Source organism: Pogona vitticeps, chromosome 15, assembly GCF_051106095.1.
Source record: "Pogona vitticeps strain Pit_001003342236 chromosome 15, PviZW2.1, whole genome shotgun sequence".
Taxonomy (NCBI): Eukaryota; Metazoa; Chordata; class Lepidosauria; order Squamata; family Agamidae; genus Pogona; species Pogona vitticeps.
The window spans coordinates 12131913-12201010 of record NC_135797.1 but is presented as its reverse complement, the minus strand read 5'-3'; the positions used below and the strand labels follow the sequence as shown (position 1 = coordinate 12201010).

The following is a 69098-nucleotide window of genomic DNA, read 5'->3' as shown; positions in this document are numbered from 1 at the left end:
AAGCTTCCCGAGGGTCCGCAAGGGCAGAAGTTTCCCATTCCTGCCGAAAAGTCTTGGGGGGGGCTGGCGAGAGAGGTGGATAGCGGGGTTCCAGGTTGACTGAAGGAGGTGGGAGGCTGAGCTGGCACCCGGCTGGGACAGAAACCTGCAAGGAAACGAGGGAAACCGAGGCATCCGTGGACCCAAAGGGGAAAGACGCCAGGACCCTCTGAGGCAGCCGTTGGGATGAAGAGGTGGCGGATGGAGGGGAACGAAAGAGGGAATGGGCAGATTTTTCAAGCTGGGATTTGGAGTCTCCGGTCTGCATCAGCGTAAAATGCTTTCCCTTTTCTCCTCTTTTTGCAGCAAAAGAAACGGAAAGCCCAGCCCCAGGACACCCGAGCGGGGGCCAAGAAGTACAAGGAGTTCAAGTTCTAGCCTCCTGCCGAAGCGTCGCCTCCGTTCCTGTTTTATTTTATTTTTTTTTAAATATTGTGACCCTCTTCTGTTCCTCGAGCCTGCACCTTGCCGTTCCACCCGAAATCCGCCCTTCCCCCCCCCAATCCCCAACCCCCCCGGCCAAGAAGCCCCTGGTCCCAGTGCTGTTTCTCAGTCCAGGTTACGATGTGGATGGTTTTGTAAATAAAGTTGGAGTTGTTTGGGATGGAAGCTGATGGGTCAGGGGGCCTTTTTCAAGCCTATTGCCAATGTGTGAGTTCGCCCTTCCAAAGGGGAAACTTCTCCCCTCCTTCTTGGGGCACCCATTCCCGGACGTCGGCTTCGGCCCGTCCACACAGTTGGCCACCCTCCTCCTGATCTCACCCGGCCAAACCCGGTGACCCCTTTTGTAACATCCTTCTAATACTGAGTCGTCAGCTCTCACCCACGGCTGCTGTCGTCTGACCCATCCAGAGCCACGCAGTTATGGGAAAATGCTCCGTTGAGCTTCATTGCAACAACAAACGTAGTTTTATAGAAGCCGGTGGTAGCTAGCTGATCTCCCTTTCCCTTGGAGAAAGCAGAAAGCGCCTCCTGGTTCCAGGTACCAAACTGAGGTTGTACGTTCACCCCATGTAGGAAACTCGATGAGATTTTCAGAACTCGTTACGTCAGCAGAAGGAGTCATCTTGTAGCGATGGTTTTCTGCTTGCTTTACCATGGTTTTCTCAAGCTCTCTCCCATCCAAGATGGCCCTCCAGAGCCATCAGAGAGCAGCTCCTGTCCTTCGCCGTCTTCGGTTGTGCTGGTGGGGGATGATAGGAGATGTGGTCAGAATTCTACAGTGGAAGGAGGACCACTTTGGCTTTCTAGAGGGCCCTTCCAGCTCCAGTGATGGACAGAAGAAATCCCATCTGTCAAGCTTGAACCAGGGAGGGACAGCTCCAAGCTAAAGATGTCCCCCTCCTTCCACTGTAGAGGATGTGCCACATACGGTAAGTACCTATGTACCTACCTCTCTTGAAGGCCTTTACATCCCTAGCTGGTATTGTCTCTCTTTTCTGTCCTCTGTTCAGATCAAGTTCCAAACAAACGCAACGGGTAAATTTCTTGAGCTTTTTTGTTTTTAGAGGAAATGGTCAGATTTGTGGGCACGCATTAATTCATAATGTCGGCTGCACCTATTTATTTCCCAGCGGCAGCTGGAAGCTATGCCTGAAAATAGAAAGCAAATGAAATTTTGCCTCTGAATGGGACTGTTAGCAGAGGGACCCTGGGGTGTATAAAGTTTTTATCTCTTCTGCCCACGAGGGGGCAGCACGCTTTCATCGCAGAGGTGCCCTGTTAAAACTTGTAAGCCTTTTTTTTTTTAAGGTTTTCTGCAGAAATGGGGAGAGAATGGAATCAAGGAAGTCTCGGGGAGAGATAAGCTGATTCTGTTAGGGCTGACCCAAGCGATTTGGCCGCCTGAAGTTGGAAGAAAACAGAGTTGCCTCTCATGATGCATGCAGAAATCCACCAGAGAGACGGCTGGATTTCATCTCCGGTCTTTGATTAAGGTCTTCTTTTGGCGCTTCTCAGCCACTGCTCACTCGAGCGGTCAGTGACGTGCTCTTACAATGACCTCCAAGGGCCAGAGAGGTCCGTTGGGTTGGAGACACCCGGGGTCTTCCCGGCCCATTTTGTTTTAAGAATCTTAGGAACGCTCCGTGTGTGTCTTGCCTGTGAGAGAGCCAAAAGCCCTCATTTCGGAGGAAGAGAAATTTCAGGGATGTTCTCATGGGTTCAAATTTAAGGTCCTGGGACTCACTTTAGGTATGAAGGGGTTTCGAGGTGCATGCTTTCTTCCCGCTTCTCATATTCCACAGTTCCCTCTGTGGCAGCCAGCGGCTTCCGCGTTTCGTCCCGAGGGAAGACAACCGGATGTAACTCCTTCCACGGGGCTTTTTCAGACCTCACGCTACGCCGGCAGCCGGAGAAGCTACAAAGCGATGAATTGACAGGGAAACCCAAATGAAAGACCTTCAACCGCTTGCCATGGGCCCGGACGGTGAAATGGCAGAATTAGGAATGCTGTTTCATGGAGGAACACAAGTTTTTGGAGAAAGCGGAGGCTAAAGCATAGCATGGACTCCCACCGTCTTTCCCCTGGAGAGCTGAAAACTAACCTCAGTTTTGCGGCAGGCTGCTGGAAGAGTGATTCCTGGTATGGTGTCGCGGATAGAGTTGACAGACAAGGACTCGGGAGACCTGGGTTCGAATCCCCGTTCAGTCCTGGAAAGTCATTGGGGATATAGAGCTAATCAAGACGCTCCGTAAATATCTCGCTTGTTAAGATCACCAGAAGTCGCCTCTTGACTTATGTTGATCCCTAGGAATGAGTGCTTTCCAAAATACGCCGTCCTGAACAGCCCTCTTCGGCTCAAGCCTGTGGCTTCATTTACTCGGATGCTATTGAACTGCAACTCCCAGAAACCCCAGTCAGGACAGCTGGTGGTGAAGGCTTCTGGGAGTTGCAGTCCAAAACTCCTGAGTAACCCAAGGTTAAGAACCAGTGCTTTAGAGAATCAGTCCATCTCATAATGGGGGCCCTCCTCTTTTCCTGCTGCCTTTCCATCTTTCCCAGAGAATCTGACCCCCAAATAGTGGGATTTATTGAAAGGGAAAGAGATTTTGCCTCAGCCTCCAGAAGAGCCTCTTTAACAGATCTGATTGATGGTGAAACAAACTGCCTTGTAGCATGATGGATTCGCCGTTTGTGTGTGAATACACCCTCTGCCCATTTTGCATTTCAACACAGCCACACGGAATGAACCGCATTTTGCCTTGGAAATCACAACATTTACAAGGCGTGTTGGTGATGGATGAACTGCTTTTTTTTTTACAGCTACAGGTGCATGACTAAAAAGGATTACGTGTGGGAAAGCATGTGCCGAAGTGCATAAAATGCCGTACGTTGAAAAGACAAAGAAAAATGCAAACCACCCCCTCTTTTTTTAAAAAAAAAAGGACGCAAAAATGTGGGGATTGCAGTGAGAAACGAGTCTTGCAACCTAATACAGGCAGGATATGAACGTTTCTGGGAAATGGGAGGGTGGGTGGGTGGGAATAAAAGGAACAAGACGGAGAGATTTTCATACCCTAAAAAGGCCCCCCTCGAGTAGCCTACGGCCCACCACATTGGTTGTGCGTCGCTCGTTTTGGTGAAGAAACCAGTAATTTTTGGAAGAAGAAAAAAATCACTCAGAGATGGGCTTGAAACATAAAGATGGACACCATCAAGAAGCAAACCCCGTGGGGTCTGCGCCACGGAGGGCCGCACGCAGCTGTGGTTTCGGTTTTTTCCAGGAGGCGACCCTCTTCCCACCCTTCTCTGGTTTTATCACTCTGGATGCCAGCTGTGCGTGTCTCCCTGTGCAGACAGATGCAGCGACGGCCAGCATCTGTCTCTCTCGGGACCTCCAGCTAGAACGGTTTGCTTTGTGCCTTTCTGTCCTGGTGATTAAGGAGGGAAGGGAGGGGGAGAAGAACGCGGATGGGGGACCGTGACGGAAGGCGTGGACTTTTTTCAAGTCTGAACATGCCTTCCATTATTCCCTCCCAGCCAGGTGGCCCTTCCGCCCCCGTATGGCACACAGCGGGTGCCCGAGCTGCCCAAAACACAGAGTTCTGAAAAAAACAGGGGAAAGAGACGGCTCAGTTTTCTCCTGCAGTTCTCAATAATAATAATAATAATTAAGCAAATTGTTCTTTGTCTGGATGTGGGGGAAGGCAGCCCCGTTTGGAGGAAAGAGTGGCTGGGCCGGGCGAAACAGAATGGGATTGCAGAGTGTCCCTTTTGACAGAAGGGCTCCGAAATCTGAATCGGGGGCCCCTACCCTGGGCGGCACAGGCTTTGGGGCTGTCCACAAGGTGTTGAAGACCAAGCCCTGGGAGGAGACACTGAAACAAGTGGGCAGGCTGAGTCTCGAGCAGAGAAGACGGAAGAGAGATCGGAAAGCGTTTTTCAAATCCTTGGAAGGTTGTCCTACAGAAGAGGGACAGAACTTGTCCCATCCTAATGGGCTCCAGCGACAGGAAGCCAGATTTCAGCTGAATATCAAGGGGAAAAAACTCTTCGACTGTTAGAGCAGTATGACAATAGAACCCACAACCTTGGGAAGTGGTGAGCAAAGTTGGAGGCATTTGAGAGAGCCATCTGTCAGATCTGCTTTGACCGGGATCAAATGAGCGATGACCTTATAGGCCCCTTCCAACTCCATTATTCTATAATTTTGCAAAATGGAGGCAGTGACAGATTTTCCTTTCTTGGGCTCCATGATCACTGCAGATGGTGACAGCAGCCATGAAATTAAAAGACGCCTGCTTCTTGGGAGGAAAGCGATGAGAAACCTAGACAGCATCTTAAAAAGCAGAGACATCACCTTGCCAACAAAAGTCCACATAGTCAAAGCTATGGTTTTTCCAGTAGCGATGTATGGAAGTGAGAGCTGGACCATAAAGAAGGCTGACCGCCGAAGAATGGATGCCTTTGAGTTGTGGTGCTGGAGGAGGCTCTTGAGAGTCCCCTGGACTGCAAGGAGAACAAACCTATCTGTTTGGAAGGAAATCAACCCTGAGTGCTCCCTGGAAGGTCAGATCCTGAACCTGAGGCTCCAAGACTTTGGCCACCTCATGAGAAGAGAAGACTCCCTGGAAAAGACCCTGATGTTGGGAAAGTGTGAAGGCAAGAGGAGAAGGGGATGACAGAGGACGAGATGGCTAGACAGGGTCATCGAAGCGACCAACATGAATTTGACCCAACTCCTGGAGGCAGTGGAAGACAGGAGGGCCTGGCGTGCTCTGGTCCATGGGGTCACAAAGAGTCGGACACGACTTAATGACTAAACAAAAAAAGGGGTGCATTTCCTACCTCTTTTCATCTCCTCCCCTTTTTCTTTTTGGAAGGCACCACCCCCTGCTCCCACCCATTCCTCCATCCCCGAAGGGTGCTCTTCTGCGTGAGGTGAGGGCCTCGATGGCAGCCATCCTGGTCTGCTTGTTGTGTTGCTGAGCCCTGTGTTTGTTGACCAACCCTAAGGGGCACAACACGCGGCCAGTTTTGCGAACAAACGGTCCAGCGAGAAGGAAGTGATTGGAAATTAATTCGGTCCGTGGAACGCCCGGCCCAAGAAGCAAGCTGTGTTTGTCTGTCTCACCATGTTGGCTAAAGAAAAGGCATGAAGGGGAAGAAGCAACGGAGCAGAAAAATATTTCTTTTCTCCCCTCCCTGTCTTCTTTTGCCAACATGCTGGCAAAAAAAATAAATAAAGGGGATTACCGTCTCATTGTTCATAGTACCTTGCTTTTAATTGTTTGTAAAAGTGGAAATGATTTGTATAAATTTGGAATAAGCTTGTATTGTGTGTTCTCTCGGCATCAGTTTTTAAAGGGAATAATATGGTAGAATGGAAAGAAACATCTGTTTACCTACACGATACACAGACAGATGCCCACCTGCTGAAAAAGAGGGAAGAAAAGGAGGCCTTTTTTTCGAGGAAAGAGGGACCCGAGAGGGTTACCTGGAATGGGTACTGTGCCTCTGATGTCATTAATTCCCTTAAAAATTCGCTGGCAGAAAAACGAGGTTGTTCAGAGCGTTTGGGGTTGCTGCTGTGCGAGAGAGAATTTTGCCGAAAAAAGTGAAAACTCTGCAACTTTCCGGTTCCAAAAGGAGCTTTTCGAAGGAGCCCTGGGGGTGCTACAGGTGAAAGATGATGGCAGAGGGAAAGGGGGGTGTCTCTCCTGGGCTAGCAGAGCTGGCACTACCATGAAATGTGCGCACAGCCTAGCAGCATCCTTAAGCTTGGACACAGCTTACAGTATTTTCTAGAGGTCCAGCCCCCCCCCTTAAATTTAAAACAATTAAACAAAAAAATAATAATTTATTTTTAAAAAGGCCACAGGTTCAGACGCCTGCCTCGTCCGTCGAAGCCGGCGTGTTCCGACGCGCGTCGGCCCCGGACGCACGTGAGGACGGCCGCCTTTCCCCTCCAAGCGAGCCGGGAGCGCGCGCGCGCGGGGGTGCGCGCAGCTTCCACCTTGCCTCTTGCTTGGAGTCCTGGAGGAGGGGCTTGGGGGGTTTGTCTCCGCCCCCTGGATCCCCCCCCTACACTTCCCACCCCCCTTCCCTCCAGCTCTCCCCAAGCGGGGACGCATCCTGGCGCTCTGCGCCCGGGGGTGACCGGCGCGTCGCCAGCCTTTCGCCTTCCCTGCGCGGCTCTCCGATCCGGCCCGGGCGATGCGGCGCGGGAGGGGCCGCCCCTCCGTCCCTCCCCGGGGACACTTAAAGGGGGATCCGGCGCCGGAGCCGCAGTGAAGCCGGAGCCAGCCTCCCGGGAGCTGCGGAGCGCAAGAAGTGGGGGGGACAGGTGGGTCCCGAGCATCCTTCCCCTAAGGTCCAGAGACGGGCATCTTGGGGGTGGTGGTGGAAGGGGATCCTTTGTGCCCCACGGATCCTGCGCTCCCCCTTCCTTCTCCCCCCCTCCAGGGATCTTGGGGGGCGGCGGCGGGTGGGTTTCTCTCTCCCGGGCTGCGTTTTTGTGCCAAGGCGAGGTTTGCGCGGAGGCGAACGTGGGGACCGGCGGACCCGTGGAAGGGGGAAGAAAGGACGCGCTCGGGCGTGGGGGCTGCCTCCCCCCCCTTTGGGGAGAGAGGGAGGAAGGGAAGGACTGATCCTGCCCCATTTCTCTCCCTTCCCCCCTCCAATCATCATCCTCGTCTCGGAGGGGGAAGGAATTGCGCCGAGGTATGTGTGGCTGGACTGGAGGCATCCAGAAATCCCTGGCCGGCCTGCGTGCAGAGATAGCCGGCATCCTGTTCGGCGGGGGAGAAGGCCGCCAGTTCACGCCTGGCTCTTTACTCACGAGTAAGACGCGGTGCGCGCGCCCCCTCCCAAAGAAGAGGGGCTTTTCGCGGCCACTAAGACCTAGTCGGGTTTGCGCGCCTTGCATGTCTTTGGGGTCCCCATCCATTGCGCCCCAGCCGGGAGCTTTGGGGAAGGGCTTCCCGTGCGGGGGAGGGCAGGGGGATTTGGGGGGGTGGATCGCCCTGCAGGTGTGGAGGTGGACCATCGGGGTACCTAAATTTGGGGATCCGGGGATCCTATTAAAGGAGCTGGCCAAGGAAGAGTGGCGTTTTCCTTCCATGGGGCATGAATGGGAAAGGCTAAGAAGCGTTTTTATACTGGCAGCTTCCCAGTTGCTTCCCTCCAGGGCTAATGGTGTGTGTGTCTGTCTATGTGTGTGATTTATTTGTGTGTGTGTGTGTGTAGATGGCAGCGTGGCCAGGTTGAAGGTGCAAGGAGAAGCCAAAAGCAACATGGATGAATAAATTCAGCTTTGGATAATAATTCAGCCTTCAAGAATACTGTACTTTGGATGCTAATGTCGGTTTGCTGGTTCCACTCTGCCCCCCCCCCTTAGGATCTGGGCACTGGGCCCCCCCTCATCTGTTGTGTCTTGAGTGGGGTGGATTAGGAGGAGAGGGCACTCTGTGCATGTCCAGAGGTGGAGCTGGGAGATTAGGCAAGAGAGAGGGTGTGGGTCTTTGGGTTTGGTTGCTGGCATCTTTGCGTTTGATTGTTGGCATCTTGGGGGGTGTATGTTTGTTCCGAGGAGGGCCCCCCTCCCAAAAAATGTAGCTTTTGCTCTTGCTGACTCCAGGCTAGAACTTTGCACAGGACATTTTGGGAAGAATCCAGAGATGCAGAGCGGATAGCGAGATACCCCTGGTCTTGGCACGCTATGAATTACAGTACTATAAAATTATTCAGCCACAGAAGGGGGTGGGTGGGTAAATTGTGCCGCCACTGAGTCTACTAACGACCAACCTCAAAGGTGTCATGTGTCTCCCACAGCCTTGCTCGGATCTTTGCAAATTCAAGCCCATGGCTTCTATTAGGTAATCCGTCCATCTTGTATTGGGCCTTCCTCTCCTCCTGCCTCCTCCCATTTTCCCCGGCATGAATTGGCTTTTCCAACAAATCTGGCCTTCTCATCCTGCGCCCAAAATAGGACCACTTCGTTTTCATTTCTGCTTCTGCAGGTTGACACATCGTTATTTTTAAATCTGCTTTTTGATGCAGGAGGTGGGGGAATTTGCGATGCCGGATACGTCACGGCCGTGATGCTCGTTTTCCTCAATCCTCAGAGATCTGACTAGCTTCCCACCCTCTCTGGCATTTGAGAATCCTTCTCAGCCTTAACAACGAGAGGCGTACTTTTTTTTTACAAAGATGGGAGAGAGACATTTATACAGTTTACTATTTATTGCCTGATTGACTTTTAAAAAAGGAAAAGAGGAGTCGGCGTGGAATGGAGGCCCGTGGGGGAGCGGTAAGTGACATAAACCCGTTGTCTCACGCTGTGGTCCTGATCCAGATGATTTCCGTTCTCAAGAGTGATGGGCCTTGTAGTGTCACACATCTGGAGAGAACAGGTTTCGCCGAAACTAGGATAAAAGGCAGTCCTGCTGGATTAGAAGTTTCCCTCGGTTAAAAGCACTGTTTTCTTTATAGAGGCATTTTGTCGAGTTGAAACCTCAGGGGATTTAGATAAAAGCATCGTGAAGTCCATTCTGAGAGTCATTGAATGGCTTTGTTTTTTTTGTTGAAGACAATAAAATCTTGGCGTCCGGCGCTTCTGGATTGTAGAAACACTCCATCCAATGTGTTGAATGTCACCTTCGTTGCCCGATAGGTCTGCCTGTGTTTGAATGGGGACTTGCCATGCCAAAGAGACAGTCAGTTAATTGATTCTTAACTTAATAATAGTCATTTAAAGAAAAGTACAGTCGTTCGGTCGTATGACTGAAGACCAGCTTGCAAGGTGCATGAACGGGTAATGTCGTATTCCCACCCTTCCTGTGGCTTCCCAGAGGTGTTTAGTTGGCCAGGGTGAGACTAGGCTGTTGATGCGGAGGTCTTCTGGACTTCTCATTAGCCACGTTAATTAAGAAGGTAGCCTGCATGTTCTGGGGGCATTCTGGCCCCTCACACCAGCGGCTGGAAAGTGCTTTCTGACCCAGGACTGATTTTTGAAGCAAAAAGGCGACACAAAAGAAAGGGGAAGGAGGTGGGACTGGATTAGACCCCCCTGGTCCAAAATTGCTGGGAAGTAGTAAATATGCTAAGTGAGTAAGACTCAGGAAGGCCTGGGTTCGAATCCCTCCTCGGCCGTCGAGGCTCACTGGGGTGGGTGTGGAACTGGTCAAATCACTCCTTAAATAGCTCACTTGCTCTGAAACCCACAATCTCTCTACTCTGATTGCGACTTGATGGCGCATAGCGCATTCATAGACATTACACAGGAAAGTACCTACTGATAAGATTTGTTAGACGTTGGAACAGCCCGCCACAGGAAGTCTTCCTCCGGGTCGTCAAACTGCCACCTGTTTGCATTTCAGGTGCTGTCGGTGTGGGGTTGGACTAGATGGTCTCAGGGATCCCGTGCGGTTTTTTGCGAGATGAGCTTGGATTCCGTGTCGTTTTCCTTCGAAGAAGAAATAAACAGAGGCTTCGCCTGTTAAGTAGTGACGAAGAGGAGATTCCACAACTCAAATGATAGCTTGCGCGTTCCGTTTTTTTTCGGTGTCCCCCAAAAAGATGCCATCTGAAGGCCCAACCAAGCCCTTTTGACAGCGATAGAAAGCACTGGGTTGCCGAGAGACCCATGGGGGGGGGGCTGGGATAAAGGCAGCCCCTGATCCTTATCGGATACACCAGCGTTCCCACCCCTTCCCTTCTCCACCCTCCCTTCCCGGCAGCACATAATCCCACGATCGAAGGCGTCCCATTTGGGTCAGTCTCTTTTGCCAGAGAGGGATTAATATTCTGCGCAGCCCGATTAATTTTTTGAGTGGTTGGGGTTATTCTTTCAGACAGCTCGAGGAAGCATCGCTCGCGTGCTTGGAAGGCCGGGGGAGCCTGACGCTGCTCAGGCGGCACCCGGGGTGTGTGTGTGGGGGTTCCTCTGATCCGAGGTGCGTTTCTCCCTCTTCTGCGCATTCGGCTTAGAGGGCTGACTTCGGCGGACGCTCGACTCCCTCCCCAAAAGTCCCCGGAGGTGGACGTCAGCGGGGATCCTGTTTTGGCAAACGCCCCTGTGTCTTTCTTCGCTGCCTGAACTGGAATTCAAGAACCGCAAACCACCTGTGCAGGTGACTTTAAACGGCAGGTGTGCTCTGGCCTTGAGCCCTGAGATATATATTTCAAATTCTGGCACGAAATAATCATAGAAAGAAGGTGCCGGTGGCGGTAACAGCTGCTGGGCACCTCGAGTGGGCGTCCTCACCTCCCGCTTTCCCGGCTGGGCTTCGGCTAGCTGGTGTGTCCGTCCACTGGGGGTGATGGGAGTTGTAGTCCAACATCTCAGGAGGGTGGCCACGGCTGGAACTCAGGGCCAGGTTCGCTGGGAACCAGACCTCCCACTCCAGGTGTTGGGACTCGAACCACAGGCCTGGTAAAGCATAAAGATGCCAGACCGCGGCTACTGAGCTCAAATTTCAAACTCTGGCCATTTCTGGGGTCTCCAGCCAGGCGGGTTTCCTTTTTTTTGGGGGGGGAAGCATCTTTTGACCTCCCCCCTGCATTAGCAAAGCTGAGCTGGCCTGTGTTTCGAACACCCTCACTGCCCTTTGGACGCCCTCTTATCGGTGCCCTGGGTGGGCGACGACACGTTCTGCGGCCAGCCACCTTCCGCGTTCCGCGAGCCAACTCGCAGAATAGGCGCGACCCAAACAAAAAGAATTATAAACATGGAACCGGATCTTGGATCGGCACCCAATTTGGCACGGATGTAGCAGAAAGACGGCTCTTGCTCTGAACCCATTGAGAGATGGCTTAGAATAAACCCTCCTCTCAACTGTTGTCCTTTTTGTTAGGTGACCTACGCCCGGTGACAGGGGAAAGTCCCTTATATTTGACGGCAGGTTTATGTCTGCGAAGGATCTCTCTCCATGGCGATGCCAGGGATTGAACTCACAACTGTCCGCCTTGTAAAGCAAGGTGCTCTGCTCCGTTTAGCAATGGGCTTTGTCTCTAAATTCTCTTTCCCAGATTCATAAGCGCGTAAGAACCTGACGGAGAAATAGTGACAGCCTGCTTTGGCCATCCGCTCCAGGATTGCTGTTCTCGGGATTGGGAGCCTGGAAATTGGAGTATTATGATTTAGCTTAGATTTACTTTGTTTCTCAAATAAAAAGAGTCCTGCGGAATTGACACCGGTGTGTGTTGTGGGCACATGGGGTGTGTTGGCTTTGAGAGCGAACTGATTTGTGGGATGAAACGAATAAGGGGGGAAATTGCTTGGGGCAGCCGACTGGTTAGGATTTACCAAATGAGACTTGGAAAATCTTGTTTTGAGACACACCCCCAGTTGAAGCCAGTTCTATTCTCTCAGTTTACAGTGGTGCCTCGCTAGACAGTTACCCCATGACAGTTTTTGTCGCTAGACATTGACTTTTTGCGATCGCTTATAGCGATTCGCAAAACAGCGATTCCTATGGGGGAATTTCGCTGGACAATGTTTGGTCCCTGCTTCGCAAACCGATTTTTGCTAGACGACGATTTGCTTTTCGCTAGACAATGATTTCACTAGACCGTGATTTCAGTGGAACGGATTATCATCGTCTAGCGAGGCACTTCACAGGCAAAAGAAGAGTAAAAAAAACAAAGAAGACGAAAACATTGTGACCCCTTAAAACGGTTATATTTTAATGCGAGCTTTCGTGGACAAATCCACTTCCTCAGACCTATAAGTGGGACTACCGGGCAAATATTTGTACATTTATTACATGCCCCCAAACCAGAGGTTTGTATTTGAGCACAAGTTGTTGACCTGACAATAACCTTTAAAACCCCGGTCTGTATGCCATTCCCCTGCCAGGAAGCATTGCTCTGTAAATGACGATAATGATTGGTGGCTAAATTAATCCCAGACCATAGAGAATGGACAGGAACAATATTGTAACGAGTATCAACCCGTGGGGGTTGTGACGTGACACTGGGAGACAGTAAGGAAATAGAGCTGGGAATTTCACCAGAACCAACACAATATGATACGTTTTATAGTGACCTAAGAAACCTTGGCTAATATTGAGTCCACTGAGATGGGTGTTAAACGTGTGTATATATTTTATCTCCTATGTCTAAAACTATTACATCACAGGAGGGTTGTGGAAGTATCACAGAGATAAGGAGAGCTTTTTATATCATGTCTTGAGAGGATCAGAAGGAAGGTTGGATATTGACATAACCAATAAAATAATTAAACCATGGCAATCTAGTGGTCCATTAAGCTCCAGTTGGCCTCTCTCATTAGCCGTCACTCACCAGCGCCTCCAACGAATACAGGACTTTCTTGCCACCAGTGGCTTGGCCAGTGATGCCAGGATCCAAATTAGGGAACCTAGAATTATAGAATCAGAGAATCATGGAGTTGGAAGGGGACCTATAAGGTCATTGAGTCCAACCCGCTGCTCAAGGCAGGGACCCAACTTGTGTCTTACTGATGGCGGTCTGATTTTCCCTCGTAGGCCTCCAGCGTTGGAGAGCTCACCACCTCCCTCTGAGGTCATGGGCTCCCCTGTCGTGCGGCTCTAACAGTTAAGAAGTTTTCCCTGATCTTCAGCCAAAATCTGGCTTCCCGTGAGCCCATTTGTGGATGCCCTCCCACTGTTTCCCCCCCCCGAATCAAAGACAGCAGTCAGAAGAAGGGTTCTGTGTGACCTTGAAGACGCCACCCTTCTGCAGACTAGGTACTATAGTCAGAGGTGTGTGTGTGTGTTGTTCATTCCCTGCTGTCTCCTTTTCCGTCTCAATGGCAATGCCTATCCCTTCAGTTCGGATCAAAACACGGTGCGCCAGCTCGGCTCCGTCCGTCCGCCCTTCCTCCTCTCCTGCCCTTCTCATTGAACCCAGCGTCGTGCCACCCAATCCTGAAAGTACCACGGTGTCATCTTGCTTGTTTGTTGCCTTGATTTCCTCCTCGGATCTTGGGGTTTTTTTTTCGCCCTTCTTTTCCCTCCTCACAGTTCCTGTTAAGATATGACACAGCTCCGTTTGCCCTTCAGAAAAAGTCGGCGACTGGCAGAGATAGTTTACGTGGCTAAGATATAAATAACACCCTTGGCAGCAATGTCAGGCGCTGGCATTCTCTGGGGGGGCGGGCGGGCGGGCGGGCAGGTGGCATTGCTAGTTCTTGCCCTTCCCGAATATCCGGCCAATGGAGGGCCCCCCCCTTCTGTTTTCTGTCCTGATCTATTATTGAAAGTCTCCTTGGCCGATTTAAAAGGTGATTTATTAAACTAAGCAGAGATAGTTTTACGTTGAGAGAGGAACAGGCAGCGTTCGAATGACACGCTCCGCAAAACGGAGGCGTGGAAACCGAGGTGCCGCAGCAAGGACGAGGGGGGGCGTGGGGACTACAATGACCATCGCCCCTGCCCTGAGCTGGTCTGATAGGACTCGTCGTCTACCGGCATCTGGAGCTCGGAGTATTCCCCCTCCATGCTCTAGATGAAACGTAAGGAGAAGGAGAGGCCGTTCCTTAGACATGGAAAAAGAAGCAATCTGTACATGCCCAGAGGCACTCTGTACATTATCCTAGACATCTTCGTTCTTTCTAATTACTTATTGTCACCTGCCCCAGGGAACAAGGAGTGGTATCTATGAAGAGAGAAATGGATTATTCCTCTGTTGTAAATGACAGGCGTGCAGATTTGTCCTTTCGGACTACAAATCCCAGCATTCTGGGAGTTTTTGGACGACATGTCCCGGAATTCTGGCAGCTGTCCTCCAACCACTTTCCACTTCCCGATTCTGCGTATCTCTAGTTGTGTTGATCCTTGGCATGGTGGCGAGGGAGGGAGACTAGGCTGACAGGTCTTTGCAATAAAATATGATTTAAAGGATTCATCCGGCGTCATTAGCATGTCCATCCTCGTTAACCCTCTTCCGCTCATAGGATTGCCCAAGACATGTTGGACAAGGGTGTAAGGATTGCTGGGGGCTTTTTCTTTGCTCCTTCTTCAGAATCTAACCTTTGGATTCGGAGCTGAGCTACCCTGGATGGACTTGTATTAATACCTTATTAATGAATATTGTATTAATACGAAGGGGTCCCTTTCCTTTCTGGCCTGAGAATCATCACCAAAACCCAGAGAGGATCAGAAATGGGTGGTTGCAGGGATGATGTTGGACTGATGATGGCTGATCTCCACAGCTCTTAGAAGGAATATGCCATCCACTCTGAGAGAGCCACTGACCGGTCAATAACCCTCCTTGGTCCTTTTAATCCATCACATCAGGAAGGGCGAGTTTTCAGAGCTGAGTGACCAACTTTCCTCTTCCACAGACCCACCTGCTGTGGGGTTTCCCACTCCCCAAAATAGAAATACAGTGGTGCCTCGCTAGACGATGATAATCCGTTCCACTGAAATCGCTGTTTAGCGAAATCATCGTCTAGCAAAAAGCATTTCCCCATTGGAATGCATTGAAATCTGTTTAATGCATTCCAATGGGGAAGAATCGTCGTTGTCGAGCGAAGATCAGCCATAGGAAAGTCGCTTTGCGAACCGCCGATCAGCTGTTTAAATCGCTGTCTTTGCGAAGCTTAGGTTCCGAAAACACCCGTTTTGCAAGCGCGGAGGGAGCTGTCAAAATCGTTGTCTAGCGAAAATCGGTTTCCGAAGCAGGGACCAAACCTTGTCCAGCGAAATTCCCCCTTCTAGGAAAATCTAGGGAAAAAACAGTGGGTTTTGCTCAGGCTTCTTGGTTCGTGGATTACGTTCTGACCCAGGTAGTGCCTCTGAACATGTCCAGAGTGCCTTTGACCTTATTGCTCGGGCGAGAATTTCCAAGGGAGCCTGAAGCTTTGGGATTTCTCCTCTGTCACCCCTCGCAGGCCACACAGTCCACAAATATCTTTTATTCTCTCAGGGGGAAGGAACAAATTATTCTTTCACTCTGTACCTTGTGAGTTATTCGAGTTAAGGAAGCATGAAATATTTGGTGCATAATGAGGCCAATTATACCTCTCCATAGCTGCAGAAGATGCTGTGCGAATGTTAAGAAACAATAAAGGACATTGCTTTCCTCTGACATAAATTTATATTCCCCCCCCTTTTTTTTTCCTGTGAGAAACAGCTCCGGGGGTTCTAAAAACAGATGAGACATCCTCGTTTCCCAGGAGCTGAGAACACCAGAAGGGGGGGGGGGGGAAGCATGAGACGGAAGCAAAATCGCGCAGCAGCTGCTGCTGAGGCTGTGTTCAAAATTTCCACTTTTCCCCGGGGAAAAGACCAAGGAAGGGGATGGTCGTCGTCTTTTTGCAAGAGTTGTCGTAGGACATGCACATCAGGCATTTATTTATTTTCGTCCGCGAGATTTATACTCGGCCTTCCCTCTAGTGAGTTAGAGAGGAAATCCGTTCGGCTCTCGCGTGCGTTTTACCACGGTTTTGTGCCGATTTGAAAGGTGTGCTTTTTCCCTGCATGCACGTTTTAGAGCATTTTTTGGGGGAAGATTCTGGAATCCATCTTTGGATCGGTGGAAGACGGCTCGCCGTTAGAAACACGCGTGGATGCGGTTTCAGTTCCAGATTCGATGGGCCTGACTCGGCTCGAGCCCATCAGATATCGGACTGAAACAGGATCCGTGCATATCCCAGATTGTGCCGTTGGCCACTTGTGTGGGGTGCCATCCTTGGCGGCTTCTCTGCCTCACAGGATCTTCTGCATTTTGTGGGCTGGACTAGATGACCTTTAAGGGACGCTCCTGATTCTGCAGTTCCGATTAATCTATCCGATCGTTGTCTGTTCTTGACCAGCGTTAGGTGCCCAGACACTCTGGCACGGGACGGTGTTTCTTAACACCCGGTCTCTCTTTTTTGCAACGGCAGGGTGGAGAACTGAACCAGGAAGCATTCAGAATGCGAAACAGTTGTTCTCGTATCCCTGAGTCAAGTCCTTCCTGAGCTACACACCTGGAACATAGGAAAGCGCCTTGAAACAGACCGTTGCTCTGATAGTCCAGCATCATCAGTTTTGGGTATTATCAGATAGGCTCAATTTTTGGACCGCTTGTGGCACAGTCCAGTGCTTGGTGTTTCCCAACAACCGCACGACGCAGGGCAGATCACGAATCAGCCCGACCCTGCTCCTTTTTGTCGGCATCAGAACTACTCTTTTTTTGGGGGGGGGGGCGGGGTAGAGCGATTTCCACACCTCGGGGTGGATGAAACAGAATAATTCTGAGCCTAGTAATTTGGGCTCCGGAATGAAATAAAGTCCATTGCCCTTCCACAGAAAAATCCACTCCTGGTTTTCCCAATCCACTCCCTAGCTTTCTTAGTTCCAGCAATAAATATTTAGTCTGGGTGTGAGTCATTTTATTATGGCAGAAATTGCCATCAAGAAGAGTTGAAGATTAACTGTAAATTGCCCAGAAGTTTTCTGGGTGTAGCCTGATCTATCTTCTGCCCATCCTGGTTCCTACAGTCAATATTCCTCCAAAGTCTAAAAGAGTGAGGACTGGATAGTCTTTTCTTTTTTGCAGGACTGGAGCTAATTCCATTTGGGAAATGTCTGAACATCAGTAGAACGAAAGCCAAAGCAAAGCGGCTGGAACGAAATGTTATTGGTACCAATTTTGACAGAGCCCTAACTAGCTCTGTTGGCACTCCTGAGACTTAAAAATAAAATAATATTTTTTTAAAAAGCCCAATTGCTCTGCCCTAGTTTTCGTCCTGAATTTCAAAAATTTCCATCCCAATGTACAAAAATACCAGGCGTCTCTGCCAAGGACTAAACCTGCATGCCAAGTTTAGAAGGTCATGCAAGGTTGTGTGTCTTCTTATCTCTGATCATTGATTGGAGATAAAAGCATTTTTTGTTGCCTGGATCAGGAGCATATCGTTTCCAGTCCAGGGGTTTGCTTGTTTATACACTGCCCGAAGTAGCATGAATTAATTAATTGGGTAGTAAGTAAGTAAGTAAGTAAGTAAGTAAGTAAGTAAGTAAGTAAGTAAGTAAGTAAGTAAGTAAGTAAGTAAGTAAGTAAGTAAGTAAGTAAGTAGGTAGGTAGGTAGGTAGGTAGGTAGGTAAGTAAGTAAGTAAGTAAGTAAGTAAGTAAGTAAGTAAGTAAGTAAGTAAGTAAGTAAGTAAGTAAGTAAGTAAGTAAGTAAGTAAGTAAGTACCCCAGGTGTGCAACAGGCATTGTGGAAATTATGAGCTTCTGGCTGAGAGGGAAACGGGAATCTAATGCTTAAAGCCCAGGATGATCATCATTATCACTTTACAATCATCTTCATTTTCCTCCTGTCTCTTGAGAGGCCCCGATTAGAAATCTGGATGGCTCGGCTACCGAAAGCTCTCAAAACCAGGTCACCTGCTCTGGGACACAGCCGTCTTTAATCGTCGGCAGGTAACTTGAGACCGAGTGACCCCGGCCATTTTCCTAGCCGAGTTAATGGACGGGAGGAAATTAATACCCATCGGGGACCGGGCAGGTAGCCAAGCCTCGTCATTGTTTCCACCCGACCGGACGGGTTAAGCCGCTACCTGAGTTACAGAACACCCAGCGGTCAGCTTGTGTTGCGGCCGTTATTAATAACGCCATTAATCTTAAGAGAAGAACCGTAGCAGCGCTAGGATGAATAATGATCTTCTTTTGAAATGCGTGTATAAATGCTTTGCCCGTGCGGTAAACATTTGAGCCAAACACGGTCCGTTTGCTGCTGGCCGGACAGCTCAGTGAGTTCAGAAGCTGGAGGTTGAGATTTCAGTTCCTCTGTATCTGAATTTCCAGGTTCTTCTTGCAAAAAGGACACATCATCAGTGTGTGTCGGGAATGACGAAGGACTCAGATGGGGTTCGCAGTCTGACTTTCCCCCCCTCTCTGTGCATTCAACTCTCCAGCCACCTCGCCAGCCCCTCCGGCTTTTTTAAACTGCATGGATTTATCGAGCGGGAGGGAGCTGATAAGTTTCCACCCTCCCCGCCCCGGGGGCTTGTCCCCATTGATCCGGCGGAGTTTGTCCTAAATGGGTCCCACGTCCTCGGAACCGCGGCCCGGCTGGCGACGTCCACAGTTTGTGGACTTCCAGCCTTTTCTCTCCTGCCTTTGGGTGGATTTTCAAGGACTTGGAAGGGTAGTTTTGTTAGGGTGGCCAACGGTACACCCAATGCGCCCTCTCTGCGGATCAAAAATGTCTCTTCTCTGCTGGAAGAGAAGTCGATTCCTTTTTTTCCCCCCCGGCCGTTTGATCAGCCTGTCTCGCTGGGATGCGGAAGCCGGGGGGGGGGCACCGAAATAGGCAGTCCCGGGGGCGATCGGTTTGTCTGCCCTTGGCCACCGGATTGACTTCCAGGTGCAAAGTTCAAGGTGATGGCTTTGCTCTGGATAGCCCGTTTTTTTTAGTTCATATCATGTCTCTTTTCCTCTAAAGGGCGGCTTAATCTCAATTTAAAAAGGTGCAAAAGAATCCAGCCGTTGTATTTACTGCACAATTTGAGAAAACACGACCTTAAAGGCAAAGGGTATGGTTTAAAAGAGGGACGCTAGGAAAATCTGAGGAAATCCCTGGGCTGTGCTGAACATGTAGCATACCACACGAAATCGGTTTCTAAAAATTCAAATTACGGGTGTGTGGCCTTGAGCTAGATGAAGGTTAGTTTAAGGACGGGTGAAGTTCACACTTTCTTCCCCATCTGGTTTTAATCTAACACGGGCTATCTGCTCCTCAGGGGGTGATAATGGGGGGAAAAAGAGAACTTCATTGCCACAGAAGGCCTAATAAACACACACACAAAAACACATGGAGTGGATCCTTGGGGGGGTCACTCCATCCTAATTAAAAAAAAACAAGTCGTAAAGGAAAAAGGGGGTTGGGATGGAGAAAGAAAGAAAATTCAGACGTGAATTCTTCGTTATATTGTTCTGGTAATAGCCAATCGGAACGGGACCAATTCAGGAATTTATTTATTTAAAGATTAACCTCTATTCTTATAAACGACCCTAGCTTACGTAATTGAAAGACAATATTTAAAAGCAAACAACAGCGAGAAGAACAACTAACAGCTTCTGGGGTGGTGCATTTGGCCCACCTTTTTCCCACAGGCTTGGCTGACGATGGGTGTAAATGGCATGTCCTCTTGATGGCTGGAAGAGAAATTCGGGGGCTTGTATAGGTCTACCGTCGAAGGAAAAGCCATGTATTGGAAAAATAAGAAATCCATTGGGATACAGGAAAATTTGATGTGTGTGAACTGACCTCTAACAAGGTTTTCAAGGTGAGATATTTGAGGAGTGCTTTAACCTTCCTTCCAAGTAACCTGAATGGGGGGGGGATTCGAATTCAGATCTCCATCGCGGCCCCACCCCGGGCAGCCGAAGACCAACTGAGGCATGGCCGGAATCCCTCTCTCAGAGTCAGATCGACACTCAGACCCATCATAAACCATTTTTTTGGGGGGGGGGGGAAGACTTTGAACCTGAAGTCTTTGACTGCATCAGAAATGCAGGGTTTGTCCCTTGGAAAGAAGGCATGGCCAGTGAGGGGGAAATCTGTTGTGGTGGCTAAAAGCTCTAGCGCACAACAACTTTCCAACGTGGGAGTCCCGGTTGGCGACACACAGACACACCGGCCCCAGCCAGCATGGATGTAGGCGAGGGATGATCGGGGCCATAGTCCCAACAACGTCTGGACACTCCAGATTGGGAAAGGCTGCTAAGGAACTCTTCGTTTCCGGATTGACTACTGCGGTGCTCTCTACACGGGGCTTCCCTTGAGGCTGACCTGGAGACTACAGCGGGTCCAAAATGAGGTGGCCACAAATGGGCGGCTGGTGTGGACACCTTTGGTCACCTCTGCCCAGCGCTGGGCGGCCTCCACGCGTGAGCAGTGGTTTCCTGGATCTGATCCAACGTTTTGATGCTCACCTACAAAGCGGTCCACGTTTTGAGACCCCATTACTTGTCGGGGGCCAGGAATTCAGCCACAAGGCGCTGGGCCTTCTTTGCAGTGGCCCCTAATCCTGTCTAATAATGTCTCCCCTCCTAATATTCAACACACTTCCGAAGACTTTTGTTCGTAGAGAAACCTTTAAATGCCTTCCCTCCGGGCCTCCTGTCCTGTTTCCGCATTTAGAATTCACGCCTCTTCTGTTTCTAGTGATATTTGTTCTCATTTGATTCGGGATTTGATTTTAGCGTCCATTCTATTTTAGATATTTTATTATTATATAGTTAACAGCCCGGAATAGTGCTATACACTAATGGGGCTGTATACAAAGGTAAGAAAAGTAAATAAATTAAGGTATATTCTCCCAGGAAGCATGGCACTGATTTTATTCAAGGTTTCGTGATGGGAGACGTTGGCCACCTTTCCGCAGCCTGATGTGGGCTGGGGATGATGGGACCTCTTAGGGGAATGGCCCTGGGTTCTGCAAGGCAGCTTGTAACCACTATTATAATCTGCCTAACCCAGTACGAACCTCTTTGTTGTGTGGTGGCCCAAACTAGTGGCAATATGGATCTTTAGTGAGGATTTTATTGATTTGGCTGTGTGTGGTTTTTTTTTTTTTTTTAAGAGACCATGTCGTAAGTTACATATTTGTCATTTGCTGGAACTTAAACCCCCCCCCCCCCAAAAATTTCTGGAACAGTGATATAGCAGGAGGAGAGCGACAATGGTGGATAATAACATTAAGAGACGAAGCACAATCGATCCGAATTTATGGGAAACTCAACAGAACTCTCCTGTAAGCCTCTGTTCTCAGCTAGAGAGGCTGAAAAAGAGGAAATTGAAAGTTTTTTATTTAGGTATCCAAGAGGAAGTCGAGCACACACCCAAATAGGCCCTCCTGTCTTCCACTGCCTCCCGGAGTTGGGTCGAATTCATGTTGGTCGCTTTGATGACCCTGTCCAACCATCTCATCACCCTCTGTCGTCCCCTTCTCCTCTTGCCTTCACTCTTTCCCAAAATCAGGGTCTTTTCCAGGGAGTCTTCTCTTCTCATGAGATGGACAAAGTATTGGAGCCTCAGCTTCAGGATCTGTCCTTCCAGGGAGCACTCAGGGTTGATTTCCTTCAGAATGGACAGGTTTGTTCTCCTTGCAGTCCAGGGGACTCTCAAGAGTCTCCTCCAGCACCACAATTCAAAGGCATCGATTCTTCGGCGGTCAGCTTTCTTTATGGTCCTGCTCTCACTTCCATACATCATGACAGGAAAAACGATAGCTTTGACTATTCGGACTTTTGTCGGCAAGGTGATGTCTCTGCGTAGGGGCCACTGTCAAGGTTTGTCATCGCTGTCCTCCCAAGAAGCAGCCATCTTTTTAAACAGGTGTGTCGGGGACCCCTTTAGCTAAGGGGCCATCTTTAGCTCCTGGATGCATGGGCTGAGAGTATTGTCCTCCGTTTCTCTCTTCCCTCACGCAGAGAAGAGGGAGGAGGACGCCCGAAGACTGGATCCTGGCCAGTGGGGCTGGAGAGACGTCTCACTAGGGAATTCTAGGGGTCCAGAAGCATCATTCTGAATTCTTCTGCTGGTCATGTATCCTCTGACTATCCTCCGGTATGTACATTGGGTGATACAGGTACGTCTTCCCTGAGTTTGGAAGTATCAGTCATGCAGGCCAGCCTTTTTGCAACCACTGTTGCAACCCAGAAGTATTGAACTACCCATTCTCGCTTCTATACGACAGTGGCTAGTTATTTTATTTGTTAAACCACTGATCCAGCCAGCATACGTTTAGTCTTGTGTGTGTTTTTCCCCCCCTAGTTTCGTGCTATATAGCTATAGTCCTGAACTAGCAAACAACAACAGCAGTTCACAAATTGCAAGAGTGGGTGATACCTTTTATTGGACCACTAAAAAAAAAAAAAAAAAAAAAAAAAAAAAAAAAAAAAAAAATTAAACAAACCGCTAGCTTTCATGGATGAAATCCACTTCCTCAGGCTCTAAGCACATGCCCTTCTTCCTGGATGGTGCAGAAATGTTGTCCAGAAATGGATGTTACATATCTGGGCGAGACGATCAGTATATTTTGTGAGGTTGAGCCTCTACTACATCTGTAGCAAGATTTACATTTGGATTTTTTGCACCCTGCCCCCCCCTCTCTCTCACACACACACACTGTAATTCTTACGACTTTAAGCAGAAGTTTCGCTCCCAGACCACATCCCACTCTCTGATCGCCAAAGATCATATCTAAATATGCCCGGCAACTTCTCCAAAGGATGGAACACAAGCCACAAACCGGACAAAATAATGCAACCGAAAACAACCCTATGGGCCCTCCCAGGTGATTCACGAAATCTCCCGCATACTTATGTCAAAAGATCAGATCTCCTTGTCATCAGCGTTTAATGATGCGTAGTCAACGGAATAAAGATCGAAAGGGGCGTTGAGAAACACAGCACACGCCGTGGAGGCCAGTCCCTGCTTCGTGGCTCCCGAACGGTTTGGAATATCACTTGCGGTTCGTCAAGAGAGCTTTCCCCATTGTACGTCCGGGTAACTTATTATCCATTTCCACCCACGGTGACCGTTCGGCTGTAGAAATACTGATGGAAACTCTGATTAAAGGAGTTTTCTTCTTTTCCCAGATGGCGCAGGATTGTACCGGGTCAGGCTAAATGAACCGTGAATGTGTTGCTTAGTGCATTATTATGGGGTTTTTTGTTTCCTCCTGCTTGGCGCTGTTACGCTCCACCTCCGCTGCAGGTTCGGGTAGGAAGCGGGATACAAGTTTTTTTAAAACAACAGAGACAATAATGATAGCAATAGCATGTGTTTTCCCCTTCTAGCAGGGGCATGACTTACATTCCAGGCTGTGAAAATCCATATGAACTGTTTACACATGCACGCATGCACGCACACACACAGAGATGTTCAGATTTATAGGATTAACTTTGTTAGGAATTAGAATGCCAAGCCTCCTGAAGAGTGTCGTGGTTCAACTGCAGTACTGCAGTCAAGACTCTATTTAGGACCTGAGTTTGATTCCCAACGGGCTCAGGTAGAGCCGGCTTGAGGTTCACTCAGCCTTCCATCCTTCCGGGGTTGGTAAATTGAGGACCCGCCTCGCTTGGGATGGGGGCAGGTATTGCGTAGCCTGCGTGATTCAATTTTAAACCTCCTAGAAAGTGCTTTAAGCTCTGCGGGGTGGCATATAAGTAGCTCCAGTTGCTATTCCTTTTGAACCTGGCCCGCAATAAGAATAAAAAGGATCTGGAGTCTGGGGTTTATTCGGAGCGGTTGAAATCCGCAGAGGTCCCGACCCTTCCGCACCCAGATCCACTTCAGATCGCCCAAAGCTTTCCTCGTTTCAGCAGTTTAATCAGGGCATGTGGGGGGGGGGGGGTTGAGGTCGAAGTCCTTTTTTCCCCTTCTTCCTGCTGTTGTGTAAAAATAACGGCTGGTCAATAAATCTTGATCAACCTGTGGGAGATATGGCCGGAGGTCGGCTTCTGCTTTCTGCTCAAAAAAAATATCACAGGATAAGATTTCGTCTGGAAAAAAAAAATCCAGAAAAGCCAGCAGTAACCATTTTCCCGGTGGGAGTTTTCTTCCTCTGACATGGTTTCACCTCCCCTCCCTGCCCCATCTGGGGTTGGAAGAATCCTTTTCTGCACCCCTTGCTCTCAGAGGTGATGGGGGAGCCTTTGCTGGTGTACAGACTCAGATATAAGATGGATATGTTATATCCGAGTCCTGATCCTTTCCCTTTTTTCTTTGATACGATGCAGCACCCCGCCCCCCTGCCCTTGCCTAAATACTCTGCACATGCTTCAGAGTGGTCTTTTATGGGCCGATTCTGCATTGCTTCAGCTGGCTGTGTGTGACCGACATCGCTGGTTCTTCTGTGTCGTTTTCGGCCCCCAAAGATCCTGTAGCTGGGAACACATCTTTCCTGGGGAGGGTGCAGATTTTGGCAATCTCGCTGGGTACGATTATTTGAGTGATAATGGCAAGAAAAATAAATAAATCCCGATTTATGTCAGCCAGGGTGGAAGACGGCTGAATTCCGGAAGGAGCAGCAGGAGGGAATGTCGGAGAACAATCCCTGGAAAGAAAGATAAGAGTGCTTCTGAGCATGTCTAAATGGCTTATCCTTGGAGCCATGAGAACGAGGGCTAGAATATGGAGTGCCTGGTTCAGAGGCTCTGGTTCCTTGAGATTTCAAGGTCAGAAGTGGAGAATGGGCCCCGGAACCTGAGTCGCATGACACCAGGCGTCCAGGTACAATAGTCGCAAGAGAGCCTTATCGTCTCGGGAGGTGTCCCAAGTAGAAAGCTTCCACTCCATCCTTTTTCTGAACTTGTGGTATTATTGACTTCTTCAACAGGAGACTGGAGGTGGGGGACGATGGGAGTTGGTATCTGCCAGGGGAGCCTTTCCCCAAAGCCTAGATATGGGGAGGGGGGCAGATTTATTATCCTTGCCGGAAGGAACCCTGTTTTGTTCATGGACAAGTTCAACATTGAGACCTCTGTTCCGTCTAGCTGACGGACAGACATGCATTCCCTGCTGGTTTGATTTTTAAAAAAGGAAAAGAAAATAGAACCGACAGATGCCGGCCACAGAGACGGGCGAAACGTTAGGAAGAAAAGCCTCCTTAGGAAGTCAAACAGCCCGAAAAACCTACAACCACCATCGGATCCTGGCCATGAAAGCGTCCGAGAATACATAACAGAGTTTGCTCAGAGTAGTTTAAAATGTAATGATAAACACACACACACACACACTGTAAAAATTGGTATTCTCCCTTTGTGTGTCTGTGTGAAAGCATTTGAAAGTAAATAAAATGATCAGCTGGTAAATAAAACACATACAGAAGAGAATAAAGTCACAGTGCTTTTACATTTTGGCGCTTTATATATTCACTTGTGCTTGGCTTAGCTGTGTTTAAAGACATCGTTGAACAAACAACGAACTCATTTAATAGCTAAACTGATCCGTCCTATCTGATAACACATTCTAACGCTATTGCATATTTGAACCTGTTATTGATCATCGATCACCTCTCTGACATTTATCTGACAAAACGACAGGCTCTCATATCTACTTGGCTTTGCCAAAATCTTTACCGGCTGCCCCTCTGTTTGCGGCGTCTGGCGATCCTCGGGTCGGCTCCTCAAAAGCGCGGGTGGCCATATTTCCTGTTGGGTTTGCCAAGGGTTGGAAGCCATCCAGAAATAAGTCACAGAAACCATCCCAGCCGTGGGATACTTAATCTCTTCCTTGTTGGGAGAAAGGGGACTTGATGACAGTTTCTGGTTTCCTCTGGGTCAGGTAGGACGGAGAGAAGGAGGCGCACCCGGCCCAACTTTGCAAAGAGTTCTTCCATCATCTGCAGGCGGTGCAGGTGAGAACACGGGAATCACGGAGACCAGGAATTAGAAGGCGGTCTTAGAAGGTGGAACGTTTTGGGAATAACTCCCGGCTCCTTTCGCTCTAAAGGGAGGGACTGGGAGTGTTAAACCCCGTACGGCGTACAAACATGCGGGTGTGGAAGGCCTATTGTGTAAAGGCAGGATGGGGAAAGTTTGAGTGTGTAAGAAACGGAGGTACCGTATTTTTCCATGTATAAGACGCTCCCATGTATAAGCCGCCCCCCACTTTTCTAATCCAAAATTAAGAAATCTAAGTGGGGCTTAGCAAGTGCAGGGGGAAAGGGATCAAAGCGCTGCAGGATCGCTTTGATCCCTGCTTTCCCCGCCACTTGTTTTTGTTCTATCCTCAGCTTACTTCTGTGTATAAGATGACCCTCAATTTTTAGTCTAAAGATTTTAGACAAAAGTATAGTCTTATACATGGAAAAATACATTACTTTGAGGAAAGGTTGGGGGGCGAGGGCAAGCACAAATGAAGGTGAGCCAGTGTGCATGCAGAGAAGGTTTATTCGGGGATGTGAGAGGGAAGATGGAAGGGGCGGAAAGCTAAACATGGCATTTGGTGCCCTGCGAGGGATGGTGGAGAATGCCTCTGAGCATACACAAAGTGTTTTCTCTTTACCCCGCTTCAGCTAGTTCTGGTGGAGGCACAAGGAAGGGGCTCTCGGAGTGAAAGCCGGATGACACGGATGAGAGATGTTCTTATAGATTGAGAGGGAAGTTCTCGCAACGGGCGTTTGAGGACAAGAAGGGCGGGAGCGAATAATGTTGAAAGGCATGAGTGTGCAAAATCTGGACCACTGGGGGATGGGGGCCCCACACACACGGGACCTAAGTGGGGTCCCCCAACTGTCCCCTGATTCAGGCATTCTCCGAGGACTGCTTCGCTCATTCAGACGTAGTTTGAGTCCGATCTGTTTCTGAATGCTCCCGTTGTATTGCTGCGTGTGGGACCCATTGTTTTTGTGCTTGATGTTTTGCCACCTCTGAACCGGTGTGAAATTAATACGAGGTGCTGTGCTTCTCCCCAGGTGCCCCTTACAGTGCTGGGTTGGTCCTCCCGCTGCTGGTGCTGAGTCTGGAAGCCGCCGACGGTGGGCACCAACCTCCCGCAGCTCTTTATTCCCCATGCCGGGGTGGACGTGCGCCTACACGGTGGTGCCTGGATCAACGGCCTCAGCATGACCTGTGCTTTGCCAGCGGCGTTGGTCTATGGCCCCAAAACCATGTCTCGCAAGAAGGCTCTACTGGTCTCCCTCCTGGCCTTCAGCACCATCACGTTGCTTCTTCGCCAAAGTACCGGGCATCTTGGCTGGTAGGGAGAGAAAGGGGGGGGGAGAAGGAAAAAGAGGGGCTGATTCGGGTTTGGGCAGGGTCTGTTTCAAGATGCAAACCTTTTTTTTTCCAAGGGGACTCAGATCCTCCTCTGCCTTGTCAGGGTTGCCTCTTCCCATTGGCTTCTAAAATCATAGAATCGTGGAATCGGAAAGGGCTTTTAAGGCCATCGAATCCAGCCCCCTCTGCTCGAAGCAGGAATCCAAATCCAGGCAGATCTGACAAGAGGGTTGCCTGATTTTTCTCTTCCATGCCTCCAGCGCTGGAGATCCACCACCTTCCGTGGTCCTGGCTAAAAACTTTTGAACTGTTACGAATGTGTTATACTTACGGCTCATAACCGTTAAAAGATATTCTGCCTAAATCTGGCCTCCTGTAACCGGAGCCCACGATGACGTGTCCTGTACTCCTCGGAGGATCCACGAGAGATCCTGTCCCTTCCTCTTTATGGCAGCCTTTCAAGTCTTCGAAAAGGGCTATCCTATCTCCCCTCAATGGGACGTGGTGGCGCTGCGGGCTAAACCGCAGAAGCCTGTGCTGCAGGGTCAGAAGACCAAGCAGTCGTAAGATCGAATCCACGCGACGGAGTGAGTGCCTGTCGCTTGTCCCAGCTCCTGCCAACCTAGCGGTTCGAAAGCATGCCAATGCGAGTAGATTAATAGGGACCACCTCGGTGGGAAGGTAACAGCGTTCCGTGTCGAAGTCGCACTGGCCACGTGACCACGGAAGATTGTCTTCGGACAAAACGCTGGCTCTATGGCTTGGAAACGGGGATGAGCACCGTGCCCTGGAGTCGAACACGACTGGACAAAAATTGTCAAGGGGAACCTTTACCTTTACCTTTTATCTCCCCTCATTCTTTTTTTCTCAAGCCTAAACATGCCCAATTCTTTCAGCCTTTCCTCCTAGGGCTTGGTTTCCAGTCCCCTGATTATCCTGGTTGCCCTCCTCTGAACTGGCTCCCGTTTGTCAGCATCCTTCTTAAAGTGCGGTGTCTAGAACTCGATGCGGGACTCTAGCTGGTCCCCTCCTCTGGGCCCAATCCTCATTTCTTCCCAGGGGGAAAGGCACCTTATTATTCCTCCTCCCATTCTCTTACTCCAGAACGGAGGAGGAGGTGTTGGTAGCAGCTCTGTGGAATGACAGCAGAGATGCACCGAATGGCCATCTTGGGAGCTGGTTGACAAGGGGACCTTTAAAGGAAAAAAAAAGGAGGGGGATGGATGATGGAGAGACAATGAGAGGCCTTACGAGAGGGCTGAGGTTGGGTTTGGGAAGAGGGAAGAAGGGGAGCTGGTAGAAAAAAGGGTGGGACCCTCAAGAAGGGCTAGGGTTCAAATCATGCTGGAGAAGAGTTTTTAAAAAAAAAGATTTAGGAGCCCAGGGACAAGAACATGGTTGAGACGGATAGGATGGTGGGAATGAAATTGAGCCAGAAGAGGGACAGCTCATGGTGATGGTCAGAAGGGGAAAAGGGGGGGGGGTTGGTTCAGGTGAAGAGGTGTGAATAAGGAGTGGCCGTGGCCCTAAAGTGACAGAGATTTGCACACCACATTTGCAGCGTTCCGATTTTGCTTTCACTGCCGTAGCTCCAGTATATGGCAATACCTTTTAGCCCTGTTTAACTTTCCTTTATTTAAAAGCCGATGGCCTCTCTCTTCCTTTTGGGGTGGCACGACAGTCTACTTACCGTATTTTTCCGTGTATAAGACGCACCCCCCCACACTTTTCTAATCCAAAATTAAGAAATCTAAGTGGTGCTTAGCAAGTGCAGGGGGAAAGGGATTGAAGCGCTGCAGGATCACTTTGATCCCTGCTTCCCCCTCCGCTTGTTTTTGTTCTCTCCTCAGCTTCTGCGTATAAGACGACCCTCTATTTTTAGTCGAAAGATTTTAGACAAAAGTATAGTCTTATACACAGAAAATACAGTATTTTTTCTCTCTCTCTCTTTACAGGGGTTTTATACCCCTCGGTGTGCTGCACATGTGTGCTCAGCGCTCTGACGCCCTTCTAGGAGATCCTGGGCTTTGTGGTCGGTTGAGAATCCTGTGAATGACTCTGAGGGAGAGATTTTGCACACTCTGCTGCAGGAGAAAACCCCAAGCTCCTTGCAATGACAAAGCCCAGGGTTCCATAGTGTAAGAGCACCGCAGCAGCGAAAATCAGGATCAGACCCTTTGAATCGTGAAATGTAGATACGCCCAGGGTGGCTTTTTCTCTCAGCCTCTCTTGACGGGTTGTTTCTCCCACCGGTAGGTTCCCGAAGTCTCCCGCCTTCAACTGTGGGCCGCCACCGTCTTCCCGCCCGAAGCACACCGCCGTGGCCTTCTTGAAGACTCACAAGACCGCCAGCACCACGGTGCAGAACCTCCTCTTCCGTTTCGCTGAGAGGCACAACCTGACCGTGGCCTTGCCCCACCACGCTTGCGACCACCAGTTCTGCTACCCGCGCAACTTCTCGGCTCGTTTCGTCCACCCGTACACCCTCCCTCCCCGGCTCATCGCCAGCCACCTGCGCTTCAACCACGACGAGCTTCGCCGCCTCATGCCCAACGACACCGTCTACATCACCATCCTCCGCGAGCCGGTGGCCATGTTTGAGTCGCTCTTCAGCTACTACAACCAGTACTGCCCGGCGTTCAAGCGGGTCCCCAACGGTTCTATGGAGGTCTTCCTGGACCACCCTCACCGGTACTACCGCTCCCACGATAAGTACGCCATGTACGCTCACAACACCATGGTGTACGATTTGGGGGGCGACCCCGACCGGAGCGCCGAGGACCCCGCGTACTTGGCCGAATTCATCCGGCACGTCGAGAGGATCTTCTCGCTGGTCATGCTGGCCGAGTACTTCGACGAGTCGCTGGTCCTGCTCCGCCGCCTCCTGGCGTGGGACCTGGAGGACATTGTCTACGTCAAGCTGAACATGCGCAGCCCGGAGTCGAAGCTCAACATCACCTCCGCCCGCTTGGCGGACCAGATCCGGGCCTGGAACGCCCTCGACGCTGGCCTTTACGACCACTTCAACGCCACGTTCTGGCGGAAGCTGGACGACGTGGGCCAGGACTGCGTCCGGAAGGAGGTGGACGCTCTCCACCGGGCGTGCGAGCGGCTGGCCCGCCACTGCTTCGGGGGCCAGCCCCAGCTGCGGCCCGCCATGCAGATCAAGAACAAAGACCTGCGTCCTTGGCAGCCGAGCGCCAAGGTGGACATCGTCGGCTACGATCTCCCCGGTTCCGGACCCCCCTTGGACGAACAGTGCCTCAAGCTGGTCATGCCAGAGGTCCAGTATTCCCGCTACCTGCTCCGGAAACAGAGCCTGAGGAACCGGCGGAGGGGGGCCCCTCACCGTTCTCTCCCGCCCCGGGGACTCGTGCGAACCCCCAGGCGCCCGGCCCCCAAAGTCGCCTGAACGTTCCCGGGGCATCCAACGGACCCTGGAAAGAGATGGGATGTCTCTTCGCCTCTCCGCAGCCTGCCTTTTTGGGAGAAGGCTTGGGGGCCACGGGAAAACCTTGCGGGCTTTCGGGCTCCCGTCAGCTTCTCCGGTACCCCGTTTGGCTTGGCTTGTCTCGGGTTTCGAAGGCAAAACTTCAGGGCACCGCAGGGGTGGGAAGGGGAAGAGCAGTCCCCAAGGCTGGGGTACTTTGACGTTGGTTTGCCCTCTTTCGAACTCAGAACAGAGGCAGTGCACACCCACGGAGCCCTCGGCAAACCCCCCCCAATTAATTTGGCCTCGTTTTTTTCCCTTGTGGCTTTTGAGGGAACGTTTACCTCCATGCGTGGGCGTCTGAGGGGGCCTGAACAAATCCTGAGCTGCATCCGGCCGACTCGCCAGGCCTTCCTCCCTCTTTCTGGAAGGCTCACCTAGCATCCGTGCCCACCTTACGCCCCCCCACCCCGCCCTGTGCTTTCCCCAACGCATGTGCAGTGTAGCCTTTGGGGTGGACACTCCTTTTATCGCACCTTTAAAATAAACCAGATAGGAGTGAGCAACGGTGGTCTGCTAAAATGTGGTGGTTTCTGCCCCCTCCCGTACTACAACTCCCATAATCCCTGACAATTGGCTACGCAGGCCTGGGCTTATGGGAGCTGTAGGTCACCACCACCAAACCTGTAACTCTTTCCTGGCTCTATATGCATATATATATTTAAATTACTTTCATAGTAATAGTGAAAAATACTGTTAAAATGCAATATGGGTCCCCATATCAGGAGTAAGGCGGCATATAAATAAAGCAAACATAAATAATAAAGATGTGATATAATATATAACTCTGTTCCCTTTATCCTCCTGCCTGCTCATATGCAATGATGATGGGTTGGAGCCTTTTCCATGCGTTGCCATATTAGTGACGTCATCAATGGCAGGGCGTACAAAAACCTTTAAATTGTGTGTGTGTGTTTTTTTTAAAAGCCATCTAGTATTATTGTGCTATGTAAAAAAGATTGGTGAGGAAAAGTGAACTTTTTAAAAAAATGGCGTCCTTCTGAAAAGGTACAAATGAATGTACAGTGGTGCCTCGCTAGACAGTTACCCCGCATGACAGTTTTTTACCTAGACATTGACTTTTTGCGATCGCTATAGAGATTCTCAAAACAGTGGTTCCTATGGGGGAATTTCGATGGACAATGTTTGGTCCCTGCTTCGCACACCGATTTTCACTAGACAACAATTTTGACAGCTCCCTCCGCGCTCGCAAAACGGGTGTGTTTCGGGACCTAAGCTTCGCAAGACAGCGATTTAAACACCTGGTCGGCGGTTCACAAAGCGGCTTTCCTATGGCTGATCTTCGCTAGACAACGACGATTCTACCCCATTGGAACGCATGAAACAGGTTTCAATGCATTCCAATGGGGAAAATGCTTTTCGCTAGAAGATGATTTCGCTAAACAGCGATTTCAGTGGAACGGATTATCATCGTCTAGCGAGGCACCACTGTATTCCGAGTTGCAAGCCAAGAAGTTGCTAATTATAATCATGATGTGCTGTCAAACCCTTTCTGACATACGGCAATCTCTTCCAGAGTTGTTTGTTTGTTTGTTTGCAAGCGAACCCAGATAGGGTGGACCATTCTCTTCTTCCGGGGCTTCCCTCGGGAACTGACTGTGCAGCTGGCCCAAAGCTACCCAGGTTGGCTGTTCTTCCAGGAGGCGAAGTGGGGAATCGAACCTCTGAAGCTCTGCAGCCAGGCACCCAACCAACCCACCGAGTTCCCTGCGCCCAAACGGGGATTCTTGGGGGGGAGACAAGGCACACTGATACGGGCAAAGCACAGTGGGACCCACACAAGAAAAGCACAAAAACATGATCGCACACTACGTGGTGGGCTTTTCCTTCTTCCTGTGTCCGTTTTCCTGAGCAAGGGATGGAAAAAAATCAATAAAAGCCTTCTATGCTGGAACAGCGTGTGCATTTTTGTGCGGGCTTGATTTCCAAGGAGCAGGAACATGGCTTGTGTAGTGGGCAAGGCCTTTGTGGAAAGGAGGGGGGGATATGTGACTCTGCGCCCCCAGCCCCTAATGGTCACCCGTCTTTCCCAGGAAGAACGTGTCGGTGGTGTCTGGGCTAGAAGCGAAGGCGGCAGCTGCCGTCTTGACCAGGAGATTTATTTCCTTAATCCCCCCCTCCAGAAATCTTCTGTACAGATTGGCCCAGTTAGAAACCTTGGACAGGGAGTGAGATAGAAGCCCGGGGGTGTGCGGAGGGGGTGGCGTTGGCGGTGCACCATTATTGGCTTAAAAGAGATTCCCCACCAGGTTGGGAAGTGGGGCATGATAATTTGGTAGGCTTGTGATCTTGCAAACCCAGACTGGAGCCTCCGTTACAGAGCAAGAAGGAGAGACGCAGGTAGGACCCCCCCCCACCATCACCCTTCAAATACCCTGTCTGGGTCAACGGACAGTCCTTTCCTGCCCTGTTTCTTCCAGATCCTAATTAGTTGGCTTCTTGGCCATGTTTGCACAATGCAGAATTTGCTGCTGCTGCTGCTACGAGATGCAAATCGAAGCTTATTTTAACACCCAGAACTGCATGCCAGCTGTCTGCTGTTTCGGGATTGCTTTCCATAATGTGCAAAGGGCGGTAAAGCTCTTAATTTGCCTAAGGAAGAAGCGAACGCGGTTGGAGATTTATTGGGAAAAGCCTGTTAGGCAGCGAATATTCCCTTACTTTGGATTTTCAATTCAGAGCCTGCCCGTGTCGTCGGCAGAGAAAGGGTTAAACTGCCCCAGCTTCTTGGAACTTTTTAGATGGGAAGGAAAGGGTAAATAATTTTCTCTTTTCAAATCATTTTGCAAACAGCATCTATATTCTTTCCTACAACGTTATTTCCACTTTACTCCCCACCCCGCCTGCGTTGAGCCAAACAGCGATCTGCAGTTTTAATAATAGAAGAGGCCTGAATTGAAAATTAAAAATAAATACATGAAAGGCAGATGGTTCGATTTCTGTTCGAAATGTTACTATTTAAACTGCTAGTGTGAAGCAGGAGCCCTACCAAGGGAGAGAGATGATGCACCCAGGCTTTTCCTCGTCCGCTGGAATGATTTTCCCGAATCTCTAAAAGATCAGGGGCCGAACTTTGAAAGCCTCGTTATCCCTTCACCTCAAGCATTTGTCAGGAAAACAAAGGCCTATCATCTTTCCTTTCTCTAGCTCGAAGGCCCAAGGGGCTGCACTGTCCAGATTATGGAACGAGCTATGTTTGCGTGAGCGTCAAGCCCGGATCCGGAACGGGCAGCTCCTGCGAGATTTTTCGGTTCTAGAAGCCCGTTTGGCAGATCTGTCCGCCAGGACAGACGCCCTGAGGAGAAGAAAGGTGAGTGGTGAGTCGATTGGGAGGAAGAGACGTTGTTGAGGGATGGTCACAAGATAGGTCACAGTTTTATCAGTGGTGATGTGTAATTTAATTAATTACTTGTAACTAGTTACTTCAAAGCCTGAGCTTTGAAGTAACTAGTTACAAGTAATATAGTAATATAGTTACAAGTAATATAGTTAAGCCCTGGTATCTGAGGCAACAACAAGGCTCTACCTGGTTACATTTACAAGTAGTTACATTTTTTGAGTAATGAGTAAAGTTTTCTAGTTACTTCTAACCGTTTAACGAGCATTGTCAGCCATTATTAGCAGCATTTTGACAGAAACGACCAATGTTTTAAACTCACGTTCCTTTATCTACCATAAGCGACAAAGGAAGCATTGTTTTATTTGATTTTTTTTTTGGGGGGGAGCAATGATAAGCGTGATCAAGGATCAATAACAGAATGGGTCACTAGAGGGAGCCAAAAGAGTATTCCTGTTTCTCTGGTGAGCTGGAAAAGATGAGTAAAGTTCATGATTACAGTTCAACAGGACAAGCAAAGTAACTCTTTAAGGAAAAAGTTCCAAGCTTTAACCCTGACATACAGTAAGTAGCTCAATAAGGTGGCGTTCCCCGTCGGCATGACTAACTTTAAGAGATTCAGGAGCCATTCCAGAATATGATGGCTGGCCAAAAACTCTTCCTTTTATCCGAGAAACCAGGATGGGGCATTAAGAGAGCAAAGTTGGGATGGTGACTTCGAGATTATGGGAGGCAATGACCAAAATCCTGCTGGTTAGGGTAGTAAATTGCACTAAAGTAGGCCCATTGAACCAATGGGGATTTTGTGAGTCATCTCCTCCATACGGACCATTGAGTCAAATGCTGTAGTAATCTGCAACTAGAGGAGGCCCCTTTGAATCAACGGAATTTACGGCAAAGTTGACTCACAAAATCCCGACTGATTCAATGGGTCTAGGCTAGTGCGATTTATTACACAAATCAACAGGATTTGGGCCAGTGTATAATAGACAGATCCTGTTTGGTGGGTGGCGACTAATGTAAGATTAGTGGAAGAAAAGAATTAAATTAATTTACAGCTTGTTAGCATCCAAAAACAAGCCTTCACATAACCAGACCATCCGTGGTCCAAACGCTTGTGGGGTGGAGTGGACCTTCTTGTTGCTTTCAATGTGCATCTGGAGATGATGTCAATCTTGGCCATGCCTTTCTGTATGAATTTTGGAGGTGTGGGTTGGGGCTGGGGGGGACCCATTCCAAAAATGTTTTCCCATGTGCAGGCTTGGTCCTCCAGATGCTGGACTCAAATCCCATCTGCCCCAGCTAGTGTAATTAATGGGTCAGGATGATGGCACTTGAAGTCCCCTGATATGTGGAAGGCTAGAGGTTCTCCACCTTGTCTTGCGCTACCAGATGATGGACACAGAAGATGGTTGCAATCACAGCCTGTATGCTGGCTTCCAAGGTGTATTTCACTGACCATCGTCCTGCGCTGGAATCCGCAGGACGATGGCCTAGATGGGTCAACCTTGAATTCCTCCAGAAAAAAAAAACAACAACATTCGGGTGACGTGAAGTTCTGATCTCCACGAGCCATAACTTCAAGGCTGAAGCGTGGGGTGAACAAAGTATGACCCTCAGTAGGTGGTAGGAATCCATAACTTAGATGCAAAGCTGCCCTTTCTTCCAGACAGACTATGAAAAATTCCTTCAGCATCTGTGGACAGATCTGCAAGAAGCTAAAAGGGGTGGCATGAGACAGGTGAGTACTCAAGGTTAAGAATTTGTTCTGTTCCCCAAAAACACTTACAACATATAGTGACTTTAATAAGCTTTCAGCATAGGCAAGATGCATTTATTCAAGATTAGTCAGACAGCGCCTTATATCAGGAGCTTAATGGTAGGTTTACCCACAGCGTTTCAGGTTTACCTCCTTACATTTCAAGGAAAGTAGAAGCATCTCCTCATTTTTGATATTTGATGTTCAGATTCTGACAAGCCTGTCTTGACTTCGGAGACCCACTGCCGAGAGGGTCCATCGGCCAGAATCCTGTGGGTGTCTTACGCATATGTTAAGTTGAAAGGCATAACTCACCGAGGTGGGTTACGCATTGCTAAGCCTGCACACGTAGCATCGCACCTCGCAATACAGCTGGAGACCGTTAGCAAGCGGCAATTCACCATAGCGAGTTATGCAATTTAATATTATTGTTTAGTCGTTAAGTCGTGTCCGACTTCGTGACCCCACGGATCACAGCACGCCAGGCCCTCCTGTCTTCCACTGCCTCCCAGAGTTGGGTCAAATTCATATTCGTCACTTCGATGACCCTATCCAACCACCTCATCATCCTCTGCCATCTCCTTCTCTCCTCTTGCCTTCACACTTTCCCAACATCAAGGTCTTTTCCAGGGAGTCTTCTCTTCTCATGAGGTGGCCAAAGTATTGGAGCCTCCGTTTCAGGATCTGACCTTCCAGTGAGCACTCAGGGTTGATTAATATAGGAAAAGGTAAAATCACCAAAAGGAATATGGCCATGGTTTGTTTATTTCACCATGTTTTTTTAAAAAAATACAACCCAGCAGCAAACATAAGGGTTAGAGTAAGTTATTGTTGTATTTGGAGAACGGAACGAAAAGGGTGTGGAGACATCATTTATGAATCTGAGGTAGCTTCTGAATCTGGCTTTCATACACCATAAATTTGGGAGATATTTGCCTACACCCTTCCCCCCCCATCTAGACCTGGGTTTCTAGCCACCCCTTGCAGCACCTCAGAAGTCCATTTTCTCCTGCCTGGAATGCTCCCCATCCTTATGAAACCAGCGATCAAGGGGACCAGTTGCAACGTCCTCCCTTTGAGACCATGCCAGCCTGGGCACCACCAGTTTCTGGACGGCTGTGGCCAGGGTACGAGATGCCCGTGTACAGCCAGCCTTCTGCAATGACACCATCTTTCCAGAGAAACTTCTCCTCTCCACGTTGGACAGCTCCAAGGGGCCACATGGTAGAGACAGGTGGCTTTCCACAGGGGTGGCACAGGCCTGGCATGGCCCAGATACCCGAGCGCCAACCCTTGCCAAGTTTCTGGGCTGGCCATACCATCAAAAATGAGGAGACCACGGGCATCCCCACGAACCCTCTTCTCAGCGGTGGAGACTCCAGGGAAGAACAGAACCCCACGTCTGTGCGAACACGGAAAGAGCATAGCCGGGCAAACACGGCTGAAGGAATTTCACTGTCTGTAATGCATTATGGAACTGCTCCAGGTAAGGACCCTGGCTTTTAAATAATTATATAATAATTATTAAATATAGTAATACAGTGGTGCCTCACTTAGCGATGTTAATCCGTGCAGCAAAAATCGCTGCAAAGCGATTTCATCACTAAGCGATATTAAAAAGCCCATAGAAATGCATTAAAATGCCATTAATGCGTTCCTATGGGCTTAAAAACTAACCTTAAGCGAAAATCCTCCATAGGGGCAGCCATTTTCGGTGCCTCTAAAGTGAGGCAACACAGCCGGCGGCCATTTTGGAACAGCCGATCAGCTGTGCGAAAATGGGCGCTTTGCGACGATCGCTTCCATGCGATCATCGGAAAGCAAATTTTTCCCATAGGGAACATCACAAAGTGATCGCTTTTGCGATTGCAAAAACATCGTCGCAAAGCGATTTCTTCATTAAACGGAGCGATCGCTATGCGAGGCACTTGTATTTTAAGTATAAAACGTTATATATATATATATATATACACATACATGCACATATACATATACTGTATATACATACACATACACACACATATATATCCTTATATGCTAGAAATTCTTGAGAAGGAAACCTCCCCCTTCAAAGAGAACAGTGCTTCTGAGCAAGCACAGAGTACAACTCAACTTTTATGATCATAAGCTCTCTGTTGTTGTTATGTGCCACCAAATCGCAGCCCATTTAGGGCAATCCCAGTATGGCTTCTTAAGATATATCAGATCTTTAAGGTGTGGTTTTACTACTGCCACCCCACAGTTTCCATGGCCAAGCCAGGATTTGAACTCAGATCTTCTGGAAGGGTACTCTTGTCCGTCTATCCACGATCTTGAACAGGCAGCTCACAGGAGCCCAGCAGTGCTTGGAGGTTAAAGACTGGGGGCTGAGCCCGGGGGGGGGCTGGCCCACCTAAGCCCCAACTTCCTTCGTGGGAGTTGAGGGGCGCAGAATTTAGCTTGTCCCCACTGATTTATGAACTCCGTTTCTCTCTCTTCCTCTCTCTGAGCGGCTCCCCCAGGCCAGTTTGGGCTGCTGAGGAGGTCCGTGGGTGAAGACGGATCAGCTCCTCGGGTCTTCTTTCCTGATGAGACGGGTTCTGGGCCCGGGGTGGCCGAAAGGGCCTCGGATCCGTCGCCGAGGCAACGAGGGATGCAGGCGAAACCCCGGGATGCTGACACCATGCCTTTAAACGAGCCCTCGGCGCAGATTCCCCCGGAGAGGTATCACTTCCATTTAAAATACTCATTAAAACAGCCTGTTCCAAATATTTTTCACCCCACGCCCCGCTTCAAAGACAAGGGAAACGGGGTTGGGCGTGGGCCGTTTGGTCCTCATTAACGATGTTGGAACAGGACTCACGGAGTGAAGCAGCTGGGTTTTGTTCTTAATAACCAAAAGATGATGATGATGATGCCACGTGGCAGTCTCCGGCCCTTCTGACCGGACGTCTTGTTCCCATTGGAAGGTCACACCAAGTAAGGGGCGATTCGGTGAGAGAGGCCCTGTTTATCGCAGCATGTGTTCTTCCTCACCCTGTATTGTATGCTCGCCTTCCGGCTGTGTCTTGTTTTGTGGTTGACCCCTGGAGGGGTAAACATCGGCTTCATTAGCAAGCCTGCTTGCCAAAAGCGTGCAGGTCTGAGGAAAACCTGTTGCAGGAGGGGAAAATGGGTTCAGTGCATGGAATAGATATTGCTTGTACAGTGGTGCCTCGCTAGACAGTTACCCCGCATGACAGTTTTTTTGCTAGACATTGGCTTTTTGCGATCGCTATAGCGATTCGCAAAACAGTGATTCCTATGGGGGAATTTCGCTGGACAATGTTTGGTCCCTGCTTCGCAAAGCGATTTTCGCTAGACGACGATTTTGACAGCTCCCTCCGCGCTCGCAAAACGGGTGTTTTCGGGACCTAAGCTTCGCAAGACAGCGATTTAACCAGCTGATCGGCGGTTCACAAAGCGGCTTTCCTATGGCCGATCTTCGCTAGACAACGACAATTCTTCCCCATTGGAACCTATTAAACAGGTTTCAATGCATTTCAATTGGGAAATGCTTTTCGCTAGACAATGATTTTGCTAAACAGCGATTTCAGTGGAACGGATTATCATCGTCTAGCGAGGCACCACTTTACAGTAAAGCTTTCGTTTGAACCCAGCCTTCCAAAGGCACGGAAGAAATCTGGGTCTTTTCAGCAGCCCTTGACAGTCGAAAGCTGTTCCTGCTGTCATGGAAAGTATTTGAGGGTAGTGGTGGCCTCATCCTGAATGGGTCGTTAAGAGCCATTAGCCTGACAAAATGACCAACTCCTCATGGAGGCGAAAAGTGCTCTGGCCTGGATCTGCACCGCGGCTGGCATTTTTGGACTCTCCCTGGCAGCGTGGCCGTGGGAAAACTGGTGCCATTCACCACGAAACTGCAGCTCAAACTGGCATCTTCTGTTCCTAACTGGGGCATTGAACCTGTTCACCTTACCTTTTTGCCCCCCCCCCCTTTTCCAGACCTCTGGGACTGCCAGAACACGAGAAGGAGACAGGAACCAAGGAGATTTGGGCACGGAGAGCGTTGGTCTCGGAGGCAGGGGAAGACGGAGGCTGCAGGGGAAAACAGAGCCGGAAAGAAGGAAGAAGGGACAGCGAGGAAGGAGAATCTGCAGGACGTCCAGACGTGGAAAGGGCAGAGGTCGATGCGGAGTGTGAAGTGCCGGAGGAAGAAGCATCCGCTGGGAAAGAAAGCGAGCCTCTTGGAAGTGCGTTAACAGACAGGCAGGATGGATCGGAGCCGGAGGAAGGAGAACCGGAGGGGACCAGCAGGGCGGATGGATGCGAGGACGAGGAAGGAGGAGACGGGAAGATTTGGGGGCCTAGCCAGGAGGGAGAAAATGGGGTGTCAAGGGCAGAAGAAACTCAGGACAGGGTCAGTGTGGAGGAAGAAGAAGGGGTCCTGGAAGGTAGACGTGGTGAGAGGGGAAAGAAGAAAGAAGAGGATGATGGAGGACAAGCCAGCAAAGATGGGGGTGAGCCCCATGGGGATGAAGGAGGCAGAAATGGAAATCGTGGCCAAGAAACAGGCCTGGAGTGGGACTTAGGGAGCCAGGCGCAGGCGGCTGGCGGTCCAGAAGAAGAGGCGTCCAGCGCCAGCAGTGGCTCCGTGATGGTCTCCTTGGGAGCCAGGCATCATGGCCCATCCCAGCAGTAAGTTTTCTTTCTCTTCTTTGTGGGTGTTCTACCAGGGCGTTTGGGAGCTCCCGTTCCCTCTTCTCTGTGAGAAGGAGCTCCTGCGACTGTTCCTTTTTTTCTTTCTTTATGAGGGAGGATGATAATGAGAGAAGCGGAAACCCTAGTCTGCCGAGCGACAGTCCGGCGGAAGCTCAGCGAACACAAGCAGGCAAGTGCAGGCTCCGATTCAATAGCGAAGGCTGGTCACTCCGTCCTCTGCGCGTTCGCTCACCTTTCAGGGTAGGGGTGGGAACAGGTGGCCCTCCGGAATATTGTCGGGCCGTAACTCCTAGGAGAGCCGTCCAGCACGGCTCAGGGTGAGAGATGGTGGAGATGATGGTCAGAAATATCTGGAAGGATCCTCATTCCATAGTGTTCTTTCCCAATCCTGCTTGGAGACCCCAAAGGGTGAGATCTTGGGAACATCCACCACGGAGCTCCCTTGAAAAACAAGGAAGGTTCTTGTCCTCATGATTATTGTTCCCTTTTGCGTGGTGCGTTCTGCACCACCCTTCCCCAGCTTAAAGTCCTTCAGCTGTGTTAGACTATAATTGCCATCTTCTGCCAGCCAGCATGGCCCTTGAGGAGGATAGGAGTTGTTGTTGTTGAGTCGTTAAGCTGTGCCCGACTCTTCGTGACCCCATGGACCAGAGCACGCCAAGCCCTCCTGTCTTCCACTGACTCCCGGAGTTGGGTCAAATTCATGTTGGTCGCTTCGGTGACCCTGTCCAGCCATCTCGTCCTCTGTCGTCCCCTTCTCCTCTTGCCTTCACACTTTCCCAACATCAGGGTCTTTTCCGGGGAGTCTTCTCTTCTCATGAGATGGCCAAAGGGTTGGAGTTGTAGTACAACACAAATAGCTTCAGAAACCTGGAATCTGCTGCAGGCGAGGGGTTTCTGCGGCACTACTTAGCCCCTTTTCTCCACCTCGGAACCGCATTCCGGCAAGGAGCGGAAATAAATATAAATTAGCTAACCCGTCTCAGAGGCCCTACAAATGATCAGGGCTTGCTGGCTAAGAGATCTGGGTGCCGCAAACTTTCCTAAAGGGAGGCATTCCACCAAGAAGACACCAGAGCTAGAAAGAAGAAGATGATGACGAGGAAGCTGCTGGTGCTGGTGGTGATCATCAACAAAGCCCATCCTCTCCACAGTCCCGTTACTCTGCAAAATCCCATTATTTCTGAGAGTACAGTAATGGGATTTTTCCAAGAGTTTGGACTTCGTTGACGTGTAGACACAAGTAGATGATCATGGGTCTTCTCTCTCTTTTTCTCTGTGCAGGCACAAATTCCACTGGTGAAGGACAGGAGGAGGAGGAGGAAGAAGTAGAAGAGGACAGTGAGGGTGACACTGATATTGAAGCTGCGTTGGCTCCCCACCACAATAAGCCACTTCCAAAGTATTTATTTCTCTTTTCTGTTCTTAGATATTTTTTTTAATGGCATGTGAAGGAAATGACATTACAAACAATCGTATTAAGACCATAATCCTGCATCCGACGGCTGGGTCATCATAAAATGAAGTTGTAAAGCCGGGGTGGGGAACTTTTGGCCCTCCAGACACGGTTGTCCCATCATCCTTGACCCGTAGCCATGATGACGGGGGCTGGTGGGATCTGGAGTCTTAACAACATCAGATTGAGGTTGGCTTGATCTGATTCGAGATGCACCCTTCCTCACAGAGCTTTGGACAGCTAACAATTTACTTTAAAAAAAAAAACACTGAAAACCATAGTCTTAAACCCAGAAATAAAATCTAATAAAACACAATAAAACCAACAATAGAAATAAGGATTGGAATATTAAAAAAAACCAACTATAAAACCATATGAGTTATTTTTGTATTGCGTCCCTTTTATATTTTAGCTTATCTGTTCCATCAAAATACAAAGATAGTGGATTTTTTTGCATCAGCTGGAAATACTCGCTTCTGATCTTATTAGGTTTTATCTTCTCTCTCTCTCTTCATACGGACGGTTTTTATTAAGCTAAAATGCCGTAATTAATGTACACCTTTCCGGATGAGAAATACGACCAACTCCCGTGATCATCTTTTCCTTTATAATGAAATCCACACTACCTCTGAATACCAATTATTTGTGACACGATAATAGGGCGCCATCTCCTGGACCATAGTTGCATTTTAAATATGGCTTGCTCCTGAGTAAGCCTTCTGGAGCCTAATGAAAAATACCTGCCAAGGATGCAAAACGGATGCTCTAAAGTGGCCCAGTCGGGGGAATCTTAAAATCTGAAGTGTCGTAGTTTTACATTCCAACCACCTTTTATATAGTCAGCACTTGAAGGGGTGAAGCATGGGGATGTTTTGATCAGCTGAAACGATGGCAGCACCTGCTATCTTCCTCCTGAAGAGGATGTTTGTCGGAGTCCGTAGCCTCAAATATTTGCAGGGAAAATGGCATTTAAGGTTGTATGTTTCCGAGAACATGCTGTTGTTGTGAGCTAGCTCTCGGCTGAAAAGTGTATTGGGGTGGCTTGCTCCTGAATGGGTAATTAAGAACCATTAGCTTTACAAAAGACCATCTCCTTGTCGAGATGGAAGTAGAATTGGTTTGTACGTATGGATCGACACAACCATCTGCGTTTTGCAGACTCTCCCTAGAGATCTGCCTATGGAAACTGTATTTTTCTCTGCACCACACTCCAGGTTCCTGGTTTTTATAAACACTTGCATATCAAGATCACAAAACACAACTATACACTGGAGCACAAGAGCCATCAATATACAGTGGTGCCTCGCATAGCGAGGTTAATCCGTTCCGGATTAACCTTCGCTATGCGAAAACATCGCTAAATGGGACTAAAAAAGCCATAGAAACGCATTGAACTTTGTTCAATGCGTTCCTATGGCTTGAAAACTCACCGTTAAGCTATGTTTCTTCCATAGCGCCGCCATTTTCGCGCCCTCGGTAAGCGAGGGCAGGGCGCGAAAATGCGGCGCGGACCTTCCGGCGGCCTTTTTGGAACCGCCGATCAGCTGTTCTCCCCCGCTTCGTTTTGCGAAGATCGCTAAGCGAATCGCTTAGCGATCATCGCAAAGCGAAAAATCGCCATAGGGGCCATCGCTGAGCGAATGCTCCAATGATGGCCCGGACCCCCTCGCTATGCGAATTCATTGCATAGCGAAGCACTCACTAAGCAAGGCACCACTGTACTCGGTTGTAATTTGCCTTGAGCATAATTTTAATAGAAATCTTTTAAAGCAATACTTCTGCAGTCCTATCCGAGTGAGCACAGTACATAGATGTGTGGTGTCGTCTCTATCTGTGATGGCATGCTATAGATTTCTAGTAGTGCAATGAAACGCCGGCTATAATGTGTATCTGTGTTTGCATTTGTGGTTTTTAGAGTCTGTTTCAATTTCTCCCCAGGGATCAGCGGACTGGAGGAGTTATTCAAAGGCTTCAAGGTGAGAGATCAAGAGAGGACATTTCCTAGGCAGAGGAGTAAAACAGTCAAAATTAATTCATTAAATTACTTCATTTAACTTTTCCTTCCTGCTTTGCAGTTTTTTTTTTTTAAAAAAAAACCTCAAAGCAGCTTTGCCATGTAAACAACAGCAATAACTTTCAGGAAAATCAATAAAAGGGAGTAAAACTAAGTGGTACCATCAATGAGCCAAAAATGAAGCAGGGAAACATTAAAATATGTCAGGAACGCAGAGGAACAAGTTGAAATTGTAGCTTAATGGCAGAATGTGTGCTTTGCATACAGACTGTCCCTGTTTTAGTGACCGGCTTCCCCTTTTGAAAAGATCTTTTGTCACCTGAGATCAGCCACAATACATTGTGATCTTGTGCCGTTGTGCTAAAAAGACAGATTCTTATCACCCACCCACCCCCATAAAACCTGATCTGTGGGCTGGGAAGCTGGCCATGATAATGCTTTTAGAGTCCTCAGTGCGCTAGACCAATGGGTAATATCAATAATCATGTGCCAGCAAGTAAATTCTGACTTAGGTTAACCAATTTCAGGGACTCTTAGCTAAAAGGCCAAGGAAACAAGAAGTCGGCTTCAGGGTTGTTTACAAGGAGAAAGTTGAGTAGCTTAGAGCCGGTCACACTCGGAGAACGTTGGAGCAGTTCCGCGTGGCCAAGGAAATAGGAAGACCACAGGTCCCAATGGAAGATGCCCCCCAGGCTGCACGCAGTACAGTGGTGCCCCGCATGATGATGATAATCTGTTCCATAGAAATCGCTGTCTTGTGAAAACATTGTCTTGTGAAAACTGTTTCCCCATTGGAATGCATAGAAACCCATTTAATGCATTCCAATGGGGAAAATAGTCGTCGTTTTTGCGAAAATCGCCCATACGGAAGCCATTTTGCGAAGCACCGATCAGCTATTAAAATGGCTGTCCTGCGAAGCATCGGTCCCGAAAACCCCCATTTTGCAAAGCACCGATCAGTGCCAAAATCGATGTCTTGTGAGAAACGGTTTGCGAGGCATGGACCCAAACATCGCCCAGCGAAAATCGCGCATTGGAAACACTGTTTTGCGAATCGCTGTAGCGATTGCAACACCTCATTGTCATGCGGATTCATCGTTTTTCAAGGTCATCGTCTAGCGGGGCACCACTGTACTCAAAGATCATCAATTAGCCCAGTCCCCTGATAATGGACGAAATCCACAGGTCTGACAGATGGCTAACCCACCTCGGTTTAAAAGTCTCCAAGGGGTTTTTTAAGGAGTGGCCATGGAGGTGTTCCGTTTATATTCGTTTCTAAATGGCTCTGTGCCTATTTCTTGAGACAGAGCATGACGGAGGTCTGCTTTAAGAAACACTTCTTTACTATGGTAATGCCTTTTTCCCCCTCTCCCCTCAACAGAGCTCTGGGATGATGTAGAGGACACCAGTGAAGTTGGCGATCAAGAGGATGAAGATGATTTTATGAATGAAGGGAAAGGGAAAGGAAGAATTGGAAAATATGCCACAACCCAAGAGTCAAAGTTGTTCCACCGCAGAGCTAAAGATCTTGCTTGACCACCGAGAGTTGTCAGCTAAACTTTTGCAGACTGTGATGACACAAAAGCCGTTATTTTAGTAGTTCCATCTGTGCAACATCAAAAAAAAAAAAAAAAAAGAATAATACTGTCCTACCTGTACAGGGCTGTTGTACAGACTATGATGAGAACAGGTGTGATATAGTTTGAAAAAAGTAAAAAAACCTGTTTGTTGGCCAGGATTCGTGCGATGGGAAGTCATGGGTCATGATAACCATGATTTGTGGCTGTAGCCATGAATTGTCCTGCAGATGATGAAACAAAACCATACATTTGCTTTCCCCTTTCTGGCCTGTTGTATAAGCTGCAGAACTGTTTTTCACAGTTCTGCGTTTGGGCATCATCAGAAAAAAAAAGGCAGAATTTGTAAGCAAACAACAGACATGCACTCTGTCAACAGCGGCTGACTACCAACCCATAGTTAGTTTGCCAAGATGGATTTAGATGCAACAACATGCCAGGATTCAAGAAGGCCCCATGTGGTTAAAGCTCGGCAAATACAGTGGTGCCCCGCTTGATGATTACCTCATTAGACGAGGAAATCGCTTAACGATGAAGTTTTTGTGATCGCTTTTGCAATCACAAAATTATGTTTTAATAGGGAAAAATCGCTTCATGATGATCGGTTCCCTGCTTCGGGAACTGATTCTTCACTTAACGACGATCAAAACAACTGATTATCGGGCTTTCAAAATGGCCGCCGACTGTGTAAAATGGCTCCCTGCTGTGTTTTAGGAGATTCCTTGCTTTACAGGCACCGAAAATGGCTGCCCTATGGAGGATCTTCGCTGGATGCTGAGGTATTTCGCCCATTGGAATGCATTGAACCGGCTTTCAATGCATTTCAATGGGATTTTTACTTTCGCTTGACAACAATTTCGTTTTACAGCAATTTTGTTGGAACGGATTATCCTCGTCAAGCGAGGCACCACTGTATATGGTTTGGGACAACAGCTCTCCAAATTCCCTCACCATAAAACCTTTTGTGGGGAAGAAAAAACTTTGCCATATTCCAATCCTGGCTTGCTGTTACGTGCAAATCCAGTTTAGTGTTTTGTGATGTTTTTTTAAAGGTTTGTTTCGTTACTATGCAGGATGGGTGCCTCATTTAAGAGCAAACCAACGATTGCAACATTAATAATAAATATTTATCTATTTGAAAACGTCAGCATTCACATGTCTGAGGGACACAAACCGGGGGGGGCATAATTACAGTGCAATTATGTTGGCTAGCCAAATTAGAGCAATTTGGCTTTGTTTAGGCTTGAGTCTAAACTGCATTCAGTTTAGGTAATCACAAAAGGACACCCCCCCCCCCGGCACACACACCAGTTGTTTCAGTTCCACACTCAATGTGATGTGGTTGGATCCTGCCCACTGCCCCCCTTCTTGGGATCCCACCCTCCGGCTGATGCCCAGCTTCTCCTTTTATAGCGTGACATCACACTGCTGGGGCTGTTTATCAGGTTGCCCAATAAAGAGTTTTGCAAAGTTGTCCATAAATATACAAATATACACCCCTACCATGGAAACATTTTAAGACTGCTGGAGTTGGTTGGATTTGTTTTGATTTTAAAATATTTTTTTGGGGGGGGTCTGGGTGGAGGTAATCTAGGGCTAAATCAATGTAGCAATGATAAGGGGGGGGGGCTTAGCCCTAGATTCAATCGTTTGTTTAAAACATTAAAAAAAAGAGAGAATACTTCAGAGCAACTAGAGAGAAAGATCACATTCTCAACTTTTTATTTTATTTTATTTTATTTTGCTGTGGCTGCAGTCATAAGCACAATATGAAAGAAATATAGGCTGAATCAGGATTGTGTTAAGTTGCATAATGAATCTTATACATGGGTGTGTGAAGAATTGCTTCCAGTCTTGTGGGCCCCCACTGGAAGGGCTTCTTTTAGCGCGTCAATCCATCTCGTTATTTGGCCTTCCTCTTTTCCTGCTGCCTTGTTTTTCCAAGCAAATCTATCACTTTTTGCCATTGGGGGGTCCTTTTCTATCCCCGCCAGTGTAATTTAATTGGGTCAAAAAAAAGGGGGTCAAATCCAAGGGATATTTTGCATAATCTCAGTCTAACTCTTGGGTGACGGGACGACAATTCGCTAAATTACGTGTTCTTTTTGGTTCCATGAGATCACGCAACGTGGAATTTTAAAAACCCCATTGAGATTTGGGGCCTCGAAATGAGACTGATGAGACAGAGTTATTATTTATTTTATTATTATCCTGATGATAATAAAAATAAAAAAAAACCACACATCTCTGCTGCCCTTTCCCTTTGAGAAACCAGGCAGGCAGAGACAGAAGCAGGAAGCAAACACAGAAGGAGTGGATTCTGCTAAGAACTCCCATCACCCCCTCCCTTAAGAGGGCTGAGGGGGAGGGATTATGGGAGTTGTAGTCCAAATTTATGGGAAGGGGCAAACGTTTCTCAGTCGTGGATTAAAAAAAATAATAACTCAGGTACTTGAGTCTAGGGCTCATTGCAGAAAGAAGCCCTTATTAATTCATCCATTTATACCCCGCCTTTCTCCTTAAAAGGATCCAACCCTTAAATACTTCCATTCATGCAATAAAGTAAGATGTGAACTACTGTATTTTATTTTTTTTAATTGTCTTATGTTTTACTGGGGGACGTGGACATAAATTTGTCCTACTCAGTCCCTGCTGTGTGAAAATAAATAAATAAATCTATTTCTTCGCTTCGTCTTGCTTTCCCGGCCTAAACTGGGAGTCACGGTTGCTATGGGAAACGGGCGCCATTTTGGGACGCTGGGCTTCCCTCCCGTCCCGTCGCCGCCTTCCCAGCATGCCGCGCGCGCGGGGGCGCTTGACCTCCGGGGCCCAAGATGGCGGCGCCCAGGAAGATGGAGAAGGGGCTTTGAGTCGCTGGGAGGTAAGCCTTCAGCTAAGCATCTTTTTGTGGGCGGGCGGGTGGTAGAAACGACACGACGGGTGCTCAGCTCTCTGCTGCAGCAGCTCTGGGGTCCCTTCGACACGAACGCAGGGCTTCCCGCCCTTGGAACCACATGGGTTTTTTTTTAAATAAACATTTTATTAGTTTTTCAATCTATCTCCATTAGTTTGTGCTTGTCAAACACCGTGTTACAATTATTTGTTTTTTACATCTCAGTGTCTTCCCAGTTATCCCCCAGATTCCAAACATCTTTCAGACATTCAAACCATTCATGTACATCTTTTGATATATAATACGGCTATTATCATAACACTACTTTCATAATATACAATATTCTCAAAGTCTTCTAATAGCATTCTTATTAAAGGTAGTTCCAGATCCATACTCCAGCTTTATATCAAGTTTAGTTTCCCTAAAATGAAAAACCACCATATTACCTCTTTATCCTGATCAGGGCTCCCTTATTTCAATTTAATTCTACTTTTTAATATAAAGAATACAGTATACACATGGGGTTTTTAATAGGTCATCATCACCCCCCTTTTTCATCCGATGCTCGGAGGACGATCCAGACTTTTGAGTGATCTGAACGGTGCACCCTGTCTGGAAACGGGATGGTGGCTAGGGAGAAGAAGTGGGATTTCAGGGAGTCAGCAAAACAGCTGGCAGGCTTATCATGGATCAAATGATTTGTCCATTTAGCCTGTTAATGGGTGGGAGGATGATCATTGAAGCTGCCCGTGGACTCAGATGAGGGGATTGAGAGGCAAAGAGTCAAACCTGAGGTGTTCTCTTTGCAGGCCATGTGCTGTGTGTGTGAACCGTACATCCCTTGTTCGTTGGCCCAGCTTTTCCCAATAATCAGAATATATCTTTCCTACCTTGTGGGGTTCGGTTTTTCTCTGGAGAGGCTCCCTAGATTGAAAAATGGGGGTGTTTTTGGTGGTTAGTTAGTGGCGGACGGTCTTGAGGGCTGAAACCCTTGGAAAAGTTGCTGGTTCCAGCTGACAGCACGGACGTAGGGATGGTCTGAGCGACGTTTCTGTTTTGTAGCACCTAAGAAGCCGTTCACACAAACCCAGTTCCTTCCTAATCACAGTCTCTTTCCAAACCAGGTCTCCTGAGAACTGTGTTACCATGTCGAAGATCTCCCGTGCGGCCAGAGGGGTGCAAAAGGTCACGCCTGGAAGTTTCATCCGGATGACCATTCCAGCAGGACAGGCTGTTGCAGGCCCGCCTTTGGGACCTGCCCTAGGCCAGGTAGGCATCGGGAGAGGGCTTGAGGGGAAGGGCAGAAATAACCAAAGAGGCTGCTGACAGATTCTTGAGGACCCTGGCCACAATTTGAAAATTTAACTAGGTTTTTTTGGGGGGGGGGGTTGTAGGTGGAGGAAAATGTGCTTTTCCTTTTTTCCTTGACCAAGGTAGCTGGGGTCACAGATTTGGGCTTTCTGCTATTGAATGAACTTCCAGATTTGTTTGACAGCTACGGGCTTCCTACTTGAGACTTCCACTCCCCAATTCTTAGCTTTGACACACATTTCAGGTGTTTTTTCCCTCTCTGAAACACCCCCCCCTTCTCCCCAAAATTTTTCACCGTGGCCACACATACCAGCGAATTCATTCTACGCGACGGGCACACACACAGTTATTGCTAGGTGAGTATGTTTGCTCAAATAAGTTCAGGGCAGATTTCGTGGCATTAGAAATACAGCGCAGCCTACGAAACCTCAGCTCTCCCTTCTAATGTGATGCTCCACAAAAAAGGTTTCTTATCAGTTTGAAACTCAGAGGACTTGAAAATTAATGTTCTGGCTTCCACATAATTTAGAGGATTTCCTAGGTAAATGAAGACCTATGAATTAGGAAGATGGGTTTTTAAAATGTACCCAAAGGACTTCATGATCAGCTTCAAGGACCTATAGAAGCGCTGGGGATATTTTATCCTCCAGATGTTTTAGAAGAAAATTCCCATAGTCCACGTTGCTCATGCCAGTGAGACAAATGGGAGTTGCAGGCTGCAGTAGCCGAAGGATCATAGGCTCTCTTTCCCTGATGAATGTCGACATTTTAGTTCAGGGAAAGGAGTCCTTGATAAGGTACAGTAAACATCCCAAAAAGGGAGTGGGTGAAGTCTGTGATAATGTTTTATGCCATCATAAATATCTCTACATTATATAAAGAGGTTTGAGGTGTACAGGAACAGAAAGGGGCATGCATTTCTTTTCCTGCTTTTGAGAATCCTGTACTATTTAACAACAAGGTGTTTGGATTTTAAAGTGGACAGGAGACCCAAGCCTGATTCTCCTTCGCTATGGAGCATAATATAAGAAGTAGCCAGAGTCAGACAAATAATAAATCTCTTATATCCACCTTAGGCTTTGACAGAAAAGGCTATCAGGAATCTTAAACAGAAAAAAGAGTCTTCACACGAGATGGGATAGGGTGAAACAGTCTGCATTGGGGCAGGTGATTATACAGAAGGCCAGATTGTTGTAATAGTGTTTTATACCAGGATGGGCAGAATATGGGGCCAGATTTCCTAATTGATCCCTAATTGATTATTTGCAGTAGATGAGGAAGTAATTCTGACTCTGGATTGTTTAGCAGTAAGATGAACTTAATGGGACTCCCCAGCATTCCTTTCCCTTGTTTGAAGGGAGTGAAGAAAGTCTGGACGGCCAGGCAGGGAAGTTTGTATGGAAGACTTTTGTGTGTGTTCCATTTCTAGTGTTCAAAACAGATTCGTGGGCTCCTGATTTTTGAATTCCCGTGTATTTTTGCAGGACAAAATCTAGTGGATCTGATAAAAAGAAACTTAAGTCTTGCTCAGCCCTGTTTTAATATGAACAGAATGTGTTACCAGTATTTGAAATGACAGAATGATCAAGGTCTTGCCCTCTAATTCCAGATATATATGTAATGTTATGTGATAAGGAAAAAAATAAGGCATTCTTGAAATGTTCAGAGGCACTCTCTTCTTTATTGCTTTACACATTTGGGGGCTGATTTTTCCTCCCTCAACTGAGATAGGACCTCTAATCCATTTGTAATCAAGATAGTGTCATCTCAGTCCTTTGCTTAGTCAAGCTTCTTTTCTAAAGGGCAAGCAGCATGTCGTTGGCAGCTTCTATGAAGTAAGCAGGCAGTTTCAGCAATTTTGAAAATAGAGGAATAATAGAAGGCGCTTATAAGGCCATTGAGTCCAACCCCTTGCTCAAGACAGGACGCCACATCAAAGCAGATCTAAAAGATGATTGTTTTAATTTTCTCTTGAATACCTCCAGCATTACCTCACCACCTCCCGAGGTGATTGATTCCACTGTCGCACCCCTCTGACGATCAGAAAGTTTTTCCTGATAATCAGGGTGGATAAAAATCAATTATTTCTTTTTTAAAAAATCAAATTGATTTAAATCACAATTTAAATTTAAAACTTGGGTATTTAAATTGTCCAAAAAAAAAAAATCAGATTTAAAAAAAATTTAAATTGTGATTTAAATCAATTTGATTTAACTCCTGCTTGAGATTCAGTTGAAATCTAGCTTCCGATAACTTTAAAAGATTTTGAGGCGTGCACTCTGGGTTGATTGAGAACAGATCCTGCCCCTCCTTCTATGACAACGTTTCAAGGATTTGAAGAGGGCTGTTCTATCTCTCCTCAGTCTTTTTTTTTTCCTCAAGACCAAACATGCACAGTTCCTTCCGTCTTTCTTGATAGAAATTAGTTTCCAGCCCCCTGATCCTCCTGGTCGCCCTCCTCCAAACTTGTTCCAGTTTGTCGGCTTCCTTCTGAAAGAGCAGTGTCCAGAACTGGGCGTATTACAGTAGTGTGAGAAGGGGTGCCTGACCGGCCAAACAGAGGGGAACTAAGAAGAAGTTGGAAAAGAACAGAAAACAATTTACACCTTCTAGGCACACAGCTCTTGCATCTTCTGGGCATCCTCCGCTGTATGAAGGAGCACATCTTGCCAAACTAAAAAAAAATGTTTTGTATCTCTAACATGTCATAGAAGGTGAGTTATCAAGAGCTTTTAATCGGACTGGGAAGAACCCCCCTGGTGTGGGGCTGGAGGAAAGGGAGAAACAGAGGTTGTAGGAACTGGGATAGAATCGATTTTTTTGGCCTTTTCTGTTCCTTCGCTTACCTCTTTCAAGCTCTGGAAAGCTCGGTCCGAGGACGAGCCTCGTAGGATCCGAATATCTGGCCCTTGGTGGGATTCAAGCGACCTATCGAAATTGCCGCCCAAACCCTTGTGTTTGCACAACTGTTGTGTTTGCCTTGCAAGGGGGGTTGCTCGGAGGTGGGCGTCACCGTATGTACCCCCGGGACCCCATAGCCTAAAAAGTGCTGCCGTTTCTGAACCCATGGGGTGCAGATAAACCTCCTGAATATACCGAGAATCGGGAAGAGCAGAACGGAGAACAGATGAATGGGAACAGACTGGAGACAATATGCCAGGCAGGGCCCCTCTGGGATCAGTTAGCAATGGGGCTGCGTTGCTCTCGGGCAGAGATGAAGCGGTGGGGCCTGGGGCCAACCAGTTCCCCTCCGTGCTGTGGGGCAGAACATCTGTTGGCTTGCTGAGACTCAACAGGGCGACGGTGCCCACGCTAATCTCAGGGGTGACCGAATTCTGCTCTCACGCCTCATGATGTGCCTGCTGCCATTTCCACTCTCTGAGCACAGAGGCAGGGCAGGTGGGGCTTTTGTCCAGGTGTCATCAAGGTGCCTCGCGGGCCAGGACAGATTTCAGCTGGACGTGACGGCCCGCGGGGAGCCTCCCGGAAGCGGAGGGGCGGGACCCGGGCAAGGCGGTCGGCGAGGGTTGGGTGGCGTGGCCGTAGTGGTGAAAGCCTAGGGCGACGTGGGGGTGATTGTGGAACTGGGCGTGGCGGTGGGCCTGTCTGTCTGTGCACAGGGGGTGTCTGTGAGGGTCGGCGGCTGGGACGGGACCCCCAGATGGCATTCCGGTGAAATGTCTGCAGAACGGGCCCGTCGTGGTCTGAGAACATCTCAGAGGTGGTTCTGGAGAAGCAGCGTGGAGGGGGCAGGCTTCTCCCACGGTTCCTGTGTGTCTCCGGAGCGGCTGCCCCACCGCTGGGCTCGGTGTCAGGGACTGGGCCCCCGGAGGGCACCCTTGGCCGGCTTCCTCCCTGGCGTGGGCGCTGTGGTGGTGCTGAAGAGCGGCGCAACACTTGAGCGCAATGGCCAGGACGTTCTTGCCCATGAAGATAGAAGAGATGCGTTGGTCGTGGCAGAGAAGCAGAAGTCCTCCGCGGATGAAGAGGGTGGCCATGTTGACGCTGGCGAGGCTCAGCAGCGGGTAGAGGCTGCCGGGGCGCGGGCCCCGCACCCCCAGCTCGTTCAGCGACACGCAAGGCAGGACCAGCAGGAGGCCGTAGCAGTAGAAGAACGTCAGGCCCTCGGCCCACAGGGGGAGGACCCGCCGCTGCGGCTCCCACAGGCTGGCTTGGATTTCCAGCACGTCGAGCAGGTCCAGAACCACCCAGAAGAGGCGGCCCCGCAGTTCGTCCTTCTTGCGGAAGCTGGCCGCCGCCTGGGCCACCAGCTCGGTGGCTCCGAGCACCATGTAGAGGGCCGGGACGCAGACGGAGAGCAGGAGGGTCAGGGTGCGCCGGGCCAGAGGGTCCGGGGCCCGCCCTTCGGTGGCGTAATGCTGGTAGATGAAGTAGAGCTTGATCTCCAGAGCGAAGGCGAACAGGAACCACAGCACCATGGCGTAACCCCTCTGGGCCAGCCGGGCCTCGCCGCCCACCCAAGTCGTCGCGTAGCGCAGCACCAGGAGGAAGAAGAGGTCTCCGGCGAGCGCCAGGGCGCCCACGCCCAGCCGGTGGGCTCCGGCGTTCTGCTCCACCAGGTAGACGTCCATCGCTCCCATGGTGCAGACGATGACCACGGCGGCCACGCAGGTGTGGGGGATGTTGGGCGGCAGCAGCTCCATGGTTCCTACGGCGAGGAAAGAAAAAAAATCCAATTTACTGCAGTCACCCATTTTAATTCTACTCAGAAGACTAGATGATCATTTCCTGTTTTAATTAGGCTTGCAGGACCAAAGAGCAGATCCCATAGCAGGGGATGTGGCAACCTTTGACCCTTTTTTCACTTTTTGGAGTACAGCTTCCATCATCCTCTCCTGTCGACCCCGTGATCTGGGGCTTCTGGGAGTTGGGAGCAGGCGCCTCTTAAGCGTCAAAAGTTTTCCCACCCAATATCGGGTGTGGGGTGTGCTCCTGGTGGGCTCAACCCTACCTGCGAATAAGGGCTCTCTGTCTGCCACGTCGTGGTGGGAGTTGGAGTCTGGCCTGCCCCAACATAACGTTGACAGAGAACGTGGTCCGCAGAATTGAGCTAACGTGAGCAGCCTAGACCCCTCTCGATCCCAGAATTGTCATTCTGGACGAGATCCTAAGGGGCGTCAGAACGAAACCCACCCACCCCCGGACAAAGCAGGAACCCCCACAGCATCTCTGATGGATGGAGCACAGCTCCCACCCATCTGGCTGACGGTCCGGAAAGGTGAAAATTGTCGCGAAAGGGTATTTTGTGGAGAAATGTCGGATTGGGTGCAAAACTGCCCGTTCCGCGTCAAGTCCGCCTACACTTTCTTCAAATCGGGACGATCGCTCCTTTTAGTCGAGAACCTGAAGTCCCGGATGGGTTGCTTGCGTCTTTCTGGATGCTCACCCAGTCCTTCTGTGCTTGGGGGTGTGTGCTGCGCGGCCGCCTTGCTTTGTCAAGGGAAAAGACTGTAGAAACATTTAAAGACCTTTACAGAGAAGGGGGTTCCTAACCATGAGCTGTGCTGGGTAGACCAGATGGAATTTGCCATCCTGGGAACATCTGGAGATCCACCGCGAGTTGCCCCCCATGGGTTATAGCAGTGCCAGTAAGGTAAGTGAGAGTCTTTAATGACTGTGCTTGGCAAGCTGCTGGAGCCAGAGGTTGGGGTGTTTTGATTGCCCCATGGTGTGTCCTTCACAGGGGCTGGACCCAGTGATCCATAGGCTTCCTTCCAGCTCTGAGATTATTTATCCCCTGTATATTTGGTAGCTGTGTCGAAGTGATACCCAGTGCAGTGTAGTGGTTAGAATGATGGATGAGGACTCAGTAAGCCTGGGTTCAAATTCCCTTCACAGGGATTCACACACACTCTGTGTGTGTGTGTGTGTGTGTGTGTGTGTGTGTGTGTGTGTTGCAAAGGTAAAACCTATCGTATATGCCGCATACCTTGGAAACCATACAGTGGTGCCTCGCATAACGATTGCCCTACATTATGATGAAATCGCTGTACGACAATCTTTTTGCGATCGCAAAATGATGGGCTAAATGGGGTTTTTTTGCTTTGCGATGATCGGTTCCCTGCTTCGGGAACCGATTCTTTGCAAAATGATGGTTTTTTAACAGCTGATCGGCGGTTTCAAAATGGCTGCCTGGTCCTTAAAATGGCTCCCCGCTGTGTTTAGGGGCAGATTCCTCGCTATACAGGCAGCGAAAATGGCTGCCGTATGGAGGATCACTTTGCTGGACGGTGAGTTTTTATCTCATTGGAACACATTGAACGGGTTTCAGTGCGTTTCAGTGGGGTTTTAAATTTCGTTTTACAATGTTTTCGCTTAACGGCAATTTTCCTGGAACGGATTATCGTCGTTAAGCGAGGCACCACTGTATTAGGATCACCATAAGTCGGTTTCAACTGGATGGCACAGAACACGCCACCCTCCATCTGCTAACCACATTGAAGCCTGCTTTGCTTCTGGAAATCGGGCGTATTTTGGGTAGGAAGGTAGTTCTGCTGGTTCTCACACCTGGCGAATACTATCAGGTGGCGAAACTCCTGCACTTCTCCCCCCCCCCAATCCAAAAGAGCTCTGCCAAATTTGGCATGGAGGTTCGGATTACGATAGTTCATTCCTCCCTGTAAGCTGCCCTCCCCAGTAAAAACAAAACTGAGAGCTTTTTCTTCTCCTTGTTAAATTTTGTTTTTTTTTAAAATCCATCCATCCTCTGCAGTGTGTTCAGCCCAGCTCGAAGAATCTAGACTCGGGCAGTTTATGGATTATCATTGCCTGTTTTAATTATGCTCCTCCAGACCAGCAGGAGGAGGGTCAGAAGCCGGTTTGGATCTTGGGGGGGGGGGTCAGACGGGCTGGCGAGAAAGGGGCCTACAGGACATTTCTCGCTGGAGAGAGCCTGACTCCTCCTTTGAGGCTTCAAACAGGTCAGCGGGAGAGGAAGGCTACTCTGTGCATGCCCAGAGACACCCTCTCTCTCTCTCTCTCTCCCCTTTGTGGGTGCACCTTTATCCTCAGCGGCCTCCTGTTGCAGATAAAACAAAGATGATGGGAAGGCAAGTTGCATGGAGCCCCCCCCCTTTAGAAAAGGCTGGGTGGCCTAGCAGGAGAGAGTGTGTGGGGGGGGTAGGACCGCTATTCCCACGATTGCCTGCCCGGCCTCGAGCGGACGCGAGTTGCAGCCGGACCTCTGGAGAGCCACAGGTTGCTCGCCCGTGATGGATCGCGGAGAAGATGGCCGAGGGAAGGGGGGGCACTCGTGCGGAGTGCCTGCCTACGTGTGCGCGTGGGTCGCCTGTGAGTCGGGGGGGGTGCTGGCGGAAGGGGGCCCGGTCGATGTGAAGAGAGAGCGAGCGAGCATCATGGCTCCCTAGGCGTAGCAGGATCCGACACTCTGTCTGGAAAAAGGGGGAGTGCTCGTAAAGCAGAGGATGACGATGCTGATGCTGTCTATTGAATTCTCTTCCCTTGGTGGGGGGGGCGGCTTTCTTGATTTTGCATTTGGGGGAGGGGAGGAGAGGGGGACCCCCCCCCCATGATTTGCCTTCCCTTCTGCTCCTTCCCCCCCATCTCTCTGCTGGAGGAAGAAGGCACACCGTCCACTGCCTGCTTCGGATCCCACCCCCCTTCCCTCTTACAGTCTCCGTGGGGGGGTTGGGGGGCTGGGATGGAGCGATGGAGGGATGCGGTGCATCAGTGTGTGGGGGGGATGCTTTTGGTACCTGCTGGGATCATCGGAGGGGGGGTTGGTTGCAGCGATGGTGGTGATGGTGGTGCCTGCGTTGGGTGCATCTGCCTCTTCCCGGCTTGGAGCGCGCAAGTGTCGGATCTGGAGCCAGAGGAGTGGGGTGGGGGTGGGGGTGGGGGTGGAGGAGAAGGAAGGAAGGGCGCCCGGCCTTGTTCGCACTAGGAGGAGGGATCCGTGCGTGTGTGTCGCTGCCCTCCCACCCTCTTCATTTTCCATCCCAGTGGGCAAGACCTGACCCTTTGAACCCTATCGATGCAGACAGACCAGACCAGAGGCATCATCCTTGGTTTATTACCCCTGCAAGCCAGCATCTTCCTTGCCCCGGGTGAAAAAAGAAAGGGGGGGGGAGCCGAGGCCAGCCTCCTCCTTCCACCTGGAGTGGAAAGAGTGCCTCTGAGCATACACCGGCATACCTCTCGGGCATCGGAACATGGCAAGCCTCAGCCCGGTCCATGATGAGCACCTGGTGGTTTTGGACGACAGCTGTGCCCTGGGGATTCTGGGAAACGTAGTCCGAAAACTCACACCGGTGCACGGCTGCTGGCAGACACCCCCTGTGTAGGCGCCCCCTCCCCTCAAGTTCTGTGATGGGCAGAAGGGGGGGGCGAAAGGTGCCCAATTTCTGTTCCTCTATTATATTTATATTTTGCATTTCTTATGAGCGTGTGGGTTTTTCTCCCTGCTCTCTCTCACAGATACTTGATCCCCGCAGCATCCACCGTGCAACCGGACCGGCCCAGAGGAAGGGAAGGATGCTAAAATAAAAATAAAAAGCAAGAAAAGAGGGGGGGGGGAACATGCGCCGGCACCTTTTAAATCTTTTTTATTTTGCTTTTTTTTGCTTTCCTCCGTTACGCTTGCACAGACTAACACGGCACAGACTAAGTGTCCCCCCCTTGAATGTGCAGCCCGCCCAGTGCTCTAACCACTGTGAGATGCTCCCTTGCAGCTTCTGGGTCGGCTTCTCCTTCTTCGCATCCCTCTTTTCTAGGCGGAGGCTGTCAGGCACACATCCACCCCACTTGACCGGAACAATGGGGAGTGGTTGATAAAATGGCACAGAAGGGTCTCCTTTTTTCCCCAACCCTTTTGTAATGGAAAAGAGCACTCCTTTTCAGAAAAGGCCCAGCCGAGATTTTGGCCCAGTGAACTTTTAAACACTGATCTGAAAGCTCTCGCTGAGTTTTGGGGGGAAAGACCCCTCCTTTTCCAGCCAGTTTTGAAATCTGCAGGGAGAGCAGTTCAAAATCTCTCTTTTTTTTTCAGCAATGTTTCTCCCTAACATTTTTAATATAATGTTATTTATTCTTTCAAAACATTGGAAAGGTTTGCTCTTCCCCCCCGAATATTATATCCTGCAAGCCTAATTAAAATGCAGGATAAATATCAATTTAAATAAATAATACAATATAATGGGCCATGTTGGGGGGGGGAGGAGGGGCAGAGTTGTCGCCCATTCAGGCAAATACAAAAAAGTGGGGAGGGCAGAATCATTTGTGTAATTAACCTTAGGAGCTGTATTCTGGGATCACATGCTTGCGCAAACAAACCAGAGAGTCTAACAATATAATTTAGATCTAAAATGGAAAAAAAAATGCTGTTGGTAAAATACTGAGAGTGAGATGCTTCTCGCTGCTTTATTCTAAATTACCTTGTGATTTTAATCAGGAGATCGCCCTCCTAGTTCTATGAATATACTTTGAAAGCCCTTTTGCTAGGAGTTGAAAGTCCAGAACACAAATACACACAGAGGCTCTTTTGTTGGGAGGAGAAAGTTGTCCTGCTTGGAATCCTCCCTTGTTAGGGCAGGAAACAAAAGAAGCAGATTGCCATAGAGAAATAGGAATACAGTGGTGCCTCGTGTAACGATTGCCTCGTTAAACGACAAAACCGCTATACGATGACTCTTTTGCAATCGCTTTTGCGATCGAAAAATGATGTCTTCATAGGCAAAATTTGCTTCCCGACAATCGGTTCCCTGCTTCGGGAACCAATTTTTCGCTAGATGATGTTTTTAAAACAGCTGATCGGCAGCTTCAAAATGGCTGCTTGCTGTGTAAAATGGCTCCCTGCTGTGTTTTTGGACGGATTCCTCGCTTTACAGGCACCGAAAATGGCTGCCCCTATGGAGGATCTTAGCTGGACTGTGAGTTTTCAGCCCATTGGAACGCATCGAACAGGGAGGGATTGGTTCCAAGCCCCCTGTGGATGCTGAAAACCGTGGATAATAGCAAACACTATACAAAGCATGGTGGGGAAAAAATCCAGAAAAAATATTTTTGCGATGTATTACCAGAACTGGCCACTAGAGGGGTATAGTATCTGTGTGCCTCTAGTGGCCAGTTATGGTAATTACATCATGAAAACATGTACAGTACATTATTTCAATTTTTTTCCCTTTTAATATTTTCACAACATGGGTAAGTGAAAGCACGGATACCAACCCCATGGATACGGGGTTCCCGTTGTATTTATTTTGGTGGACACTTTAGTAGGCTGTAATGCCATCTCATCCCATTAAAAAAGTATTTTCCAGAATTTCAGATGTATATTTGCTACACATGCTTAGGACTGGAGGGGGACTGTAAACAGCGATATCAGAAGGATATTAAACAGGAAGAGTAGCAACGAGTTGCTTGATGACTGGCTACCTAAACAACAAAGATTCTTGGAAGATCAGATTGTGTGGATTAGAGTACTCGGCAGACGTGAGATCTGGTCCAGCCTTCCTTCCGCAGCTTGGTGCCTCCAGATGTTCTGAATAGCAGCTTCTGTAATTCAGGCTGGGGTGGATGAGACGTGTACTCCAAAACACTTTTGAGTTGGGGGGGAGGAAGTGTTAAAGTGTATGCCGTAATCCGTTTGTTGGTCCCTATCTATCTGTCTGTCTGTCTGTCTTTCTGTCTGTCTGTCTGTCTGTCTGTCTGTCTGTCTGTCTGTCTGTCTATCTATCTATCTATCTATCTATCTATCTATCTATCTATTAAATTTTTACCCCACCCCTCTAGACAATGTCTACTCGGGGCGGCTTACATGGACAGACTTCTTTCTCCCCACAGCAGGCTGACACGGCAGCTGAAATTTACAATCGGACAGATGTTTAATGCCCCTTAATGAACATCTGGCACGTTAACCGCCTTTTGTGGAGTGCAGTGATTCAGAATCGCTGCCAGCTACCTCTGGTTCTCTGGAACGAGAAAGCCGTCTGGTACAATTTCCAGCCTGGTTTCCCTGTTCGGTGATGGCTGATGAATATGACAGACACTAAAGCATGATCTTTTTACTGTGAATTTCAGACATTCACTTCCCTGGACACAGGCTTGCAGATGGTCCTTTAAGCGTCACTTCCAACCCTAGGGTGTGTTTTAAGGTACCAGAAATTCCGCTTCACACGTCAGACCACGGGTAAAGTGGACTGCGGTCTGGAAACGCTGGAGCTGTGGCATGCTTTTGTGCCCAGGCTGTGGAAGTGGCCGGACTATGTGGCGGGTTCAGATTGCACATCCTGATCTGGTCCTGATCCTCACTGCATAGGCACTTCAGCCTATTTGGGTTTTGCACCAGCTTTGTGTAACGTTTATTAGTTTTTTGTGTGTTAGAGATAATCTCCCACATCAATCAATAAATAACATCCATTTAGCTTGGATTCCCCTGGAGTTTGTTTTGCTGATGGCTCCTTGATTCCACATGTTCCCGGACCTTAAGATCTTGGCACTATGGCCTCCAGCAGTGCCAGCTGTGACCTGCATTGCCTGAGACTTGCAACCTGAAACATCTGGAAACAGTTGCTTTACTGGAGATAAATTTATTGCAGGTGACCTAAATCTCTTCTACCAAGTAGAGATGTACAGTGGTGCCTCGCTTAACGACGTTAATTCGTTCCAGCGAAATTGCTGTAGAGCGAAAACGGTTCCCGAAGCAGGGTACCAATCTTCACAAAGCAAAAAAACAACCATTTAGACCATCGTTTTGCGATCGCAAAAACACCGTCGTGAAGCGGATTCGTCGTAATGCGGGGTAATCGTTAAGCGGGGCACAACTGTAATTACAGTGCCCCTTGATTCCACAAACCAGTGCAGACTGTATAATTTAAGGCTAGGGTAGCATCCACATCAATAAAACTTATCTTTTTTGACTCATCAGTGCCACATTCACATGGATACAGTTTTAATCAGTAATTTAATTCCTAGTTATTCATTTGGACAGAGGACAAAAATACACGAACTGCAGTTAATTAAACCTCTATAGAAAACAGTGTGGGTAAAATCAAATTGATTTGAATCAGCCATTCTCAGCCATTTTTTTTTTTGGCCACAGTTATAAATACAATATCAAAGGCTGAATCAGGATTGTGTAAGTCACATAATGAACCTTATAAGGTGGTGTGTGAAGAATTGTTTCCTGTCTGTGGCCCCATTCAAAGATGCCAGGGTCCGCCCCCCCCCCCCCACCAGTGGACTATATAGTCCCCTGTTGAGAATGGCTGATTTAAATCTCAATTTTTTAAAAAATTAAATTTAAATGGTCCATTTTTTTTTCAATTTTTAAAATTTAAATTGTCTTTCAAATCCGTTTGATTTAAATTAAATCCACCCTGATAGAAAAGAAGGCCTTGTTAGTTGCAAAAAATGTATGGAGAAAGCCTGCAGGTATAAAGTGCTGGTTTATCTGGATTCTCCCAGTTTGTGCCCTGGCGGATGCTTAAGGCCGCTTTGCAACATGCCGTCAAACACTAGCAAGGAGACCTAGGTGAGTAGGATTGTTTTTAGTGGAAGGAGCAGAAAGGGGCGGGAGATAGAAGTGTCAGATCAAAATTGCCCTGAGCGATTTCTCCCGACATGTGTTTCATGCAATAGACCTACATGAAGAAGCTTTCATAGTCGGATGATGATCGCTAGAGCCAGTAGTAGCAAGCTTGGAATATAAAATAGCACTCCCTTACTTCATACCAAAGTGGTCAATCTTGCCGTGTCTGGGAGCCACTCGGTACGACAGAATTGCTTTCCCCCTGAAAAATACACACAAAAAATGGGACTTTCTCATTTTGAAGAAGAAAAAGGTATTCTGGGTTATTAAATCAAGCTGTTTAAAAGGCGATCCGCCTGTCCTGGAGGTTTCGAAGAGGGCCAGTTTCACCTTTTCAGCCAGAAGGAGAAAAGGAGCTGGAGAAGAGGTGGAGATGGCCATGGGGGGGGCTTTATTTTCTGCTCTTTGAAGCCCTTTGGGTCTGCAGCGGCCGCTCAGCAGGTTGGGGGTCTGGCGGGAACCCCCACAGGTGGAGCCCCGGCTTCCTCTCCCTCTGGATGGCTTCCCTTCCGGGTGCAAAGCTTTAAGACAGGACGAGCCATGTGCGGTCGAGAGGGTCCCCAAAGTCCATTTTGGTGGATCCCTCTGTTTTGCGTCACAGAGGCCGTTCCTCGAAACCCTGCCGAAAATTCCACACAAGCCAAAAAGCAGGTGCTTGGGGTGGTTTGGTTTTGATTTTTTTAAATTAAAAAAAAGATAAAATAGGAGGTCTTTTTTAGATCTGATGTAGATTGGCCGCGGGCGAAAAATGTGACCCTCGGATGGCCGAGGGATGCTCCGATTTGCGACTTTTTTGGGGGGCCAAGTCCTTAAAACCTCTTCTTGTTTCCCTCCAGAGGGGCATCCCCATCGGTCAATTCTGCAAGGACTTCAATGAGAAGACGAAGGACATCAAGGAGGGCATCCCGCTGCCCACACGCATCACCGTCCGGGTGAGAACGAACGCTTCTTTCTTGGTTTATAAGAGCAGGGCTGGGAAACCCTTGGAGGGCTGTCTGTTTGCCGGTGTTCGCGTGTATGTGTGTGGGGTCTTGGCTGTTTATTGTGCTACTTTTCCGGTGTTCTGTGTGCTGCTGGCCTCAAACGGATGGCGGGTGGAATGCCGGTCCAGTCTGGAAGGCGTGGGAAATGTAGAAAGGTTGGATTCGTAGCCCGTCAGACAACGGATCCGTGGAGCGTTTGTGTTCCCTGGGGTGGGATGGGCAAACCGTAGCCTTCAGCCTAATTTCTGAAGCCTTCCGCTGGCCATCCACTCAAACCCGCCGTCTCACGCTGTCTGATTCTCCTCCGGCAGCCCTACCAGCCAGGGAGGTAGTGAATGGGAGAGGGTTGGTAGGTAAAGAACCTAGGCCACAAAAAAGGGGGTTGCAGAAAGAGGGAGAGAATCGAGAAGGGTGGGCGCCATGGGGTGGAGGGGAAGAGGTGGACCGAAACCAAAGTTTAGGTCCAACTGGGCGGAAATTTGGGATTGACGGAATGGGCCTTCTGCCAGCCAGCTCTGGTCTCTAGGGACTCCTCCAGTGGCTTTCCCCGCTCTGCTGTTCTGAAGGTACAGTGGTGCCTCGCTTGACGAGGATGATCCATTCCAGCGAAATCGCTGTAGAGCGAAATCCTCGTCAAGCAAAATTAAAAAGCCCATTGAAATGCATTGAAAACCGGTTCAGTGCATTCCAATGGGCTAAATATCTCAGCGTCCAGCGAAGATCCTCCATAGGGCGGCCATTTTCCATGCCTATGCAGCGAAAAATTCCTTCCTGAACACGGTGGGGAGCCATTTTGAGCAGCCGGCAGCCATTTTGAAAACCCAATGATCAGCTGTTTTGATCGTCGTAATGTGAGGAATCAGTTCCTGAAGCAGGGAACTGATCCTCATAAAGCGGTTTTTGCCCATTAAAACATCGTTTTGCGATCGCAAAAGCGATTGCAAAAACTTCATAGTGAAGCAGATTCGTCGTCAAGCGGTGTAAGCGTTAAGCAGGGCACCGCTGTACCTGGTCTCATCTTGATTGTAGAAACTCAGCAGGGTTAGGCCTGGTCAATATTTGGGTGGGATCTCTAGGTCGAGAGAGCAGCTGCCCATACTGGGACAAATCCGCCGAAAGGCACTGTCCTGGGTTGTTGAGACCAGTCCTCTCTGGAGATGCTCCGAACAAACGATGCATCCGCTAACTGGGGGGTGGGTTGGTTTTCCCAAGGTTTGGGGAAGGGTTCCCTTTCCACCAACATGATGCCTTCCCTGAGCCACTGCCGTTCACATCCCCTTTAGCCATCCTGGTAGGGGATAATGGTTGTGGACCGGCACATGCAGAGGGAATCAGAGTGGGAAATGTAGATTGTGAGCTTGATTCTGGCCTGTTGCCCCTCTGGATTGCTGCGGCATAAGACAGTTTGGCTTGCAGGATCCTGAAGACGAGCCTTAAAAGTTCCACTGCCCCAAATAATAAAAATAATCATGCGCCGTCAAGTTAGTTCTGTCTTATGGTGACCCTTTTCCGGGTAGAGAAGACTCAGAGGTGCTTCTTCTAGGGGCGCTGTGGGATGATGGTGCAGCTGGCCCAAGGCCCCCCAGGCTGGCTCTCCTCCCAGGAGGCAAAGAAGGGAATCAAACTCCCAACTCTGGCTTTGCAGATAGAGGCCTCAAACCCCCCCCCCCCCGAACCCCCCGAGCTATCCAGGCAGTGTGCCGGCCTTCAAAAACAACACAGTCTCAGTGCTGTGTGCATTATAAAGAAATCAAGTGGAGGTGGAAAGAATCGAGAAAGTACCTTTTAGTGAATTTCAGAGGTTGTGTTCAAGCAAATTCAAAGTTTTTCCGGCTAGATCAGATTCTGTATGGATCTCTGATTTAAGAGGCTGCTGCCCTCCCTAAATCAATGCCACCGGCTATGTAGACCAAGCACACCTCTGCTCATTGGGGCTTCCCCCCCTCTTTTTTTTTTTTTTTTTTTTTTTTGCAAAACCCCATCAGTCGGCATCCCAAATTTCTTTGCACCTCCACCAGAGATCTCTGGTGTGTCTATGACTTCCTGGTCTTTCCTTTTTCTTTTTCAGCCGGACCGAAGCTACGAGCTCCAGATCAACAAGCCAACGGCCACCTATTTTCTGCTCTCAGCCGCGGGGATAGAAAAAGGAGCCACAAATCCAGGTGAGAGATGGAATCGGAGGCAATACAGTGGTGCCTCGCTTAACGAGCGCACCATTTAACGATGAATTCGCATAGCAACGCATTTTTGGCGATCGCTACTGCGATCTCATTGCGATGTTTTAATAGGCAAAACATTGCATTGCGATGATCGGTAAGCGTTTCGCTTACCCATCTTCGCATTGCGATGTTTTGGGAACAGCTGATCGGCGGTTCCAAAATGGCCGCCGGGTCAACAAAATAGCCGCCCGCAGCATTTTCGCGCCCTGCCCTCACTTACTGGGCGGCGAAAATGGCGGCCGGATGGAGGATTCCCCGCATAGCAGTGAGTTTTTCCCCAATAGGAACGCATTAAACGGAGTTTAATGCATTCCTGTTGGGTTTTCCCCCCGCATAGCGATGAATCCGGATAGTGACGTTAATCCTGGAGCGAATTAACGTCGCTATGCGGGGCACCACTGTAAATGAGCGCTTATGGGGAAGACCTGGACTAAAATGAGGGAGGGAAGGAACAATAGAAACCACACTTGGGGGAGAGGAGGAAAGGGGGTGGGGGAGCCTGGCACAATTCCCAGGTTGGTGTGTTGGATTTAATTTATTAAATTTATACCCCGCCCATCTAGACCGAAGTCTACTCTGGGCGGCGGCGGCATAGAATTTGGTGCGTTTGTAATAGTTTAAGGGTGAAACAACTCTTGCCGTTAGCTAGCTGTGCCTGCAGCCTGCGTTTCTTCCCACGAGCTCAAGGGGGCGTATGTGGCTTCTCTTCTTCTCCCTTTGATTCTCAACAGCAGCCCTGTGAGGTAGGTAAGGCTGGGAGAGAGTGACTTGCTGAAGGTTACCCAGTGAGGGACTGAACCCGACAAGACACTCTGACCGTGGTGCTGACAGATCTGCACGGTAGGATCCCACGGCCAGAGTGTTGAGGTGGGGGATCAGTCCCAAGCCTTCCCCTGGTGGATGCTGGAAGCTGTGAATTAGCATGAGCACTATCATAATAGCAAATACTATACATAGCACAGCGTCTCTCTCCCTCTGGTGGCCAGCTTTGGTAACGTCATTGTTAGAAATATATACCGTATTTTTCCGTGTATAAGACGAAACTTTGATCTAAAATCTTTAGAATAAAAATTGAGGGTCGTCTTATACACGGAAGGAGGGGGAAGGGATCAAAGTGCTTTGATCCCTGCTTTCCCCCTTTACTTTCTTGCCAAGAAAGTGCTTTCCGCCTCCATTGTCTTCCCGAAAAAGTGGAGGGGGGGAAAGCAGGAATCAAAGCGCTTTGCTCTCTCTCCTCCTTAATTCCGTGTATGACTCTCAATTTTTAATCTAAAGATTTCAGACCAAAGTATCATCTTATACACGGAAAAATACGATATTTCTAGGATTTCCCCCCCTCTTATTATTTAAAATATCTTCAGACTGTGGATAAGTGAATCACCAAATGCTTACCCCGCAGACGCAGGGGTCTTACTGGGGTGGCACAAATGTTTATGGTCTCTTAATCCAGCTAAAGGGGAGGCATGAGAGAGATCAGAATACAGTGGTGCCTTGCTTAACGATGTTACTTGGTTCCAAAAAACCCATCGCTATGGGAAACATCGTTAAGTGAAACGATGTTCTCCGCTTTCTCACCCTCCGCAAGCATTTTCGGGAGGGGGGGTTTCTTTCATAGATCAATTAGGGTGTGTGAGTTGCTTTTGCTACACTTTGAGAAGGGCCATCTTGGGCTCGATAAAATCTGCGTCGCGGAGGAGGCTTGTGCCCGCTGGGCGCTGTTCCTGACTCTACGGCAATCCCTCTGGCATGCAGGTCTCGAGGTAGCCGGGATGGTGACCCTAAAGCATCTGTATGAAATCGCCCTGGTGAAATCTCAGGACCCCTGTTTCGTGCTCCGTGACATGCCTCTGGAGAAAGTCATCAACTCCCTCATCGGAACGGCCCGGTCGATAGGCATCAAGGTGGTGAAAGAGTAAGTGGCCGGAGGTGCGGGCGTGCGGGTCTGTCCTAAATGAAGACGGCCAGTGGGACGAGGTGTGCAGGGTGCAGCCTGGGAATTTGGAGAAATTTGGGGTGGGGATGAGGAGCTGCCATGGAGCAAGCCGTTAACGATTCTCTCTTCTTGCCTTCCTGCCTCCCCCCAGTCTCAGGGCGGAGGAATACGGCGTCTTCCTGAAAGAGCGTGCGGAGCGGCTGGCGGCCGAGGCAGCCGAGAGAGAGGCCGAGGCTGCAGCGAAGAAGAAATGAAACCCTTCCTTCTGCTCTCCGCCATTCCAATTCCCGGGAACACAAACAAGAGGGTGCAGATCGCCCCAGCGTCCGGCCACCGGGCCCATATCCCCGTCTCCTGTGTGCCAGGCATGGAGGTCTGCTCCGTGCTTGGTTTGGTAGCCTTCTCCCCCCCCCCCCCGTCAGAGTTGAGATGGAGGAATCCGAAAGGGGGTTGTGCTGAGACCCAAATCTGGGAGGGCGACGCTCTCCCTAACCTTGTAAACCCAAGGGTGGGTAAAGGCGGTCCTGTCTAATTAAAACAAATCCCTAAAATCTCGTAGATGTCTCATTCTCTTTGTATATCGGGTGAACTAGTTTTAACACTCCTGGGCCACAGCCGAAACCTGGCGCGGAGACGAATCCGACCCCAAGCTGCACGACGGTCTTTTCAGATGGAGTGGCAGAGATTGTGCTGGAGGACCCTCAATCATGCTGCCAGTATAGATAGTGGGGCGCTACGGGCCCCTTACCTACGCAGCGACCTCTCTGGAGGTAGGGGTACGTTTCTGGCCGTGTTTGAACTTGCTGTAGCTTTATTTTCGGTGGGTCAGTTTGCGATCGGGTGGCTTTATAAGACTCTTGAGATTGATCACGGAGGCCAGGTTTCAGAGCCCAGCGCATCTCCCCCCCCCTTTTTTTTTGCAAGAAATAGAATTTTGAAGTTTCTAATGAATAGCTCCGTGGTTGCAGAACGAGAGGTTGGGAATTTGATTCCCCCAGTGGGCCTCCTTGTTAGGGGCTTGATTTTGGTGATTTGAGGGTTCCTTTCCACCTCTGCAGTTCTAAGGTATAATAGTGGTGCTAGCTAGAAAGCTCACCTTTACCTGTGACTCCCAACTCTTAACATCCTTGGGTGGGCTCAAAGGGTGAAGGGAAGTTTCTGGTTCACGGAAAATCTGAACCCGGATGGCTTCAACAGTGACAATCATCCTGGCACTCCTTTGGGTAACGCCGCCTGGATCTCTTCAAACGAAGATGGGTGATTTTTGTGTGTGTGTGTGTGTGTTTTGCCTCAAGCACGTCTCATTGAAACGATGATGAATGCTAATAATTAAGCCTGTCATTCCGCGAGAGCAACCTCAGCCGATTAATTGGGCGCCTTTTATTTGATCTGCGTAACTTTGCTTGGAAATAAATAGTTCCGCAGCAAAAGATAATTATTTTAAAGTGAGTGCGTCACAGTGGGTCCCTTCTCAAACGGCAGGCAGTCCTCCGTCGTACGTCAAAGAGGTGTGTATGTGTGTGGGGGGGGGACACCTTTGGCCAAGGTACTTGACTGGCTGCTGCTTTGTAGATTCTTGTGCTAAAAATAACAAGGACGGGGGGATCATGACTCGATGGAAGATCTCCTGGCTTTGAGTGCCGTAGGCA

At 49.1% G+C, this 69098-nt stretch overlaps 4 protein-coding genes and 2 long non-coding RNA genes across 7 annotated transcripts in view; 4 read left to right on the top strand and 2 right to left on the bottom strand.

Moving 5' to 3' along the window:
* Positions 1 to 648, top strand: part of SF3B2 (splicing factor 3b subunit 2) — a 43939-nt gene extending 43291 nt beyond the window's left edge. For both annotated transcript variants that reach the window (XM_078382101.1, XM_078382102.1), the window contains exon 21: positions 346 to 648. In XM_078382101.1, coding sequence (XP_078238227.1) covers positions 346 to 417 — 72 coding nt within the window. In that variant the 3' untranslated portion in view covers positions 418 to 648. The remainder of the gene's footprint in view (positions 1 to 345) is intronic.
* Positions 649 to 8706: 8058 nt separating this feature from the next.
* Positions 8707 to 18506, bottom strand: LOC110091758 (uncharacterized). Its single transcript, XR_002302531.3, has 3 exons — positions 13403 to 18506; positions 12788 to 12863; positions 8707 to 9947 (listed from the first exon to the last, which is right to left on the bottom strand). It is a non-coding gene; the product is annotated as an uncharacterized LOC110091758 (long non-coding RNA).
* Positions 18507 to 25672: 7166 nt separating this feature from the next.
* GAL3ST3 (galactose-3-O-sulfotransferase 3) lies at positions 25673 to 32595 on the top strand. Its single transcript, XM_072983920.2, has 3 exons — positions 25673 to 25827; positions 26887 to 27170; positions 29447 to 32595. Exons 2-3 carry the CDS (start codon positions 27037 to 27039, stop codon positions 30600 to 30602), a joined length of 1290 nt encoding a protein of 429 aa, XP_072840021.2. The 5' UTR covers positions 25673 to 25827; positions 26887 to 27036; the 3' UTR covers positions 30603 to 32595.
* A 9091-nt stretch (positions 32596 to 41686) lies between these two features.
* Positions 41687 to 48228, top strand: LOC140702776 (uncharacterized). The gene is made up of 3 exons (XR_012082040.2): positions 41687 to 41897; positions 43890 to 43927; positions 45347 to 48228. It is a non-coding gene; the product is annotated as an uncharacterized LOC140702776 (long non-coding RNA).
* A 91-nt stretch (positions 48229 to 48319) lies between these two features.
* Positions 48320 to 68004, top strand: MRPL11 (mitochondrial ribosomal protein L11). The gene is made up of 6 exons (XM_020816021.3): positions 48320 to 48423; positions 49560 to 49704; positions 63151 to 63246; positions 65366 to 65459; positions 67269 to 67428; positions 67601 to 68004. The coding sequence occupies exons 2-6, from the start codon at positions 49582 to 49584 to the stop codon at positions 67701 to 67703; spliced, it is 576 nt and encodes a 191-aa protein (XP_020671680.2). The 5' UTR covers positions 48320 to 48423; positions 49560 to 49581; the 3' UTR covers positions 67704 to 68004.
* LOC110091764 (transmembrane protein 121-like) lies at positions 53076 to 54418 on the bottom strand. Its single transcript, XM_020816020.3, has one exon. The coding sequence runs from the start codon at positions 54408 to 54410 to the stop codon at positions 53169 to 53171; it is 1242 nt and encodes a 413-aa protein (XP_020671679.3). The 5' UTR covers positions 54411 to 54418; the 3' UTR covers positions 53076 to 53168.
* Positions 68005 to 69098: the final 1094 nt, after the last annotated feature.

What these genes read in the sequence shown, in the direction of transcription:
- GAL3ST3 (XM_072983920.2), top strand. Translation starts at nt 27,037, where the DNA reads ATGACCTGTGCTTTGCCAGCGGCGTTGGTCTATGGCCCCAAAACCATG. An exon ending in AGTACCGGGCATCTTGGCTG is followed by an intron (nt 27,171 to 29,446) that starts GTAGGGAGAGAA and finishes TCCCACCGGTAG; the next exon opens with GTTCCCGAAGTCTCCCGCCT.
- LOC110091764 (XM_020816020.3), bottom strand. Translation starts at nt 54,410, where the DNA reads ATGGAGCTGCTGCCGCCCAACATCCCCCACACCTGCGTGGCCGCCGTG.
- MRPL11 (XM_020816021.3), top strand. Translation starts at nt 49,582, where the DNA reads ATGTCGAAGATCTCCCGTGCGGCCAGAGGGGTGCAAAAGGTCACGCCT. An exon ending in AAAAGGAGCCACAAATCCAG is followed by an intron (nt 65,460 to 67,268) that starts GTGAGAGATGGA and finishes TCTGGCATGCAG; the next exon opens with GTCTCGAGGTAGCCGGGATG. An exon ending in GGCATCAAGGTGGTGAAAGA is followed by an intron (nt 67,429 to 67,600) that starts GTAAGTGGCCGG and finishes GCCTCCCCCCAG; the next exon opens with TCTCAGGGCGGAGGAATACG.